At 37.1% G+C, this 72089-nt stretch overlaps 1 protein-coding gene across 2 annotated transcripts; it reads left to right on the top strand.

Moving 5' to 3' along the window:
* The first annotated feature begins 37345 nt into the window (after window positions 1-37345).
* Window positions 37346-68211, top strand: LOC103527772 (guanine nucleotide-binding protein G(i) subunit alpha-1). Of its 2 annotated transcripts, none has more exons than XM_030459848.1 (10): window positions 37346-37371; window positions 37595-37798; window positions 55317-55359; window positions 55444-55585; window positions 60216-60373; window positions 62117-62245; window positions 65464-65593; window positions 66650-66803; window positions 67678-67892; window positions 67996-68211. In XM_030459848.1, the coding sequence occupies exons 2-9, from the start codon at window positions 37681-37683 to the stop codon at window positions 67866-67868; spliced, it is 1065 nt and encodes a 354-aa protein (XP_030315708.1). In that variant the 5' UTR covers window positions 37346-37371; window positions 37595-37680; the 3' UTR covers window positions 67869-67892; window positions 67996-68211. The 2 variants fall into 2 exon arrangements, with proteins under 2 accessions (XP_030315708.1, XP_030315700.1); XM_030459840.1 differs by lacking the exon at window positions 37346-37371 and adding an exon at window positions 37378-37532.
* The last annotated feature ends 3878 nt before the right edge of the window (window positions 68212-72089 follow it).

Here is a 72089-nt window from a genome sequence, read left to right as displayed (position 1 = left end):
TGGACAGCCTGATCCATCTAGAGAGTAAGTAAACCACAGATCTGATAAGCTTTGTATTACCTTTGTAAAACTTGAACCAGGCCTGTGTATTTAAGATTAATAAACTTGGGTGTGGTGTACAGTTCAGGGACTGGGGGAAAATCCTGTGTTTTCCAGGAAAGATAAATGAAATAAATGTTTTATGAAATAAATGTTTTATAAAAGAAACAAAAATAAAATATAAATTCAGAATTTGTATCTCATAGGACCAATGTATCTTAATGTTTTGCAGAGGTCTCTGACATTTCATTTCCCTTGCTTTGAGCAATATGATTAGTTTAAATAGACAAATAAAGAACCAAATGGTAAATCACAATTCCTTTGAAGCTTAGAGCTAAGTCTGCTGAATCAGTATGAAGCTGTTCCTACATTTCAATTAACTCTTTGAGAAACTACTGCTTCGTGGGGACCTTCTGTAATTACCAATGTGAATGAGTGGAATTTCAGAGGTGACGGAAGACCTTTTTGTTAATTGATTTTGCAGCTCCAGCTTGACAGGCCAGGCAAAAAAAAAAATAAAACCAACAGATGCCTGGAAGTGTTGATAAGTAGCTTAATCTTCAAGGCCTTCTGGTTTTATTTTTAAAAGGAAAGCAATGAATAAGAATGTTTGTTCTTGGAGTTCTTTTGAGGAGCAGCTTCTGCAGTTGAAACAAATGTGTTAGTAGCTAGAAATAAAATCAGTGACCTCAGTAGCCTCCTCCAGATGTAATCCTAAAACAGTGCTGACCTAAGTCTTTTTATTTGCAGATTTTTAATTATATGAAGACTTTCTCTTCCTTATTCTGGCATCACTGTAATGAAGCAAAGTCACTACTATTCTCTTCTCTGTAGTGGATTAGATTCATCTTTTCTAAGTTTGGGAGACACCTTACAGCTGTCAAAGATCTTGCCAGTGGAGTACAGGAAGATATTTTATGGTGTAGCTCAAAGCCTTATCCTCTATGAAAGAGGCTTAAGGCAATCCCTATGGGATTGCACAGATACATTTGGGCAACTGAGCTTAGTCCCTGATGTCAAACTCAGGGCAAGATGAATCTCACTCCACCTTCCATAGCAAGGACCACACTGTGACTGCCTTGGTGACACGTAGGCACCAGCAAGTACCTGCTGGCAGATAAATGTCTGAATCCTGAGCTGGATGCTCCTTGTGTCTTCTGTTGCTTTCATGAGCGTCATCTGCCTGGCTAGCTTTGTTCCTGTTGCTTGCTCTTCTCTTCCTTCTGGCCTTCTGAACTGCACGTTGTTTTGGAGAAGAAAACATTTTATGTTGAGACTGGAATACAAGAAAATTAAAATTCCGTTTTACCAGAAATTATTTTATTAAAAAGTTTGTCAAACTTTTTCCAGCTGTTTTAGTAAAAAGCATAATACACTGTTATGATCTCTTGCCTTGTCAGCCAACTTGCTTCTTAAAGAGGGAAGCTGAAACTATTAATGATGAGAGAAAAGATAAAATTTGGGATAGTTTTTGAGAAAAATCTATGGTTTGATTTATTTTGTACTTCATTATAATGAACTGGTTATCTTAGTCTTCAGTGAATTAAAGTGACTAAAGGTTTTATCAGAACAGTTTATCAAGATCAGTGATAAATAATGTTATTAGACTTAATATTCTAGCCTCATTTGCTTTTAAACATAAATTTGTAACAAACAATAAGACATGGCTATTGAATAACACTGTGCAAAAGCTATAAACAATATTTATAAAGCTGACACACACGAAAAAAAAAGAAAAAAAAATTCATCTAACCAAAGAAGATTCCAAACAGATTCAATAAATGCTTAGTTTGAGTTCTATATATGAGAAAACTGGAAAAAAAATAACTTTATGTCCCTCCTACCTACTTCCCTCTCTAAGAGGACAGTGGAGAGGGTCAAGAGTGGAGAAGGGAAGTTGAAAAAGAAAGAATAACCTGAATATCTTCTAAAATACAGTGTTTCCAAACCTAAAATTTGTAAACTACTTTGAAAAAATAAAAATATGTTCTAAACTTGCAAATTAAAATTATCTCCTCTTTTTTGTGTGTGTTTTGATTTCAGTATTCTGAAGGGTTCTATATTCTACTTTCTTGGACTGAGCCATTAACTATCTCATATCATACTCAGATTTTTCCTTTTATTGAGTAATACTTTAAATGACTGGAAAAAGCTTAGATGATACAAATTAATTTTATTATCATAACACTACCAATTCAGTTCCTTTACCAGGAAGAAAAGAGCATGAGGAAATATGAGGCATAACTTCCAGTTCATTACCAATCTTCCTGCCCCATTTCATTCCTGGGTTCACAAAGCACAGCCTGACATACCCATCTGTTCCTAACTAACTGCTTCAGGATCTAACTTTTATAGCCTGGAAACATCCTAAAGCTCTCACACAAACCAGACTTTGTGTTTCTCTCCCACGAAAACACCCATTCCGGGAAGGAAAATTTCCTTTGCCATTTTTAGAGCTGCCTGTTGTTTTGAGATACCCAAAACACCACTGTCCCATTCCTGTCCCAAAACAAGCTGGGGCTGCAATGCCCACAAGCCCAGCACACTCCATTTTATCAGGGCTCAGGTTGAAGCCCACAGAAACATCAGTTTTCTGTAAGTCTGTTATAAGCAGGGCAAGGGTGGTTTCTAGGAAAATTTGTGCAAGGAAATGGATGCAAACAGTGCAATCCATCAACCATATAATGTTCCTCATGTCTTCCAAGTCTCGTCAAGATTTAAAATTTTTGTTTATATACAGTTTGATTTCTTATGATCAGTGTCAACATAAGCAATCCTTGAACTTCAGTGGCTAAGATTTGCCCTGAAATTCTAAATTTTCAGGTTTCCCTGAGAGTGTCCTTTCAGCAAGACCAGGTAGGTGCCTATAGTTATTTTTTACTGATTTCTTTAATCACGGATTGCCAGAATGCAGTTTCAGACTCAGTTTATTGGGCTGACTGAAAGCTGCATGGCTGTCAGTGGATATGGAGTATTCCCAGAGTTCATTTTACCATTTTTTTTACCCAAAGGCCATTTAGTTGCCTAGTATTATAAAATAATCCCACCAATACATTCAGGCTGGAATAAGAAGGCACAAATTGATTTTTTTCCCCAGTACCTCTGGGCTGTTGTTGTTATGTTAAAGATGTGGTGGTTGATAAAAAAAAAGCTTATTAAACTGAGGCTTTCTAAACAGAAACAAGACAGAGAGGGCAGTCAGTCCCATCTCCAGTTTCTCAGTAATAGTATCTTCTGTCCTGTCTTTTTGAAGTGACTTCAGTGTGTTCCTCTTAAGCCTCAGTTAAGTGGCAAGTGGAAGTCTCTGCTCAACAAACTTCAGGTGTGCAAAACCAAAACAGAGCTCACTCTTATTCCATAGATCCTCTGTTGATAGAAGTGATTGATTCTGCTGATACAAAAAAGTCTGAATTCTCAGAGATGATTGTAAAAGATGCGATATTTCTCTTTCTTAATTGTTTTGCCTTTGAAAATGGGTACAGCCTAAACTGTTCTCCTATACAAAAAACAGCTTATAAGAAAAAAATCAAAATCCTTGACAAATGAAAGCAATTGTCACTGATGTAATTTTATCTCATTTTAGCCAGCTCTGGTGACAATACAATATAGTACATGGCATTATGAGATGAAATAAATGACTCAACCAAAGTTCACATTTATCTGTTCATTTATTTCAATGCTATTTAAGTAGATTATCTGACCTAGATAAACCATGTAGGTTTGTTGTGTAATACAGGTATGATGAGGGAACAGTTTTATGAGAATATTTTTCATCACTATATCAAGAGATTAAAAGGGCTGGCGCTAGGAAGTATAATGTTCTGAAGAGCATAGAAAAAGAGAAAATAGGAAAAAAATAGCTATTTGAGTTAATGGCAACAGGTCACATATTAAAACTTCAAAGGAGCTGGCCACAAGGGAAATTAAGAGAAACATTTCAGAGAGCATATGATTAAGATGTGGACAGAAGCACTGCAGTCAGCAGTGGAAGCTGTGCTCCTGTTTCTCATTTGACTTATATCAGGCTCATTCCAACAGCACTAGGTCATCATCAGACAAAAATGAAAATTGGACTCCTCTTACTCTGAAATTATGAGAATTTAAGGGGGCCTGGACACAATGCATAAATTCCAATTTGTATTGTACTGTGCCTTAGCCAAATGTTCAACACCACTTTTAGAAACAGAAATTTCAACCCCAGTTTGTTGTTTCCCTGTGTTTCCCTGCTCCAGGGAGAAAGTTTCCATCCATAGTGGTGGCTGCAGGTTCTGCACCCAGGTACCTTCTCCATCTGAGTCCATCAAAGAGCTGAGGGTGACAGTGTCTGTCAGGGAGGAACAGAACATTTACATAGTCACTGGGAAAGAAGAACTGTAGAAAATCCCTGGAAAGGAATAAATGGCTTCCCTCAGAAGAATACTCAGCAAACTTGAGGCAGCAGAAGAAAGAGGTTACAGTTCTGCCCTTGCAAGATGCCATTTATCCCAGGAAGGACAAGGCCAGTGGCAACACTGATTCTATTGCTCAGTCTCTCTCAAACATTGCAAAGCTCTTCATCATGTATTTTTTTATTTTTATACACTTGAAACCATACCCTCACACTGGATGAAATCAATCTGGAGAGCCAATTGTGCCTTGGATTCAGGCTAACGCTTCCCTAAATAACATCACCTTGGACCATAAAAAAAACAACCAAACAAGTCCTCAACTCACCCAATAAACACAAAACAAAACAAGACAAACCAAAAGCAACAACAAAACAAACAAACAAAAAAACCCCCACTATATTTACCTCATATTCAAATATTTAAATTTATTCAAGTCCTAACAACGGGAGGCACCTAACAATAAACTCCATACTTTTTCTCTAAATACAGAAGGCAGTTTTATTTGCTGCTTTGGATTGGCAAAGATTCTGCTGGAGTATGGGCATCTGTTTATCTTCTTCTCCATTATCCTCCTTCCTCCCTCTCTCTCCCTCCCTGCAGCCAAGTCACTGATGTTGGTTTCAGAAGTCCTCCTTCCAGAAGCTTGCCCATCTGTTCAGCAGTGTCTCCTTGTAACAATGTTGGCATTAGTTTTTCCTGCAGTTGGTTTTTTTCACTCATGTTCATCAGAAATGTGCAATCTTTGAATCCCAGCCCACTTCACATCAGAGTGATAACTTGTTTGAGTAAAGCTGTGGAAGGCAGACTCTTTTTTTTTTTTTTTTTTTTTTTTTTGCATTAAGAAGCACTTAAGTTTTATTTCAGCAGAGATGGGCAGAGGGAGAGCAGACCTGAGTCATTTCTTAGCTGACTGAATTTTTAACTTCCCTATGCAATAAGTGGGAAAGGTTTACTTCAAAATACTTTGAAGAACAAGAGTGAACTACTGAAGTCAACTTAATCAGTTTATTCAACATGTTGTAATAGACTGACAGTGACTTGTTTTTAAATGCAAAGTTCTTACATCCACGGACTAGCACAGAGGTAACTGAAGCAGTGCATTTCCAAAGGAATAAATGCAGCAGGTGGGTATAGGTAACCTTGCTCTCCCTTCAGGATATGTTATGTACATTTTTTTTTTTCCGTCTACTTTCTTAGGAGGCTCAGAAATTCATAGACTGTGGGATGCATTTTCCTTTCACTCTACTAATACAAATCAGAGTACCTCCCATTTTAACCAGTCAATTTTCTGTGAGTCTTTGTAAGTGGAACATCACAAGGTCTACACCTTTTTTCATACTTTCTATTTTGCAGATCATAATTTTCAATAAAAATTAGCAAATAACAACTAATTTTATACAGTTAGCATGTGTTGTTCTATAGCTCTTTCCACAAACCCTGCATCACTTTTCAGGAGGAATGTAAGCAAATACATGAGAATTGATGTCTATAGACTAGATGAGTAATTCTAAACTCAGAAGACATACACTGCTATCTAGTGGCAAAACCAGGAAATCTTAACACAGGAGCCCATAACCACACAGTTTAATACATAAAACTTCTTTCATTTATTACTCCTTTTTTTAATAGAGAAGAGCAATAGGGCACAATCAGTGCCTTTTCAGTGTTTCTGATGTCATCTCACTAAGGTCAATGTTTGTAACTGGAAGTAAGCTCTGCATTTTAACTAGTTCTATGATTCGTTTGTGAAAAGTTATTGCAACATTTTAAAGGATAGTATGTTTTTAAAAAATAAGAAAAAAAGGCTAATATATTTTAATAAGTTTGATTAGAAATAAATGTTCTTGATAGAAGTTTAAAAAAAAAGATCTAAACCAATATTATACTGTATAGTTTTCAAAAATTGTGGAAATAAAACCTGTAAAATCCACTCAGTTCAATTTTGTAAGATAGGTCGACTGAGTATTTTCTCGTATTTCTCAATTATTTCTGATGATAAATTTTAAGAACACTTAGGAGGCTAACTTGTAAAAAGATATTTTATGTTGTTTTCAGGACCCAAAAGTGGCTAAAGGAATTTTTCATTTCGTAACTCAGCCATAAGTCTATGGAGCAGTGCTAATTTCCAGCTCTCTAGCAACTGGTATTTTGATTTGTCATTCTCTGCTTTATCGGAGGGGATACTTGCCAGCAGGAACAGCAGACAAAGGGCCCTGAGTTTGAGTATTCCAACCTATTCATCCTGCTGCCTGTAGTGAGAATTCATATTACTTATCTGATGTCCATGGCTGGAGACAGCAGTTGAGGCTATTGTGAAGTTAATCTCCCCAACGTTTCTAAAAGCTCTCAGGATCTGATAACTGCTGGTGTTTGATTAATAGCTTTGGCAGTTCACAAAATTAATTTTATGACTTATGCAAAATAAATCCTTCATGTTTCAACCTGTGGACAACAAGCTGAGAGCCAGTTTAAACTGATTTATATAGAACTTCTTACACATGTTTCTGAAATGAAGCTGTGTCTGGAGGGAGCTAATTAAGGGAGGGTCACCAGGCTGAAACTCCTATATTCCTTTATAGCTAATGGAGAGAAATTTATGCTCCCCAGAAAGAAGATAGAGGCAGAAATTTGTTGACCTGTTTCAAGTAACTGCTCTGGGCTAAGATGAACCAGAGCCAGGAGTGTCCATTTCTCAGCATTGGCTACAGAGGGACCAGGCAAGCTCAGCTGTAGCTAACTTTGAGATGGGGTTTACCCAAAGGAAACTTGCTGAGGATCTCAGGGCTGAGAAAAGTCATCAGTCAGGTTTCAGATTCAGCCCTACAGTTTGGTCATAAAAAAGCAGGGTGCAACTGGTGATGCAAGAGAGATGCTGTTGTCCTGGTTTGGGGCAGGATAAAGGTGATTTTCTGTCTGTTTAGGCGATGAGCCCGCACTGGTGATTCACTCTTGAGAATGTGGACATAAGAAGCACAAGTCATGCTTGAACTCTGTGGGTATCATTTATGTAATATAATATTTGCTTAATGGAATGACAACTATCTAAGGAATGAGGCAGTTAATCAAGTTTTCTAGGCAAGAAACGCCACAAATGAACTCCAGTGGCTTAAAAGAAGCACGAAGATCTGCTTTTAAGTTACTTTTTCTCTTTTTCATCCTTGTAGCAGCCATTTACACAATAAATCAGCAAGACTTCAAGGAACAAAGTGTATTAAATAACACAGGAAAATAAATACAAAGCAAATGAAATACATGTAGAAACGTTTTCTCAAATCTGAATCCTTGTTATACAAATCAACAGAGGATTAGAGATTGACTACTTATTGTGCCACAAATGGCAGGAAAAGAAACAGAACATGTTCTTACCCCTACACAAATGGTCACAGATTAGTGTTGTAAGTATATAGTAAAGAGAAATAAAAGCATCACTGTTGACATTAGAGTCCTGTAGGGAGGTTTATCTCACCTACTTTGGAAGTCTGTAGTTTAGCTATATATTCTAAATTAGTTACTCATGATCTGTTTTTAGTCAATGGAGAGGGATAGAGACCTTCAAAAATTACCAGCATTGATAGACACCTTTTCTTAATGAATCTTAAAACCACTTTCTGGAAGTGCCCATCTCTCTCCCTTGCCTGCCAAAAGCCAACACAAGTGGCTGTCCTCACATGAGCAAATACTGCTGCAGTTAGAGGTCATCTGGTCTTCCTTGTACTAATGGCCACTGTTTTTCCACTTCCTTTCCTCTCTCCCCTCTAGCTTATATTTTTGGGCCAGCTGAGAAACTAACAGGGTTGGAGCTGTCAAAAAAAGAGGGTAGTTTTAACCTGAATTCCTTACGCAAAGCAGATCACCATGGCCAATCTGTGCCAGCATCAAAGAAGGGAAAGCACAAAGGTAGGAAAGAGCAGTTTCAGGAGAACTGCACAGACTTTAATGCCCAACAGATACTGCAGAAAAGTGGAAATTCATTGTGACTGGAGGGAATTTAATTGCCTTTTTTAGTGATTTCTTACTGCAAATTTTTTATCACAAACATGCAGTTTTATTTATGTCCATGCATGATGATTGTCTTTCACAATGGGGATCCTGGCTGAGAAACTCTAGTTGTACTTGGAATATGTTAACCTGATTGCTTGGAGTGCTGTTGGGAGGGGTTTGGTTATCACACTGATGTGCACAGCAGTGCATAAAGAACAGAGTCTACAACAGCGGAAAAAAAATCAGCAATATTGGTTCTTTTGCAGATTGGTTTCAATGCACACACAGTGGATTTATTCAGTGTCAGCTTACATTCAGATCTTTATTAAAAAAAAAAAAAAGTTCCAACAGGTAATCCTAAACACACCTCTAAACCTCTGAGGAACATTTTTCAGAATCACACACACCTCATAGACCTCAAACATTTATTGATCTTAACAATTCAGAGTTGATGGATTTAATTCGGAACTACTAAGTACTATATTTAATCTGGAGTTTATTTTTACAGAAAATACTCCTTTGCACATCTGTTTTATTATCTCAATTGTAATTAAAAGGATTTAGAATCCGGATTGTCCAAATATCCAAATATGCAAACAGCTGATGGATAGTATTTTGTCTGTTTTACAACATGCCATTACAATCCTGCATTTCTGATTCAGCTATGACATTTTGTAATTGATCCTGAGGCAGAACTTCATAAGGACTGTAAATATTTGCACTGTTAAACAAGCATTCTAAGACACTTGAAATCCCAAAATCTCATCTGTACATTCCAGTGTAGTGTATACAGAGTAATTATGTCAACACTGGTTTATCCCACATGAATAGCAAAGAGACAGTTTTCATTTATCATGGTAAAAATAAAGGTCCACAAGAACCAAAATTATCCAGAGGTGCAGTGTTGTGTTAAGGGCAGTGCCAGGATGCCAGAAAGCCCAAGGACTCTTAATATTTGGAGGCATTTCAGTGCCAGAGTGGTGTGGAGAGCCCAACTGCTTGATCAATTTATCCATTTCCTTGACAGTTCAGCGATCGAGATCTGAGTTAATGGAAAAGAACAGAAAGAAACAAATGACAGAGCAAAGCTGGGCTCCAAATATTTCACATCAAATTTCAATTCAAATACTTGTACTACTCTCATGAAGCTGCTTTGGTGTTCTGGTGCAGCTACCTTGTATTTTGTTTGGAAGTAGTCTGACAAGTTGTGAGACAGATTATCAGCCATAGCTGGTGAGAGCTGTGTGCAGCTGAGGCCAGAAAGCAAAATTAAACCTTTTGCAGTTTTTTTAAGTGTACGAGAAGGAGCCAGAAGATGTGAAAGAGATAGATGCTGTCTACCCCAGTGATGAACTGAAAACTATAGAGTGCCAGAGAAGAGTGATTCACTGAACCCTTTCCTATCCTTTCCTCCCTTGCTTTGAATTGGGGGACCCCAGTTTCATTTTTTCTTTTATTCCACAGTTTCAGAAAGATACCCATATTTCTGTGCCTCTCCAATAACCATTTACAGATGTCACTAAAGCACAACAGAGAAGAAAAATATGCTTCCAAATATGACTGCTGCTAAACTAAACACTTGAAAGAGGCTCATAAAATACAAAGGGAGTTAAAAGCTTATTGGATATTTCCTGTCTTAGTGTGGTTCTCTTATAGAATCATAGAATTATAAACTGTCAGATTTGAAGGGACATCAAGGATCATCCACCCCTTCTAATATTATTTTGTATGATATGCCTCAGCACCCCATTTAGCTGAGACATAAAACTTCCCAACACAGGGGAATCCAACCACTTCCCCTGTGAGACAATTCCAATGTTTGACTGTCCTCACAGTGAAAAATTTTACTCTTGTATTCAAATGGAAGGAACAACTTGTGCCCATTGCCCTTTCTCTCGTCCATGTGACTCCTCATAAATAGGGAGTCTCCATCTGCTTTGTAGCCCCCCCCCCTTTAAGTACTAGAACATTGCAATGAGGCCTCCCCTAAGCCTTCTCTTCTCAAGGCTGAACAGACTCAGTTTTCTCAGCCTCTCTTCATGACAGTCTCTCCATTCCTCTGATTATCCTCATGGCTCTTCTCTGGACACTCTCCACCTCAACCACATCCTTTTTGTACAGTGGGGACCAAATCTCCAGGCGTGGTCTGACAAGCACCAAGTAGAGCAGGATGATGACTTCTTTGTGTCTGCTGTTGATGCCCTTGTTGATGCAACTCAAAATCCTGTTGGCTTTCTTTACTGATGCAGCACACTGGTCACTCATGTTGGGCCTGTTGTCCACCAAGACCCCCAGTTCCCTTTCCACAAGGCTCCTCTCTTGCCAAGTGGATCGCAGTCTGAACTGCAGTCCTGGGTTATGTGTTCCCAGGTGCAAGACTTTGCACTTCTCTACAATGAACTTCTTAAACTTCTCTTCGTGAACTTCTCTCTTGAGATAACTCTTCCAACAGCACCCATTTTTTGCATAAAAAAAATAGGAAAACATTTATGCCTGTTTCTTCACTTGTTTCTAAGCACTTTTTCTCTTCAATCAAAATAATGCCTCCACACCACTTCTAACTTCAGAATACCCAGTTAATCAATAAAACCAGTATTTTTACTGGGGAGGGGATTATGGAAATAAAAACCTTGAATTTTATTTATATATTGTACTAAAGGGAAAGCAGTATTTTAGGTGATGAAGGTCCTTCAGTGAGGGGCAGCATGTGAGGTGAGTGGCTTTTCATGACGCTTCTATAAGTATAATACAAAACTTCCTATATACACATTGTATCTATACATGGCAATAGAAATAGTTCATCATTTATAATAAGATCTATACTTTGTAATTAAGGAGAAATTCAGCTGAACTTTCAGACTATTTTTCTGTCTCCCCAAAATTATTTGATCCAACTGAACTTCTCATGCTGTTCCTCCTTTCTGTAATTAGAAAGTTTTAACATTTTTTTTCCAACAACCAAATAAAAACCACAAAAGAAGGATCATAAAATGTTTCCAAAATAAACAACTGGCCTGCTCTTGTTATTTCTACTCTTTTTTTTCTGTAAGTCAGCATATTTCCAGAAAGCTCTAAATCTTTTTTTTGTTTGCTTCAAAGCTCTGAGGACTGAATGGGTATGGAAAGTAATGCCACAGAAGCTGATAGTTCTACCTGTATACACAAACACTTAGGACAAACATTAATAAATACACGTTTCTTCTGAACTAACATTTCTATTAAATTTTCTATAAGGTTTTAAGGAGAAGGGTGGTAATCATGGAGTTTTACATAACATATGTAAAGTGATTCTGGTTTCCTTCATTATCTATGTGGTCATTATTGAGGTAGGACAGAACCGTGAGACATTTTAAGGATCCCAGCTGCAAGGGCTCAGCTTCTCTCTGATTTGCCCAAGCAAGAGGGTTTAAAGACAGGTACATGCTAGAGGTGCCTACTTGACAGCTGGTGGATGAGGAGATTTCAGGTTTCTTTCTCCCTTCTGGGAGATAGGATTTAGTGTACACTAACAAAAGAGAGCCAAGATTATAGCTACAGCTTGGATTTGATGTTTTCTCACTCGCAAGGAGCTATTAGATCCCAAATATTTTCTGCTTCGTCTATTTATAGCAATCCTGTGCTGACAAGTAATTGCAGAGTGAATCAGGAACTACAGATGTGATGTCTGGAAAAATGTGATACAGGGGATGGACAATCAGGCTAAATAAATGTCTAACTTTGTCGCAGTTTGAAACTTTCAATTCCAAAGTAAGTTCTTCGTCTTCTATTTTCCTTACACAGCATAACCCAGTCTTAGTACTTTCTGCTGTTCAGCATTTTAAATTGGCTTTTCATAAAGCTTGCATATTAAGAATTCATCGGCAATCTTATTAATTAAAAATTATTCATTTTAAAGCACAAATGGCAAAGGCAACTTTTCCCAAGATTGCTTGCTTTTATAAAAATGGTCATTAAAATAAACCAATCCTGCTGTAAAGCTCTTTTTAAAGCTCAAACCAATTCTTTAAAACTACTATTCTTACCAGAATTATATATTTGATGACTGAGGTCTAAAATAAGAAAAATTATAATCAGAGCTTAAGAAGGACTGGAGCCCAGAGTGAGAAAATATAACAGAGAGAGAGAGGGTGATTAATGAAACTAATAAGAAGGCCTAAGCATCTTTTTACCTTCCTATTTCACTACAAGTGAAGACATCCACATTAAGTAGATCACCATTCCATAAAACAGAGAAAGCTGGGACATATTAAATCAAAGCACAAGCTGTGTCCCAGTGAGCAGCCCAATGTTATGCAGGATTTGGGGGGTGCAGGCTCCAGGATATCTCCTGGGAGGCTGGGGATGGAGGGGTGGGGAGGGGCAGACCGCTGAGCCCCAGAACTTGATGCCTGAGTACAATGGGTCTGTGTGGGGAGCTGTAGCTTACCACCAACTACCTCGGGAGTCCCTCACCTAAAAAAAGAGGTCATTATTATTGCTGTACTTTGGGGATATAGTAACTCTTTCAAGTTAAATTTTATTCACATTGCTTAAAACGTAATTGCTGCTGGGATCCTTCTAGCAGAGGATGAGTAGCGCTCAGTGCCATGGTATAGCAACCGCAACGGTGGTTCAAGGGTTGGACTCAATGATCTCTGAGGTCCCTTCCAATCCAGCCAATTCTATGATTCTATGATTCTATGATTCTATGGAAGTTTCTCTTTAAGCAAGAATGGCCATCTCTGCCCTGAAGGGAAAGCAAATTTTCCTGCTTGCTTGCAGAGGCTTCTCCTAGTCTTCTCACATCCAGGCAAGTTGTTTCCCTCACTGATCCTTTCTCTCACTGTGCAAGAATTTCTCATCTCCTTCATGAAGGCAGCTTTGCCATAGGCCCAGTTGGTCACTGCTCTTCTGGAGATCACGGAGCATCTTTTTTTTTTTTTCATTTTAGATGAACTGATGGTCTATGTGTAAGAAAAAATGACTAAACTAGTCACTGGAGTAGCCAATAGAAGAGTAAATATTCAGTCTAAATACTGTACAAACAAAAAAACCTGCTCTGCAAATTTTGGAATAGAACACAAAAGAAAATTATAAGAGTCATGTGAAGTAAGAACTATGTTTCATTTAAGACTGTATAATCAGCTGGAAATTTACAGCTGAGCTTTTGTTCTGTTTGTGCAGACAATGAATGCTCATTAATTTTTTGCTAGACTTGACAATATGTAAATTTAACATCAGAGGTAATTAGGAAAAAGAGTTAAAATACTGAGAACAAATACTTCTGTAAAATAACTCACTACTGTGGTTAATGGGAAGCCAAGACACTACTGAATAGCACTGCAGAGGTTTTGAGAAATCATGGAATTAATTTGTAACAAATTACTCCCACTGGAAACTGTATTTTAAGACAGAAACTATGAAGTGTTCTGTCAGGAGGTGTTCAGGATTTCCTTGAGAATTACTTTGCATTTCATGCAACCCAAGATCCAATATGTGAACTACAATGGAAGAATTTAATTTCCCTTTTGAATAGTCTTAACAAAGGCAAACAATTTTTCCTAGAATCTTGAAGTAGCAGGTATTTCGGCAACAGAAAGGTTATTTCTTACAAACAGGACACTCAGATTTCTCTGCTTTGTGAGACTAAAATCAAGAGACAAGCATTCTATAATGTGAAGGGGAAAGGGAAATGCTTGTGAAGGAGCAGATTGTCCTGCAAATCAATACCCAGTTGTGCACATGGTGTCAACAACAGGGATTTGGTGTTAAAAAACATAGAATCCTTTTCCAGTGTTGAGGACTGAAATTGAAAATTGAGGATGTAGGATCCACCTGATAATAAAGGAGGGCAAAAGGATGTTTGCCAACAGGCTGGCCAATGTGTGGTGAGGTAAGCTGTACAATCATAGAGCCATAGAATGTCTAGGGGTGGAAGGGACCTTAAAGATCATCTAGTTCCAACCCTTCTGTCATGGGCAGGGACACCTCCCACTAGATCAGGTTGCTCAAGGCCCCATCCAATCTGACCTTGAACTCTTCCAGGGTTGGGGCATCCACAGTCTCCCTACGCAGCCTGTTCCTGTGTCTCACTGGAACACATTTCCTCATATTTAACTTAAATCTCTCCTCTTCAAGTTTTAAACCATTGCCCCTTGTCCTCTTGCTACATGTCCGTATAAAAAGTTTTATTTTAGCTTTATCCAGCTTTACTTTAGACCCCCTTCTGGTACTGGAAAGCTGCTAAAAGGTCACCTTCAAGCCTTCTCTTCTCTATTCTGAACAACACCAACTTTCTCAGCCTGTCTTTATAGGGGGAGGTGCTCCAGCCCTCTGATCATTTTAGTGGCTCTCCTCTGGACATGTTCCAGCTCTATGCCCTTCTTATGATGGGAACTTCAGAACTGGACACAGTACTCCAGGTGGGGACTCAGAAGAGCAGAGGGGGAAAATCACCTCCCCCAGCCAGCTGTCTGTGCTGTCTGTGCACAAGACAGAGACCCTTCTGCTACATTGGTAGTACAAGGTTGAACAAGTGACATGTGGGATCAGTGCTGAATGGGAAGGTGGCTTAGTGACAGCAGACATGGAACATGAAGAAGAATTTCTTTACTGTAAGGGTTACAGAACTCTGGAACAGGGTCCCCAGAGAAGTTGTGGAGTCTGCTTCTCTATAGACTTTCAAAACCCATCTGGATGCATTTTTGACTGACCTGCCAGAGTTCTGGTCCTGCTAAGGCAGAGGGCTTGACTTGATGATCTGCAGAGGTCCCTCCCAACCTCTGACATTCTGTGATTCTGTAATAAGGCCAAGATACTCCATATTTTCTCAGTCTTCAGTGACAAACTCACAGGTTCCTCTGCTCAATGTGTTCAGGGAGGACCACCAAGCAGCAGCAGAGGTTGCACAGAAGATTATTTCAATCTCCATTCTTGGAGGGTTTCAAGACCTGACCAGATAAAGTCCTGTGCAACTTGATCTGACCCCAGAGCTGACCTTGTTTGGAGTAGAAGATTAAATGAGACTTCCTGAAGTCATGTCCCATCTGAATTAGCCAATGATCCTACAATATGTTGAAAAAAACTTGTACAGATGGATCATTAAAGTTGGTTCAGAAATATCTCAGTTCACTCAGCCAAACCAAATACCATCTGATTACCAAAGAGGTGAAATGATGGAGATAAAAGTCACAGTTCCAGTTTCATGTATCATAATAACCTGATTCAAATCCACAGTAAAAGTCACTGGTCAATTAGAGCATGATTTGACATATGCACAGGGAAGAAACCATTGTTTAACAGCTTACAGGTGTCATGAAACAATTTGAAAAAGAAACATAGTGTGAACATCCTTACTGGGAACATCTACAAATCTACATTAATATTATAAAAGTTAAAACATGAATGAAATAAATAAGTATTCTGAATGAATTATTTAAAAAGTCAGGTCTAACTTCAACTTTATTTATAAATGCAATCCTTTAATTCTGGAGTGAGATGAGAGAGAGGAAAAGTTGAACAACAGGTCCTCTTTAGGATTTATATTTGCTGGCATGAGTTAAAATAATTTTCTGAGGATGTTTTTGATATCTTACTCTGAAATGTATTTGGGAAGTTGATAAAATTCAGCATAGCCTGTGCCAATTCACATCCAGTTCTGGAATATGTCTTCTGGCCCTGCGAATTGTATCTTAGCCTGCTGGAGAAAGCTTTGCCACTCCCTATGGAATTTTATGGGAGCTGATGATCAGTCATTTGTTTTCATTTGGAAACCTTAGAATCAGTCTGTCTTTAGAAGAATATGTACAACAATGCCATGCTGTGAATTAATAATCAGGCAAACAACAACAGGGACTGTATGTCTGTGTGTCCCCACAGACCAGACTGTCCTTGTTCAGCAGATGGCCCCAACACACCTGAGTTCATCTTTGCCAAGGCTGCCCTTAGCCCTTCCCCAAGTGAGTTAATGCAACAGTGCACAGGGTGACACTGTCACTGCTCATGCTCTTTGCACAATACTTTCTGACTTCTCACAGTGATGTCAGTGACTGAGAAAACCTAGAAATGGGCCATTTTCTTGGGAAGAAGAGTACACAATTTCTTAGCATCTTATGCCTTGAATGTTTTTCCTTCCTACAGGGTTCTTTTTTTAGCCAGCCTTTGTTCTTGGGAAGGTATAATTGCACCAGCAATATTTAGCCAGTCCTGCCCAGAAAGACAAGAACCATTATATAAAGAGGAAAGGTCACTGGAGTTTTGGCATATATTTCAGAGGTTTAAATGAAGAAAAATATTTGGCAAACCACTTGGGAAATTTGTTCCTTCCATTCAGTCCCACAAGCAGAAAACATCAAAATAAAACTACATAGACTAAAATACTACACCTTCATCTTTTTCTGTGTTTCATTTTCTGGTTTATGGACAAAACACAGCTGTTTCTGAGAAGCTAAACAAAAGACAGCTTTGTTATGACTGAATATACCCCAGACGGGAGTGTCTCTGTGCAAAAAAATCCCACACTTAGTGCACGGGTTTGTGAGGCCTTCTTTTAGAGATGCTGCTATTTCAGAAGGATTTATCATTGGGCTGTACAGCAGCTCTCCACCTCCCTCAAATATAGGTGCAATGCACCAATGCACCTATGGCCTTGTTCCTGCAGCCCAATGGGTCTCCAAAAGCTCTGTGTTGTACCAAATTCTGCTTGGCTAAGAGGTGAAATCATAACAGAGTAGAACTTTGGAAGATACTGTTTATCTGTAATCCTCAGCATAGCTAACAGATTAATTATTTTGAACTGTAACAAAATTATCTAAATCTTGAATATTAAGAAACTTTCCAAACCAGACAATACTTAAAATAAATGAGTCGTCTACTTCATCCCAACAAACTTTCAGTTTCCACTGAACACTTAACTATATTCTAGAAAATTACTACATGCCTTCTTGGAAGAATTGTCTGCCTTAACAGTTCACACATCATTAGAAGAAAACAAGTTTATCAAGTAAATACAGACAAAACATTAAACATCAAACCAGAGCCCACCACTAGGTGGCAAAATGGTGTTTTCAATGTAACACTGGGATCCCGCTGCACTCGTCAAAAGAAGGATGCTCAAAAATAAATAGTGCATTGTAATGTTGCAGTGTGTTTCCATTTGCTGGAAAACCTTGCTGGAAAACCACCATGGGTCTGTAGCCTTACTTCACACTGTTACTGACAGGATTCCTCTTACTGGGTAGCAAGTCTTGGGCAGAAGTCTGTAGCCAGTATCTGCTCATTTGCATGCCCAGCTTTCTAGTTTTATAATCCCTTTGATGAAACAGCTGGGACAAATCACTCACAGCCATAGGCTTGAAGACTTGAAACTTTTCTTACACTTTGTCTCATCTTGCACAGAGTCAAATAGGAATCACTGAGCTCAGTGGAATTACACAAGTACAAAACAGTCTGATGATGTTTACAGATAAAGCCTAGGCCACATTCTAAAGATGCTGTGAAACAAAAACAAAGTTCTGGTACTGCCAGGTAGATAATGGAGATTTATTCTGCAAACTGGGATGGAATACAGTGTTTTGAGAGTCTTAGTTGTCTCACCTCCTCAAGCTCATCCAGCACCTGGAAAGGCCTCTAGCTGGTAAACAATGCAAGCATGAGGCTGCAGGGATGTGATAAAAAACCTGAAGTTAATGTCTAATCTGAAACTCAAACGAAAAAAGACACTGTGAGACATCCTTTAATACTGTTAAGGCCACGGGACTTACTGCTGCTCATTATATTCTATTTTCTTTTTCTTAGCCTGTGCTGGTCTTGAATCTCTCATTTATCTGTTCCACAAACTAAATTTGCCCTTAAAACCTGCTTTAGTTGCACAGCACCTGGCTTTCTAAAGTCTCAGGATTTAAAAGAACTGAAGTGTAGAATAACTTTCAAAGGTAAAACTGTACTAAACTGTACTAAAACTATTGCAAATCAAACAGAGGCTGAGCACAGCTTAATTTGCCTATGGACCTGTTTTTATTCCCCAAGAAAGTAAAATTTAAAGAAAACATAAGAATTTTAATTTGCTCTGTTCTGTGGGATGTTTCCTGTCTGCCACTGAGGTGACAGGCATGAGGGAGCTGGCAAAGCCCAGCCCCAGTCCCAAAGGCAACTTCAGTCTCTAGACTGCAGCCTTCCTAGTGACTTCCCATTGGCCCTATGGACACACATCCAGGGTCACATCCCACATGTATTTTATGAAGTCATGAAATTAGCTTATTAAGGTATAGGTGAGTGTAAGTGCTCAAAATCAGAAATGTAAAATCAAGGTGAGCTGTTTGGAAAATGGAAAAAAAACCCCAAACAACCCTGTAAATACTACTTTTGTACCTATGGATTTAAATTCGTTTTTGAAAGGTTGTAAGCATGCAAATTCCCACCAAGGTATCATAATTACATTGTTGACTGACATCAGGGCTTTTGTTTTATACTATGAAACTCTCATAATAAATTTTTAATTAATATTTGCTTCTATAATTATAGTCTTCAAGGAAAAAATAATTTTTTCTTACAATAGAAAATAGTTGCTGTTTTGGAGAGGAGGCTATATATCAGACTGAGGTTGCATATTCTGTCACTGTTTCTATTATAATTTGAGGTGCAGACTTCTACACAGACCATTTTAAACAAAACATTAATGAATCCAAGAGTAACACTCAGCAATTTTTTTTTCTGGTTGTTTTGTTTTGTTTTACTTCAGGATTTAACTCCAAAGCTTAAGTATACATATATAGAGAGAAGCAAGACCTGTGTTTGGTCTTTTGTGAAGAAAAGTCAGAGAACAGGACAGAGATGAGTAACATTCAGTTTCTGGTTTGATAAATGCACACCTTTTCTTCAGAAATACAAGCAATGTTACAGAGTTCATGGTTCAAATTCAGTATACATCCAAAATCCTTTCTTTGTCTTAAGACAAAAACATTTTACATAATTGTGGCATTGTAGGTAATTTAATTTCAGTGTATCTGCCACACTTAACTGGTATATTTCTGCCAGTATGTTTCTGAAAAAAAAACTGGAAAACAACCCAAACATTGATAAAACTTAACTAGCCCCAGGCAGGCTGTGTCCCGGGAATAGAGGAACTGGAGTTATTTATGGAGTACTCACATTAAAGACTTCACTGACAGATGCAGAGCTAAATCAGTTAATATTGTTGTACATAATTAGGCTTAAAAGTAACATTTGCAACCTACTAGAAAATCCTCTTATGTAGGGCACGCTCATGGAGAGTGTGTTCTCCCTTGAGTGGGCATACTGAACAAAAGGCTATTAAAAAAGTGTCTAGACTATAAAAAAGCAAATTAAATAAAATACTGCCCTTCCTAAAAAATAATATATATTACCTTATGACTGACTGTGGTACTTTTCTTTTTCTTCTAATCCCAGTCAGGTCATGTCTTCATAAAGGCTGGAGACTGAAAATGCAGGTTTTGTTCTTATTTAGCATCTGACCTAACATCAGCTGACCTCTTGGCGCCAGTAGAAGATATGTGCATTACTCTGGAATTATGCTAATAACAGAAAGCAGAGGTTGCAATATACTCTTGGGACTTTGCAAAAGAATGCATCGTCGTTATCAGTAGGTGACTTTTTTAGAAGTTGCCTGAGTTTTATCCCTTTGCAGAGTGGGTCTACAGAACCATGGTATGACTCCTGCCAATACTGGAGCAGTCATTCATAAAGCAACCATGGGCAGGTCTGAGCAAAAGCAGTTAGTACAGAGCTGGTCAAAGAGACTAAGGAAGAAGTCACAAATCCAGTCAGCAGTAGAGCTGAAACCCAGAAATAATGAGTCTGCAGCATCCTAAAAGACTCTTAGGCTGTGTTGCATTTTGTGTGACATGATGCATCCCACTTCAGCCCAGTAGTGGACGACTTGATTGCCCTTCTGCCAGCACAGCAGCTGGCACAGCCTTCCCATGCTGTCTGCAAGTGATTCACAGTCTGAATTATCACAATGAATCATTTCAATATATACACTTGTGTTTATATCTAAATACATATAGCTAATGGAAGACTGCATCTGAAGACAAAATATGGTCCCTCCGTGTTTTATTAAACTGTAATATGCTTTCAAAAACGGAGATGTCAGAATATGTGATATTGCATCGTAGTGAGCATCCCAGCTGCAGCTGGAATTTATTTACATTTTTTATTTAAAAAATATATTTATTTACATTTATTATTTATTTTAAATTATTTAAAATTACTTAAATTTAAATTTATTGAAATGTATTAATTTAATTATAATTTTAAATAAATAAAATTAAACGTATTTAATTTAAAATAAGTCAAATTTATACTTTCACATGTCACACACATCATTTCTTACAAGCCTGATAGTGATCTTAATCTGTGGCAGTTGTTGGTTTGTCCCAGGCAGCAAAGTCACATGCAGAACCTTTTGCTGATCATGTTAGTTTACTGTAAACCCAACACACCTTCCAGGCCACACCCTGACCACGCATTTTCCAAGAAGGTGCTTGGGCTGCAGCCTGTTAGAATGCAATGTTTGGACTCTTCATCCCTGTGACTGAGGGGGACCATTATCAAAAGAATAAATGTTAATTCAGATACTTGGGATGAAAACTATCAGAAGAATTTGATCCCTTCATGTCTCTACTAATTAAATTGCTTTGAGTAAAATGGATTTTTTAAATAGAGTTTTTCAAACTTATTCTGTTTGACCAAACTATTTCACATTTATAGAGGAAGACAATGACCTTCCTCTGGAAGTCTCAGGATTTGATCGTGCCTCCTGCTCTAAGCTCTGCCAGCTCATGCCATTCATAGGCAATACAGGAAAACATGGGACTGAGGCAGCTACTCCAGCTGTGTTAAAAGATTTCATGGTATTTCACATGAGCTGTGAAGTACAATCAGCACTACATTCCTTTCTCTGAGAATTCCTCCTCCTCTGTGGGGTGGGGATAAAAGCTTGAACAATGCACCCACATCAAAATTAAGACTGCATTCTTGATTTAAAAAACTTGTCTATAAATTCTTCATTTAAGCACTTAGTTTACGGAGGAAACACAAAATTTTCTGGACCGTAGAGCTGAAACATTTCTCTGGGTCTGCTGTCAAGACTATCTCTCTGAACTAGTGTCAGCCAGTTGTTAAAAGCTACACAATACACTGGTTGTTTCCATTTGATAGTTTACTGTGCTCTATAAATAAGAATTCACAAAAGAAAAAAAGATGCAATTGTGTTTCATCTTGGATAGTTAAATGGAGAGAGTTACTTCTGTTTTCAGAATTCTCTTCACACTTTTTATATCATGGAATTATTTTTCTCAAAGCTTTCCATTAAAATTTATGGCTCCAAAATCCCAGTTGTCATAAATCAGTATTGCTGCACTTACACAAGTGGAATTCTGTTTATTTTTACTGTTGGAATTTGATCACAGAGTTAATATGCCCAGACATTGGCATTCATAGCTCAATGACATTAAAACTTTCTAGAACATTACCAGTGCACATAAATAAAACTAAAAAAACCACTGGACACTAGCAAACTTTGAGAGGTTTTTTCAGTAGAAATACAAAAATTTCAACACACAAGGCAATGTCCCCATTTCTGGGATCTACTCTAGTATTTTATAACAAAGCTTTATTACACTACAAACTCATTTATACTTCATTACAATGACATGTAGATCTATTTTTTTCCCACTTCTGTTGTTGGCTTGCTAGCTTCTACACAGTCCTGTATTTCAGCTTCCCTCACTGAAGTACTTTTTCAACCAATTTTCCTGCCTCTCAGGTTAGGTGGGTTCATGTCTCCAAACTCTTATTATATGAAAAGTGGGGTAATCTTGGTTAGTCATGTAGATTTCCTTAGTAATGTAGTGGGTGACTCATCTGATCCCAAAATGGTTGAATACAATAGGAGATGAACTGGTTTTCAGAAGTTTCTATCATTCCCACTGATTATGTAGAGGTAACACTGACAAGAAAAATTGCTTAGATTAGATACCTAATTCTAGATAGCTAAAATGAGAAGGAAAAAACCCCAAATAGTGATGGGAGCATAGTTTGGACATAGCTGACTTATCTTTAACCACTGTAGCAGCACAGATGTGAGCATGCACTGCACCCTAGGCAAACATGTGGTCAGTTTCATGGTGCTCTATCTGGACTTCTGTGGTACCAAGAACAGGTCAAATAACTCAGTATCAGCCATGTGCTGCAATATCTAGTGGGCTGCCCAGGAGTGGAGGTGAGAAAGATGGAAAGTGTAGGCTGAAATAGGCAGGAGATTGCCAGAGAGCAGTGCACACTGAGCTGTGCACATCCAGCTTTTATTGTCTTGGGAGAATTTGAGGATTTTTTATAATTCACTATATACAGAATTCTACAATGCATATTCACAGCTGCTACATGACAATATGTTGTTTAAGAAATTTTGAGTAATATAGCTCCTCTTGATGCTTTTTTGTATTAAAATGAAGATAAGTAAGTGCCCAGGCTTCCCAGTTATGATCCCTCCTATTTCTTTCTTCATAACCCAGGCACACTCACTTATTCTTCTCCATTAATTATGGCTGCAAATAAAGCAAATAACTCAGAAGTTTGGAAAAGAGTACTTGTTGGATCTAACCATGTCAGTGCACTACAGCCCTCAGCAGTCACTATGGTTTCTGTGCTGTAGGCTGCAGCACCTGAAAGAGTTAGAGCAAAAGTTAATATGCAACAGCTTCTCAACTGCTACATTTCACTGCCAGCCACATTTGATTAGAAGGATACTAACTAGTACTAGAAGGATATTTTGTTTTGGGTGACAAAAGTGGGGAAAAAGAACTGAGCATAATTTTCCAACCAGTGCCCATTGTATATGCAAATTATTTTTTAAAAGGCATTATTTTACAGAAGAGTAATGAGGATCTTTAATTTGGAGAACTCAGGCTATATGCTAATAAATTCTTCCAAATAACAACAAAATTAAGTAAGCTGTCATGCTGATTAGCATGTTTGGGTGACAGGAGAGATCTATAGAATTTGGGGATGCAGAAAAAAACCCTTCATCCTTTCCATTCTCCTCCTCACCCCCCAAAAAAAAATTTACTCCTTCTTTCCTGGGATGTGACATGTGGCGACAGAATCAGAACCAGGTTGGGAATCTGAAGCAAGCAGCATAGACCAGCACAAGTTAATGATTAAAAGCCATCTGTTTGAAAAGGAAAAATTAAATACAGGAGAAGCATTTATGATCTGGCTCTGCAACAAAAGATGTGAAGCCAGATGAGGTATACAGAAAGACTACTAAAAGGTAACAATTGCAGTCAGAGTTTCCTTTCCCACCACTGAAACATTTCTGTTGTTCCATGGTCTGTAATATGATGTGGGCAGGAGTGACACAGAGAGCAGAGATACAGTAACAACAAACAGATTATACTTTGTTATGTTTTATTCTAATTGACAGAAAAACAATGACAAGCATTTCTCCAGTATCTCATAACTTACTGAGATGCAGAACTAATGAAGTTTTCTGGAATCAATAGTGGTAGTCAAGAGTACTGGCCCCTTTTGGACAGGTTTTTCACACTAACCATGGTAACAGTGTCGCGTGTTGCCATTAACATAACACTGTGTGACTTGCCATACTATGCATTATTTAATGACCTTTCTCAGACATATAATTGCTATTTAAAATCATCAGGTGATTAGTAAGATTGTTTGATTGTATCCTTTGGAGCTGGCTTGTCATACTAGCCCAGCTTTTTGCTGTTTTTAGGAGCACAGGAAGAAATGAAATAGCTAAATACAGAGAACAAGTGTTCACACAATGCCCAGACTGGAAACCTAGAGGGATTTCTTAGTAATCTGATGCTCAGACAGTGCAATGATAATATAAATGACCAGTACAAAGCAATAAGAACAGCTGTACAGTTTAGTAAAATGTCTGTTGGCTTCTCATTTTGAATAGATCATTCCTTGATGTTTTCCCCAATTGATTCAATGCCTTTAGCATTTTGTAGTTAAAGTATTTGATTTCTACATCCTTTTCAAAGTTTCAATATAAAATCAGATGCTTTTTGTCAGACTTGGTTGTCATCTCTCATTCTGTTTTTTCAGCTGAGACTGTTTATTTATTGAATTTATTCCACCTACCCTCCAGCTATTAGCTATATATTGTCTCCATAGCAATCCCTCTCTTCACCTCAGCAGAGAAGCTAAAGAAGAGGCTTGGTAACTGTGGTTTGTGATGAAAGGAGTTGTTTGAATGTTTTCAGGAGTGCCAGCAGCAGGGGATATGGCATTTCTGATATTTTTGGATAGCATCACTCTGGGCATTATTTTTTCCATGTTCATGTTTCATCAGCCTTTTATAAATTTTCCTTTAACTTGACATACTTCAACATTAGATTTCCTCACATTTTGGCTTCATCCAAGTTTCTGATTCCATGTTCAGTCTTTGTGTACTAACAAAAAATGGTACCCTGGTGTTTATTACAAAGAACTGAGTAATGCACACATATACCACTGAACGCAGTGCTGTTTGAGAACAGCTAAGACATGGTAACAGTATCTATGCCACCATGAAGTCTTTTTAAATTCATGCTATTATTTATAGTGTGAATTAAGTGTGAATGGTTCTTTGGAACAAAGCAAGCTCCAGGCTATACCTTGGATAGTTTGCTTTCTAGAATGAGCCTTAGCTAAACATTATGTGAAAACATGACAGCAGGGGCAGACAGGTCTATATATAAAAATGGGGTGGAGTTACTAAGCCAAAGAGTGCTGACAGACAAGAGATTGGTAGAAAAAGTATTTACATTTCATATGGAAAAAGCAAACTATGGCCCCCAAAAGTCAGTAAAGTACAACATTTTCCAGCTAGGAAAAACCACAGGGGATATTTAAATGGTGACTAATGATCCAAAGTGAGGTTCAGCCAGCATCCTGGTACATACACTTTTGAAAAACACATCAAAGGGTACAGTGCTATTATACACTATACTTATTTATCAAAGTCTGTACAGGTTCATTCACCAAAATAAATGAAAAGGATTAAATTTAAAGCACTTTTGCTTTGCCTTGAGGTAAATAAAGCCCACTGTCAGATGTGAAGCAAGTGCATTATCTGAAGTACACTGCAGTTCCTTAAATATTCCTTTTAAGTTTGGTGGGATCAAGATAGGGGTGTAAATAACATCTTTATATCCTTTCTTTTATAAAGTCCTACAGTTTGGAGGAAACCAAACTGTATCTTTCAGTTTACTGTCACATGATGTCTATTACATTTTATGAGATCTTCGTATATTTGGAAATTTACTAATCAATCAATATATTAAACAAAATTAAAGAAGGAATTATTAATCTGTCAGAATCTTGACTTTTTGTCAGCTGTTCTGAAAGATACCACAAAAGGATAATTAATTTGAAATATATTACAACACCTGTATCCAAGTAATGAATGTTCTTGGTCTGATCCTGGAAGGAAGACCATAAATTATCCTCAATATCAATAGATTTCAGGCTACAGTGAAAAAATAATAGTACTGATAGCAAAGAAGTTTGTGCTATACACTGATATGCCACGATTCCATTTAGTTTAAGACCTTATAACTACCAAGAAAAGAGAAAATTCACAGTGCTGCCATGTGGTTATTACCAATACAAATATATTTTTTCAGAGATATCATTGATCTTTTTTCGTGAAATTACGGGCTTGGTCTAAGAAAGAGCAAATAATTTTAACACAGAGTGTTAAGCAACATTTTTGAAGTAAAAAAAAGAAGAAAAGTAGAGAAGGCAGCACATTAGCAGTGGGCTAAATTATTTGTATTTGTGATTTCTGGAGCTCAGTTCTACAACTATAGTACTCTATAGATATTTTAGAGGCATAGTAAAACATTTCCACTTGAAATACATGTATTTAATGAAGATCAACAGCATATATGATCACTAATCTGTAGTTTCATTTACATTATACTGCAGCTGTTTTTGTAAACAGGTATGTCCGAGTTTAACAGCCTCCCAAATTTCTTATTTCAGCCTCTTCCAGTCTTTCTAATAGTATTTAGCATCCAGGTTACAAATAAATATTTCTAAATGAGAATATTATTAGTCAGAAAATTAATCAGCATGCTGAAAATTAATGCTTTTTCTCCTGCCTTTTTCTGGGGGGAAGGTTTCAATGATTCTCATTTTGCACAAAGCTGAACATTTCTGTGTTGGCTGATCATGACCCATCTGCATTATGTAACTGTCAAGAGCCTATCTTGGCCTTGGATCATGTTGAAAGCAACTATTGTACAGAGGGTCACTTGCCGTTTTTATGTAATTGTCCAGAGAATGTCCTAGTTCACATTTAAATGACTCTATGATACAAAATTTCTCCCAGCATTCAATCAGGTTTTTGTTTTGTTCTGAATAGACCCCATTAAAAAGCTGAAATGTATGAATAAAGAGATTGCCCACTGCCTGCTTCAACCCACTAGAAGCTGTAATATGCATTTGAATAAACAATACATGCACATATATAAAGAGGAAGTCAAAATTAAAAACTTTTTTGCAAAAAATAACATTGATTTGGATAGACTAAGCCGGTGTGGTCAAGTCAGTACAGCAACACCTATTCCTGAGAGAACTGCCATGTTAGTATGATGCCTTTATTGTTCCTTGTCCCTGAAATCTGGGTTGTTTGCTCTCTTATTATGGCATTAAATAGGGCATAGCAAACTAGGAACGTTCATTACTGTTTTGTAGTGTGGACAGCAGCAGAGCGTGTCCGGGTCACACAGGCACTTTCACACTGTGCTGAGAAGCCAGAGGAGCTGGGGAGACCATTTTGCAGTTTCAGCAGGTACTGCAGTATTCCTGACCTTATAAGCCCTCCTCGAAGCACAGCAATGCAAAGAGCATTTCTTGCATGGCTCTGTTAGCTCAGAAATTGCTGTGCCCCTAACCACTGCCCAGTGTGGGCATTCCCTGTGTAAAACCAGCTCACTATCATTGCTGGCCATGGCATCCCTTGTCTCTGTAATCTCCACTGTCAAGTCGCATGTGCTCAACACATGCTCACCCATGATGCCGTAAACTGGGAAACCCTATCTGTTCTCTTTCCAGCTCTCATTATTGTATTTGTGCTAGCCTCTTTAGGTATCAGATGAAAGATTGAAGAATCAGACTACTCCGCACAAAGATATAACTACAAAGGTAATTTTTTAATGTCAACACCAGCATCTTTTTCTGTTAGTCACCAAAATCTAAAGAATCAAAATTCAGCAGAGCTGATAAAACTGTAGATAGACCTGTGCTACATACTTACATGCCCATACTCCTCTTTTTACATGGCTTTTAAGTGATTAATTACTAAGATAAATCAGGCTTTGAACTAAAGCTGTCAGGCCTAGAAGCCATCAGGATAGCAAAGAGCTAAAAAGGAGTTCAAAGGAACATACAAGTTGCCATCTACCTCCACCACGTTTCATAATGTGGTTCCTTTTATTCAAATCAGATAATGCTGTATCACAGCTATCTGTGGCAAGTCACACAGCTTTAGTTTAACTGAGGGACAATCATGTGGTCTTGAGAATTATCTTCACTTCTGGGATCTTTCACAGATTAGAAGAGATTTGCAACAGTTAATTCCTATCTTATTTTGTCATAGGCATGGTGACATTAAGGAAGTGTAAAAAATTATTATCTATTTGATTTTCCACCTCTCACTGACCATTAAATTATGTTCTTGTTATTTGATATGGAAAGTTTCAGCAGCCTCCTCAGCCCGTTGCCTGGCATGAGGTGACTGCCTGAAATCCACCCCTTCATCTTGCTGAAACACAGATGTGCAGTGACTTCTGAAGAGACTGTTCAAGCCACTGTGAGCCACGGTGCAGCCACCTCCTTCTGCTGCTTCTCACATTCCTCATCCTTTCTATCAGACAAGTCTCCCTGGGCATTTTTATGTTGATTTATACATTGACTGGATTTTCAATTTCCTGGTTTTTGTCTGTCCACGCTAGCTCTGTAAATAATATTTCAACATTGGTCTCAATAAAACTTTAAGAAGAAGTTAAACTGTCCTTTCTATACTCTTATTTTTTCTTGTTATCAAGCACAGTGTTGAATAGAAATCAATTCTGTTTTCTACAGAACCCTTCTAGAAACCCTGACCACTGGTGAAAATCTGGACATAATATTTATATAAATGTCACAAATAAAAGAAATACTTAATCTACATATAGATACAAAATTGTATATGCATTTAAAAAATCTGCTAGCTCACTTCTCTTCAGTATCCCTAGGGTATGAATCATGACTGAAGCATATTGTTGCATTTTCAATCTGAATGCAATGGAATATTTAGTCAAAAACCTTGCAGGATTAAAAAAAAAACCAACATATTTTTTAAAAATATATGCAGTAAATTGTTGATTGAAATGAATTTTATTTCTATCTTTTAATTCATAAGGAAGTTAATTATATATTTGTTTTCTGATATTTTAACTCAGGCTGACTGGACTACTGCAGCAGGAAATATCTCAAGTGGACTCTTCCAATACTGCTCTTTCAATATGGCATTTATTTTTATGGTATTTCTGTAGGTATCATCCAATTGCTACTTTTTAATAAACAGTGCAATAACATCAGAGCTGTTCTTGCAGGAATAGAAACCTACTGCTTATATATTAATTGAACACACTCCAGAATATCTCCTGAAACAAAAATTCACACTATAGCCCAAGCTCATGACAGCTTTGTCTGGCAAAAGCAAGGGCTGTGATAGGACTTAATCTTGCTTGGTTCTAATATGCAAAGGGAGTGCAGATCAGAGAGGGAGATGGCTTCTTTAAGATGAAAGAAACCTATCAAATGAATAAATTTTGAAATTATGAGGGTGTTTCAAGTTTTTTGGTGGGTTTTATGTGTAAAGTTCAAAATCTTTTGTGGGTTTTTGTTTGTCTGGTTGAGTTTTTTATTGGTTGGTTGTTTTGTTTTTTATAGATTGTGGATTCCAAACCGTTTTGCTTACCACCTATCTGGTTTCAAAGACAATTCTGGAGGAAAACCGCCCATTGCTGGCAGATATTCTCTGAAACCTGAGCCTCAGGCTCTAGCCCAGCCCATTCGTGTGAGATGGAGGGACTCCTGTGTGCCTCAGGATGTGGAAACCTGTGAACTGCAGCTATTCATTGACATAGCGTTTATCTGTCAGCAAAGGAGCTGCTAAGAATTGCAATGATTTCTCTACTAACTTTCTGTAAGACTTCTAATCATTAGGGCAATCGTGGTTCTGCACAGGATATTAGCATTTTGCTGTCACAAACTGTACTCAGCCTTTCCTGTTTAAATTCCTCATAGTTCTCTCTCATCTAAGAACATTTCCTGTTTTTGTTCCTTTAGATAGTTTTACCCATACATAGTTTTCTTAATCTGGGTTCCTCAAATTCTTGCAGCAAAGGCTCACAGCTCAGTTTTACAGTTCTGATTCATTTAGGGAAATAGCTGGAACTTCTCTCACCAGAGAAACTGAAAACAGCATATCCTGGTTTGGGGATAAAGCCCAGATACACTAACCCAAACTCACCACGGTGGAATGAACTTCATAGAATAGTTTATAATTTGATCAGATGATCTTGTGACAGATGAGAAAGCATTCTTTTTGCATATGGAAATGGAGAAGAAATCATTTTATTAAACAAGGTTTTTACTTCTGGATTCTTTCACCATTTTCTTCAACACTGTGGAATCCAAACTTACAACAATGAGATCATTCTTTCATAGAGTGGATCAAGAACTTGGAACTACTAATGATGACAGTATTTGTTAATGACAGTATTTGCTAATATATACTATTTGTATTGCTAAACATAACATTTTAAAGACAATATATTACTGAAAATATTTTCTTGTTATTTTACAAATAAATTTTATACCTTTTTCAATATCATTTATATAAAACACATTTATGTTACTTGATTTTATTCTGTTAACACAAGTGATTCTGCAAACTTTATTAATGAAGAAAAAATGTCAGCATCCTACTCTGGCACATGTGATTTCTTAGCTTTCAAAGGGAAGATTATTTTATTACAACAAGTACCATTAGACATAATGTATTATTTAGCTAAGAACCATCATAGTATGTAATTCACAAGGAAAATTGAAAATTAATAACTTTGCAACCATTGATTTTTTGTATTTTGCACAAGTAATGAGAAAAGTGAACTAGTCCACTTGAAAAAAAGTAGCAGCCCATTATTACAACAGGCTTTCAGAACACTGTACATGTAAACAAACAACAGAAGGAATAACTTTACCCAGGCAGTTTGGACTAATTCAATATTTATATGAAAGTTAAGTAAATGCCAAGGTGAACAAAGAAGCACTGACATATAACCAGCTGTGGGCTGGCTTTACTTGTTCCTGTTAAGAAGATAAAGGAAGAAGAATCAAAATCTGCTATTTCTTGCAAAAGGCTAATAGCTGCTTGGCTCTGAGAAATTACTAATTTCATATAAATCAACAAAATGCAACCTATCTTGCCACAGCATTAGAGAATATCCTACATATTATCTGCATCTCTGTGATGACAGGAAGAGTTCTGCTCTTTTTTAGCTAATTTAAGGAGAATGGTAAATGAGAAAATAAGTCCACAAACTCACAAAATTTTGAATGGAGGTGGATTCAACACACACACATTTCAGTTTTAAGGCCTAAGTTATGAGTACAGCTACCCTCCCAAAGAGTTTAGGATAGTATTCTAGACAAAAAGTTATAATAACTTTTTTGATTTACCCAGTAAAAACAGTGTTTTGCAACACAGGAAGTGTCAGTATAGCCTGACTAACCACATAAGACTTAATTTTGAAAGATGCTCAGCACTCTGGCTGTAGGTCAGGAATGCACTTGTCTAACTAAACACGTCTAACTTAAGCATTTGAGAAGCTCCAAAAGAGAAATCCTGGCTGTTCTGAAGTACAGTAACAGTGAAGTAATAGTAATGGTAACATTTCCATTGACTTCCGTGCAGCCAGGATTTGAACCATGAACTCTGATGTTACTCACGAACACCCTAAAACTAAGGTTTGTTGGTAGAGATGTTGCCTTCTATTTAGATCAACTGGTGTAGCTAAGGAAAAAAAGTCAAGCTTTAGGTCCCACAAATGCTTCTTCAGGGCAGCAGAGTTCAAAGCCAAATACAATGTAGGAATAAAAGCAAGCTCAGATGTATTTGTAACTCTGGACTGAATCTGGAGCCTTGTATGACAGAATTAATTCTGAAGATTCAACATACATGTAAACATAAAACCATAGCAAAGGCCTTCCTTCAGACCTGCTTGATGTTGCTGCTCAGTAATAATCACTAAAAGGAGACAGGCAGTTTTTAAGTTTTGTTTCTTCTCCACCTCTTGAAATTAAGAGAATAATTATAGAGTCATAATAATAATACCAAGGTCTAGTATTAGGCTCTATGCCATCATAGACAAACCCACTTTGGTATATATGTCAAAGTTATTTTACTTGGTGCTCACAGTTCTGCAGCATTCTAAAATGGAAGGACTGTTGCCACAATCCACATGTAAGCATCTGCAAATATAAAAAGGATCACTTATTTTAAAATTATTTTTCATTTACATGTCAATGTCATATATCTTTCATTTGCAAGAAAACAAATAGTATTTACTGCATAATATGGTCATAATCTACTTCATTCAATCAATAGAATTTACCTATAATTTATGTTAAATTAGCAATTACTGAAAAAGTCTTTTAATCTCTGGAAGTTCTCACTCCTGTTCTTGGTTTGTTGATATGACTTGTCACCAAAGTGACTGCTGGATTTATAGTATATTTATCACTTAGGAACTAACACTTTGTATTAAGACATTATAGAATCTATCACAAAAAGTAATAATATATAATTTTCAAATTCAGTAAAAAAGATTATTCAAGCTACCTACTTATAAGAGCTGTCTTTCAGAGTACATGTGAAGACAGTACCTGTGATAGAGCTCCTGGCTCTATCATACTCTACCAGAGGACTTATCTGCAGTCTTTTGAATGTTGAAATTGTCAACTTAGAGAGCTGCACAACTTGGAAACCTGATGTTTTAGAAAGGTTAACATAATATGAATTAAACATCCAATTCAATCTGCCCCATCGTTGAGTCTTCTCCCAGCAAAATCCATGCAGTCCACCTTCAAGTACCTCTGAATTACACTGTATGAATATACAAAGCTGATTCTCCTTCCTTATGGCATTGCTTCAATTAAAATTACAGAAGACTCACAGTGCAGCTCAGGGCAACAGTATTAGGTTATGCATGGCACTGTCTGGCCTAAATGGCATACATTTACTCTCTCTCCCAACAGCACCATCTTCACACAGTATAGACCTTGTAATTTCCTGGGAATCTCTCAAGGAACTGACAATAATAACTTGCACACATATTAACAAGTACTGCCGGTGTTAGTATCCAAGCGAGTTACAGTTTAATCAATTGTTCAGCTACAGTGTTGGGAAATTTTAAAACTGAAATTGTGTGTGGTTCTAAGAAAGATTTCATTTTTCATTAAAAATATACAATCTCTTAGTCAGAAAGGCCATTCACAGAGCATATCACATGAGACATTACACGAGACACTGCCATTAATGATATTGCTGAACAGGGACAGTATCATAGCTAATTAACATCTAGCATAACCTCTATCTATTAATCACTCTAATGTGAGAGGAGAATAAGCCCTGTGTATGCATACAGTATAATCCAGAGATCCTTGAAGGTAGACTGCATGTATTTTGTCAGAATTCCCAGGAATGGGGCAGAGGAGCATTTAACATTTAATTCATGGAGTGGGTTTGTATTTGCTAGCTATGTCTGTTTATGTCATGTCTGGTTTTTTTCATTTCTTTAAATTTCAAATAGTGTAATACAGCTTCTTGCTGTTGGTAATGGTTTACACATGGAGCTACATGGGACCATGACATCACATGGGAGGCCTCTAGATAATCTGAGGAAAAAAAAAAAAAAAAAAAAAAAGGAGGTAACTAGAACTGTAAAATGTCAAGAAGCTGGCTAAGGCAAAAATACAATATACACACTTTAAAAGTGAAGCAGTAGTATGGAAGAAGATACCTTTCATTGAATCTTGGTAACATTTTGTTGTCTTAGCACAAAAATAAATTAATGAAATTAGATAAAATTATATTTTAGCTTAGTCATTGAGTTATAATTATGCATGTAGCTACATGCTTTATTTGGAAACTATTTACCTTAGTCTGTTCACTTTTCCAAAGACAGAAACTGAAATTCTTCCCCACTATCCTCTAGCTATTTCATAACAATTGCATTCACTTTTGCATATGTGATTTTATGTGCTGTGTCTAAAGACAAGAGAGAGTAAGGCAGCTGAATAAGAGAATTTTTATTAGAATCTGAAAAGCAGCAACATAGAAAGGTGAAGGATGATCATTATCCCCACAAAACACTGGTGTAGATTCTACACCAAACACAAGAAATTTTATCTATTAAGAGAACGTAATAGCAGCTAATCATCCACAAAAATGAGCCCAAGAGCAGGTGATAAGGACTCAAAAGGAGGTCATACCACACAACTATTTGTTGTCAAGGCAAACAAAACAACAAAGTCTCTTGACGTGATCCTCTCATAGGAATGAGGCTGCAAAGTGCACACAGCTTCAGAGCAATCTCCCATCTTGTCAGATGAAGGGGAAAGCTGTGAAATTCTAACTACAGGGATGAAATACACTGTCTCATATAATTATACTGCTGTGAAGCAACTCTGATCAATGCGTTAGAGCAAACATACTCCTGACATTTTGGAATAAAACTGGTAGATGGTGTTCTGTCCAAATACAGACTATATTTAACTATGGTTTCTTTTACTACACAGTAGAATATTTTCGACTACAAGAAAATACTTTAAGACACCAGAAGTGAACTTGTGCAGATTTAGGCCTCCACTGCTCTACAATGTAACAACAGCACAATCACGTAAGGCATTATTTGTTGCAAGGCATTGTAATGAATATTGGGAGTTCTGAATATTGGCCACAGAAGTTAGCACAATCATTCTTCAGACTTCTTGTGCACTGTAAAAAGAGTATGCTTTATCCCATGATCCTGAGAGCTTTTATTGATGTGAAGTAAATCTAGACTAAAACCAGTTATTACCAGGACAAGTATTCCATAAAAAGAACTAAACAACGGCTATTGGTGAACACAACTGAAAAGATCTTTTATGATTTCAACGGAGACTGCATAAAGAAATAACATCTATGAATCACATGTAATCTGTAATGAGTATTTCTTCTGCTCCTGTAAAATAAAGACTCAATATAACTTGCCTACAAATTTCCACACAAGTTCATGTATGTCAGAGAGAACATAGGCAAGCAGATCTCCAGGAGTAGCCCTAGCTTAGGAAATGTTGTCTGTCTGCAAAAGGTACACCTTATGCACAGGATTGTAATGGGGAAAAGGTGGTAGAAAAGTCCCTAATTATGAAATAAAGTGGTTTTAAGATAAATAGGAATTAAATTAAGATAAAAAGGAATTACATCCTTACAAAGGAATAAAAAACTAAGTCTGTAAAAAAGATTCTATACCATTCTGTTTTCCTGCTACAGGATGATAAAAAGAAAATGAACTTGGCCCTGTTTCCCCCTTTACACCTATATGTGTAGTAACTATTCAAAGAGCAAGAAGGGCAAAGAAGGAACTGTAGCAGACACTCCTGGTGGAAACTATAAAACTCTGTGTTAGGCATGTGACTAAATGGAAAAAAATCTCTGCTTACTAGTTTCTTATCCCTTAATCTGCACACTTTCACTTGCCAATATCCAAACCACCGTCTTGTTTATCTCAGAAATCATCCTTTATCCTTTCTTTCCAAACTAGAAAACTAACCCTAATCTTGTTAATTTTCCTTCCCTTGCTCCATTTTATTTCCTGAGCAGCAATCTACCTCTGCCACTTTGTCACAGGAGACCTCAGGAACCCTAAAACAAGACTAAGTTACTGTATGTGAGGTAACTGTTTAGTAAAACTCTTATCCCATGGTACCAGCGTTGAAATCTGCACAAGAGAACACAAATTGGACTGCATGCCTGAACTCATGCCTGAACAACTGAGGAAGGCAAGAGGTTGGTGACAGAGAAGCAAATGACACCTCAGCTGCCCAGCCATTCTTCACAGTGGTAGCATAATAAAGATGGCAAAACATCTCATAGTTCTTATTAAGTCTTAAGATTTTATATTGTTCAGGGGTTCTTTAAGAAAGGATTTTATACCATACTTTTGCTAGGGTTGAGAGCATGCTCACCAACCAGAAAATGTTAACATTACTTCAGTCACAGTTTGAGTGATTATGTCATTAGTTATGATTTATTCAGTGCCAGCATCCAAAGACCCCTGTGAGAAGAAAATCCAAGATATCTACTAAAAATTGGACATTTGATACCCTTTTCTATAAAGAATTACAGGAAAAATCCTCGTAATTTACCAAGTATAGTAATAGCTGAGTCTGACTTAATATTTGCACTCCAAAGTTAAAACACCTCCTGTACTGTTTGCTCTTTTCAAGCTCATTCTGGTGCAAAAATTCTTGAGATCCTGTGGAACAAAAAATCCTAAGGAGCCACTGGGGAAGATGAACCTTAACAATTTTGCCATGCTGACTCACGTCTTATGTTTTGACCAACACTTTTCCTGAGATTCACAAAGTTTGATCTCATGTGCAGGCACTTTTATCTTAGGAAATTCTATTAAATGTACTTTTCAAGCGAACTGTGCTCGCAAGTCTGGGGGTGGTGGTTGATGAAAAGTCATGCAGAAGCTCAGCTGACCCTGCTTTGAGCAGGAGGCTAGACCGGGTGATCTCCTGATGACCCTTACAACCCCAATTTTTCTGGGATCCTATTACAAAGTATTAGGATCTCTCTTTTGTAATCCAAACAGTTCAACATGTGCACGGTGGCAAAACAGTCGGAAACACTACATGTAGCTTTCTTAGGGGGTTTGAATTAAAGAACAAAACAAGCAACCAACAAAGCAGCCCATCGATGCGATATGGGTATGCAGACAGTCCCACACCGGAGCTTTGACGAAGTACGCCAGGCACAAGAAGAGAAAGGTCACTGAGCGCTGTCGAGCCGTGAGGTGGGGTCGTTTCCCTCAGCTTTCTTTTCGTGAGGGAAAAACCTCGCGGTCTGGTGAGACTGGAGAGCAGAAAGCTCCGCTGCCGGCCCCGGCCCCCTCCCGCAGCCCACACGCACCCTGCCCCGAGTGGGACTGGACCCCGAGGTCCTGTGACGGATCTGGGGCGGCGGGAAGGGAGCACAAAGCAGAGAGGAACGCCGGTACCCGATAGTGACCAAGACGAGGCTCAGGCGGGGCCGTAGTTAAGGCAAGCGGGGCTCCTCCGCCGCTTCCCCCTGCACGTCACGCCTCAGGCGACCTCCACCTCTGCTGCGGTTGGCACAGCCCTGCCCGGCGAGCATCGCCCCGCCGGGAGATGGAACCGCCCGCCCAGAACCGTTTAAATCGGAGCCCTCAAGGGTTTCTCCCACCCCAGACAGGTGTCCGGGTCTCAGCCTCGGCGTGCCACGGCGTCACGCTGACGCCACAGGAGGCGCAGGGCGCCTCGCTCCTCTCACCCGCCCATTATTTCCCCTCGTTCACGTTTCGGTTCCCTCAAACCCGATGCTCGGAGACTCTCCCGCTCCACCCCCGCCATTGCCATCTGCCCCCCCCCCCGCCATCCCCCGCCAACGGCTCGCCGATCCGGTGCGCACGCGCAGCCGCGCCACCCTGCCCGCCGTGCACGCGCTCGCCCCTGCCCCCTCCGCGCCGCCGCGTGGGCGGTGCGCGCGACCGAGCGCCACCGGAGGGGCGGGGGCGGTGCGGCGGGAACGCGCGGGCCGCGGCGGCGGGAGCGGCAGCCCCTTGGCCAGCGGCGGCCCCCGGTGCGTGGCGTCCCTCAACCGCTTCTCCGCCTTCACCCCCTCCGCGTACCCCCGGGGACGACTCCGGGCAAGCTTCCTCACCACCGCCCCTCGTTTTGTTTCTCTCGCTTGCGTGTGCGGTGAACTCGGCGTGTGGTGCCTACGCCGCCGTTGCGTTTCAGGTGAAGGAGGGGGGGGAAAGGGAAAGAGAGCGGGGAGCCACTCACTCCCCCTCCCTCCTCAGCTCTTCGCCGGCGGCCCCGGGCGCGAAACCCCGCCGCTCCTTTGCATCTCCTCTCCCGGTGAAGTAAAAAGAGACCTCGTCCCAAAATGGGCTGCACGCTGAGCGCCGAGGACAAGGCGGCGGTGGAGAGGAGCAAGATGATCGACAGGAACCTGCGGGAGGATGGCGAGAAGGCGGCCAGAGAGGTCAAGTTGCTCCTCTTAGGTAAGGATTCCCGTGAGATAAGGGTCCACCTGAAGTAATCTCCCCCAAAGCCCTCAGGTAGGGTGCCCCCTCGCCTTACTGAGGTGAGGGCCCCTGTATAAGGCGAGGGCGGGGCGGGCGCCCGCCGAGCCAGCTCGCAGCTCCTGAGGCGCCCGAGGGAGGCTGAGGAGAGGGCCCCGCGCCTCGGGCTCGGCGGGATGCGCATCGCTCGGATAGGGCGGCGGAGGGAACGTAGAGGAATGGAGGGAACTCTGCCGTAGTGGGGTGTGTGCCCATAGCCCCCCAGGGATTTCGGGGGAAGGGGGAGGGCACAGCAGCCAGTTGCCCCAGGTGAGCGCCTCGGCTACTTTCGGGGTTAGAGGCAGGGCCGTTCTCTCGAACGGAATGGAGTCGTTTGTCCCGGGGCCCTTGCTTAGAGCGGGCCCTGACTTACACATGAAGCGAACAACATCTCCTACTTCTGACGTGCGTTTTACGTACCGCTGCTCAAGAGGAAGGAGGTTTTAGGTTGGGGGATGTTCGCTATTAATGTTTCTTGTAGACTCGAACATCTTCTGAGCTGTTGCTGTAAAAGTAGTGTGCAGAAAGCATCCAAGGAGCACAAGGCAAAGCACCGTCTGACTTTCTGCATTGTTTTATTGTCGTAGAAGTTGCTTATGTTGCTGGAATCTTACAACGGGAAGTACCACTTCGGTAGAGGTCCTAAATGTCTAATGAAGTGACTCACATAGGCGGATATGTGTTCTTGAGTTCTGCTCACGAGTACTTGGAGCTTTTTCGTATATTGTAATATGCTTGTGCAGAGATAAGTAGAATAAGATTATTTGTAAGAATTAACATACAAGAAAAAAGATGAGGATATTATTAGAAATCGCGGCACAACTTGCGGACAGCTAAATGCTGCAAGACTTGTGTTAGTGTTGTAGGGAGCTTTGCAGTATATGCTGTGTAGCTGTACCAGGCTGGATCCTAATCCGGGGTTCAGTAGCTGTTGGGTTGCAGCTTTCCTCCTTCTGCCCTCTCGCAGAGCTGCAGATCTACAGTTTCAGACAAACTTTAATTTGAATGGCTGCCCAATTTCTAACTCCTCGACACTGATTTTGCTACATTGGTAGTCTAATGCAATTAAATAACTCCCTTTCAGTGAGTGAATTCTAAAATAGCTCCAAAAATCTAGAAAAAACCAAAGTATTTTCATGTGTAGATGAAGAGATGAAACAGTATGGAAAAAATGCCCTAAAATGTGTTTATAGATTTAATTTTTCGCTTGTCTTTTTTTTTTTTTTCTAGAAGACTATACCTTTCTTTTAGAAGGTGGCAAAGTAATGCTTTATATGGCTTCTTGCAAAATACTTAAAATTATTTTTCAGTATTTTGCTGTTCTCTATGGTACTTCTAATACATGTAGTTTGGTATTCGTCTTCAAATCTTTCCTCATATTCTGTGGATATGGATAAAATCCACACCTATATAAAGATGCCTTTAACTAGAAAATATATTTTTTTCAGTTAATTCTTTTATGTATCAAGTCTTATGTTCTGAGTGTGTATTTTAAAATTTTACAAATTCTGTGTTTTCGAGGAATTTCTGCTGGAATCTCATCAAATCTTAAGAACAAATCCTCAAATACATGTGTTTTCTCGGTGTTCTGAGCTGTAGCTCAGTTAATTTAATATTTCTCCCTCCCTTATTAAAAAGAGGTGTGAAAACTAGCATGCTGACTTCTATTAGGACCACTGTTTGAATAATTTTTTAAACAATTACGTAAATGCTTAAAAAACTGCTTTACATAACCACTCAAAGATATATTTCACAAGTCTTGAGATGAAAGTTTGTGTTACTTTTACTCAAAACTGTGTCAGATGTCTTAAATGTTATGTGAATGCTTTGTCTGATGGTAAAACTATTTAAAGTTACTTCCACTAGAGTCACTTTCTTCCCTCAGCTCACTTTCCTGGTTGCTTGTTCAGCCCATATGTCATAGTTTATCATCTACTTGATTGTACTCCTGTATCTATTTTGGGCTTGGTCTTTTAAAAAGGTACTGAAACAAAAGGAAAAGTGTGGTTTGCTGCCAGGAATATACATTATGGGAGAGGCATTAGGTAGAAAAGGAGCAAGTAGCTGTGTACCTTTTGACTCAGTAAGATGGATTTATTCCAGCATCTGTAAAAACTGTACTTTTTGTGTGATTATTAGAGAATCCTACTCAAGCTTGAGCTATAATGCTCAACTGAGGGAAGGTGTGTTTATAAAATCAGTCCATTTCTAACCTTTAAATTTAATTTATTCCATTAGATGCTTTTCCAAAACTCTAAAAACATTGCAGTGATTTTTATTTAAAGAAATGTGACATTGCTGTATCTAAATTATGACTTTGTGAATAATATCACTGATCTAAGTTAGATTTCTGTTTTGCTACCCTGTCTTCAGGAACAAGTGGTCAAATTTACGTTGTGGAAAGTAATATTAGCCTGGAATACCTAGTATCTTTCACCATACCTCTAAACTGGTGCATTGTTTTGTAGAAATTTGACTGCAGGTCAAGCATCAAGTCTTGGAATTAATATATTGGGCCCTGAATGGTATGTGTGTATAACAATATTTTAACCTGGTAATTCTGTGCACTTCAATGTGCTTCCCAACAGTGGGAAAACCTTTCCTGAAAAATACCTGAGACGCATCCTTATTTTTAGAAGTAAGCTGAATTTGAACATATGATTTGTAAGACAAATGGAAAATGCTTGTTTATACGTGGGATTTGGTGATTTTCTTTTAAAAATTCATTAAATAAAAGCTGCTTTCATTTGAAATTATTTTCAGTCAGTGAATGAGAACAAAATACTTAAATCTCATGGGAACGCAACGAAAAATGCAAGTGCAGTCTAGTATATTATCTGATATACTAATATTAGTATATTAAGTACTAAAAACTTAACATGCAAAAGTGCTTTCCTTAAGCACTTCAATAATTGGGTAAAGTTGACAGTTCTTAAACTTTGTTTCATAGTTGTTTGAAGTAATATTTTGATTTATTGTATTTTTTGTTGTTTCTTGCAGATAAACTCATATACTTCATGTGAGCTATATTTTTGAAAAGCAGTGTATATTTTGGCTGGCTTCCAACTAGAGAAAGCAGTAGGCCCAAGTTGATTTTGTCTTTTTTGGTTCCTCGTCTTCCCTTCTAGTGTTCAACAAAAATTCCAGTGATGCTTGCAGAATGAATGTCATTCTACTTGTGTTGGGAGGTGGTGGTTCTGCGTGACCTATCTGTGTGCTGTGATCTGGATCTGTTGTGGGTTTGCAAGTATATTTCTACTGAATTAGCTAAAGCACATAAAACTGAATTTATGTCAACTGCAGGAGAACAGGCAGTCCCTCATTTAGTAGAAAGCCTTCTGGCATGAGGTTAACTCATCAGGCTTCAGGAATACATTCAGACTGGCAGCATGATTTTATAGGATTAGCGCTTTGTCTTGTGGATTATCACATTCTTCACCTAATATAGCAAATTCAGTCTTCAGTTTCTTAGGATCTTGAATGCAAAAGGCAATAGATATGACTTAAGCATTTTTTAGGAGTGGATCTGGGATTCTAGGAGGTAATATACCATGTTTGACAACTGTAATTGTGTGCTCTTTCTGGATAAGTGCATTTTCAGATTTAAGCTTAATGCGTATCTTCGTGCTCGTGACCAACAGAACCACTTTTCTGTTCCTGAAGAGATACTTCTCATTTGTACTGAAGCACAGGCATGTCACGTTCTTAAAGATTCTATTTTTTTTAACTTAAGACAAGGTACTGCTCTTAATCTTTTTATTGCAGTTCTTCCTGTTCCTTAAGAGAGTAAGTAGGACGGTTCTAATCACTTGTTCTAAATCTTCACATCTCGTGCATCTTTTTTTCTGACTGCCTTTCTTTTGTTATAGACCTGCATCTTTATCTGCTCAGTCAGCTGACTCCCACTGCACACTCATCTTTTCAACAGCATGATCCTCACAGTCCTTGGCAGTACCTGCCTTCCTCCAAACCTGAGCACGCATTTGACTACAAAACCACATATATGCTGTTCGTGCCATTACTTTCTTCCAGTGTATTATCTTTCTTCACACTGTCAAATAAAAAAAGACTTCAGAAGTCTGAACTTTGGGGACCTCTCAAAAAAGCCGTAGTCTTACAAACTGCGTGTTCCAGAGATGGGGACCTCATCTTTCTAAGTACCAGCCTGGTCTAAAACATTTCTGATTAAGAGAGACATTTTCCTGTTTCATGTTTGGAGACAGCTATGTATAGATACTTACAAAGTTCATCTCTTTGTTTAAAAGCTGTTTTGTCATGCCTAAAAGCATTAATTGATGTTTAGGTTTCGTTTATTTGTTTCTGTGGGTTTTTTTGTTTTGTTTTGTTGATCTTGTATGTCACAGGCCCCCCGCTACCTTCCAGCTCCTGACTACCTGTCTGCTTATGGTCTAGCAAGAATTCTGAACTAGGAGCTCTCTTGGTACATCTGAACTCTAGCAATTACAATGTTATTGCTGTGTACTTTTATATTTGGCTTGTAGTGAAGTCAATTAAAACCTCAAGCCTTTGTATTAAATATGAGTAATTTCAAGTCAAAATTACTAGATTGCTACAGTGTAATAATCCCCCTTCCTTTTGTGAACAGAGGCTCATGGATCTATAGAAAACAGCCTTTAAGTTATGGTTGTGTTTTTATAATTGCAGTTTGGGTCCTTTTATGCTTCCCTCTTTGAATGTTGGTGTAGTAATTGACAACATCATAATAAAGGTCTGTATTGTTTGTGTAGACTTCACTACAGTCAGTCCATCTTTAGGAATTTCAGGTCATCTGTTGCATTACTATTTTAAATCTTCATTTTGGAAGTTTATAATGACCATTTATTATTTTATAACTATTGTAATTCTTTAACATTCTTAGGAAAATGTTACTTCAGTCCATGTTGTTTTAGAAAAGGCTAAAGAGAGACTGTAAGCTTTTAAGTCATGCTCAGTAATGACATCTTTGGGTTTTTGTCTCTTGATTAAGAAGTGCAGTCCTGGATATTGAAAAATGAATTTATGTCAAGCATCAGACTTCAAGACTTTTAAAAAATATTGTATAGGTTAGAGAACATTTTAAGCTTAAAAAAAATTACATTCCTTCATGTTGTCTTTCAAGATGATGAATGGAATGATGCTTCTCCGCCTCCAAGGTTAGAGGCTCAAACTCTTGGTAGTGTACTTTTTGGTAAGATCTTTGCTCCCAGCATCAGTGGTTCCTCAAGACTACTAAGTTCTGTAATACACTGTGTTAATTACTTTATTCCTACTTTTCCTGGCAACACAGGGTATTTTATTTTAGTTGTACTGATATAAAAGAGGACTTCAGTCCCATAGATTAATATTACTGAAATGATTGTGATTTTAAGATAACCTTCTTTGTGAAATTTTTTTGGGCTCACCTTAGAACTAAATTTTACAGTATAGCTCCTTGTATGGTTGTGTTGGCACAACTTGAATTTGAGCTTTGTGCTATCGAGTTAGGCTGTGCTGATTTACATAATCCTGTCACCAAAGTGGATTGTTTGAATACTGCTGCATTTACCTGTTGTTTGTTTTGGTTGTCTGAGAAGCAAGGATTGTGAGTAGTTGGCACATCCTAAAGTCTGGATAAATATTTTGAAACCAAAGCATGAGTCTAGCCACAGGACTTGAAATTCTGAAGTCTTGCTGCTGAACTTTATTGGATGTGAGCAGCTTTTCCTGTAATATGCTGTCTAGCAAATGCCAACATTGAAAACTGGAAGTAGAAAAGAGATATTTAAGATGCTCAGTATGAAGTTTTTCTGCCGTGGAAACTCTGAAATAAAGATCTGAAGTGACTTGATAATTAGCTATTAAAAGTTTCGGTTTTTTAAAGATGAGTATAGGAGAATCTGTATTAATGAAATAATAATGATCTTCTGAGGTTGCCTCCTAGTTACATATATGATAGGCAAGTAAATTGCTTCCTTTCCTGGTTTTGTAGATTAAAGCTCTGAATAGCACAATTTGTTATCTGTTTAGGTATCAACTTACTAAATCAAGTAGCAATATTGACATGTATCTTTGTGTTTACATGGGTGCTATGTACCTATGTTAACTTGCGTGTGAACTGCAATATTATATATACCTATATAAATTGATACTGAAATTAGAAAATACTTTTTGTAAAGCTACTTAGTTACAGGAATCAACACCATTCAAATACCCAGTGCTTCAATTCATGGAATAAAGTACTGCATTACTCTTTCATATGTGTGTTTTAGAAATGTAGTATTGGATTCGAAGTAAAATGCTTAGCAAAAGTACCTGATTAGATCTTTAGTGAAATATAGCAGTATCTAGGCAACCAGAATGGACAGGAAGTCTTTACAATTGTTGCTCTAAACAGGTTGCTTTTAAAGAAGAAATCAATGTACTGTAATGAAAATTCATGTTGAAGTTGTGAAGCAGGCTTATAATTTTTAGTATCTTCTAGAATTTAATATGATCTGTTTATTGAAATGAAATTACTGTTTGAATCAAATGACTGCTTGTATCCCATCTTCCATTTGTGAAGTTGATAAAATAATTTCATGAATACAACTATAGGTTAATTTTTTACAAGGATTAAGTTGTTGCTGTTTAGCTCCTAATACAAGTTGTTATCATTATGAATTTTAAGGACATTCTGAAACTTTTTTTTAAAAGTTTCTAGTAAAGCTCAAGAGGTTCTTCCCTGCTTTCTAAATCTGGATTGGACTATGGGAAATAATTGGTGTATGTTCTCTGATAAGCTGATAACCATGCTAGTGTTGCTTAAGAGTACTTTTGCAGCATCTAGCTGAAAGATTTTGCCTTTTCTGTGGCACTTTTAAATGCTTAATTCATTATGCTGTTTTAATAATCAAATTCATGGTCCCATTTGGACTTAGCTTGCTGCTGGAGTAGTCAGTTTAACTGGTATTTAATAATGATCTGGTGAGGACCTGAAGAAAAGCATGATGAGGAACAGAGATACATGATTATGTGAATCGAGTAACAGAAATTCATAGAGGCCAGTAAAGGGGAAAATGGGTGCAGAATAGGATTCTTTAAGTTTCTGCATTTCTTTGTCACTGTTAAGTATAGAATAGGATTTAGAAATAATGTGAAATTGTGTTCCCCTCTAAGGTTCAGTTGGTAGATACGTTAAACTCTATTCAGACCCATTTATATTGAAACCTCATTGCTGGAATAGGAAATAGTGCCAGTCTTTCTCAAGGAGGGCACTGAGTAGAGCACATGAGAAGAAAATGCAGGTAGGAATTTGTCTTCGTGTCAAGTCCAGGGTGTCTTAGAACTATGTTTCTGTATGTTATTCTAACCTATAGGTCATAGGCTTGATTAGTAAGAGTTCTCTCCTACCTAGTCCTTTGTGAAGAATACAAGGTGAAAGTGGACAAGAAGTATAACTGCCAGTTCACTGTTCTAAGAGTAGAGAAGAAAATGGAGAGACTAGTTTCCAGTTAAAACAATAGAGTTATACTGATACTATAAACAGAATTCAGAGTGAATGTAGTACTGGAACGCAATTCTAAGACTTTCTATGACTGGAGATAAATGTCTTGCTGTAAGAAAACTGGGAGTAAATCTTACTTTAAATGCGTGTTGTTCAGAATCTGTCAGTGATGTACTGATCTACAGTGGTGGAGTGAACATAAGTTGCTAAGACTTCTTAAGTATTATCTGTATTCTTGATGCATTAAATATTTCTTGAAGTAGTTTGAAAGTGGATTTCTCATCCATATGGAGATTCAGTTACTGATCCTTAATAAATCCAGTAAAGTCTTAGCAAGACCATTATATGCTTCCTAAAGCTCTTAAAGACATTGACAGGGATTCCTTCTAATATGCTTTAGTGCCTCAATGTTTGCTAGCAAAGGATGTCATTTAATCCCTAGATTAGAGACTACTTAATTTATGTTTTCTGTTCCAGGAGGAACAGAGGGCCTTTAGGGATTAGTTAAATCAAGCTTTGACAAAACATTTGTTTGAGGCCTAACAAGCTGCTATTCGTATAGGTATCTATCTTATTTCTCCCTTCTGGGCTTGTTGTGTGCAACTGCCTTTTTGAATGGGTTGGAATCTTTATATACTTGAAAAACTTTGTTTAATTTCAGACCAGTTAAATAAAAAGTCTGTTTAAACAGGAAAAAAAATGCAGATTAAAAAAAAAAAAAAGCCACATAATATTTCGCTTGTAGGTAGCTTTTTGTGAAAAGTGTATGTAACAAAATAATAAGGTTGACATTATATGACATGAATTTTCTTTCCTTGTTCAAATATGAGTTGTGAAAATGTTTTCATTTGAATAAGATCAGTGTAGATAGCTATATCTTTTAACATTGCAATCTGTGTCACATTGAAGTTCAGTTGGTGGAGATGGGGGTCATTTTGAAGTGAATTAGGGCAGCTATCATATATGCTTATTCTTATTTTTGTGGCTCTGATAAATGCTGTTAAGTTAGACTGAGAATTTGTATTAAGTCAAGTTTTTGCATTACTTTTACAATAATGGGCTAACTTTTAATGTAAATATGTTTGACAGTATCCATTTATCTCACTTGCAGATAATGTCTTGGTGTTACATGACAAGTAGAGCTTTGAATAAAATCAGTAGAGATTACAAGAGGTCTTTTTCCTCTCTTGATAAGAATGCATGCACTTTGCTTTCTGATTTTCCCGGCTCTTTACACAGTTACATATGAGGTAGCAGAGACAGTCAGGTTGGTCACCGTTGTAGATAATATATTAATAATGTTGTTCTGAATTGCAAGTGAAGCCTGATACTCTGTGAATTTTAACTTTCTTTAATGTCTCTGTCTGCCAGAATAGCCTGTGTTGCAGTGGTAGATTTTTTGTAAAGTATCTTTGATTGTGATTTATGGTACTCTGTTTAGTAGTAGAAATTTTCTGTGGTAACTCAGTCACTGAACCTACCATGTTTGCAAACCATATTTGTAGCTCAGTGAACAGTAAAATGCCATGAATGCCAACCACACTGTCAAGAATAAAGTTGGTGCACTCTGGATTTCTAGAAGTTTATTATGCATGTATTTGGATGATATGGATGAGGCCTACTCTACTCTGTTGACCGGCAGTGGCAGTAACTATTTTGGTAAACGTCATAAGAGCAAAGGTGTTTCTTTCTTTTGGAGCATCAGCATTTATCTTGTGTAGTGTGGCCATGCAATATCCACTCAAGCTCAGGTTCTAGAAGGTATTTAATAGTGTTCTTTCATACCGTAATTTCAAATTGTGTCATGATTGTTTCTGAGTATGCTACTATGTGTGGAAGAAGATAACCACATTTACTTCAAACATTTTTAAGTTACAAATTTAGATCTTATTTTAATTGTGAAGGATTAGTTGTTTGCTATTGATGAAGTTCCATTAGAAACAATAACAAGTTTCTGGACTGTTCATTCTGAGGTTGAGATCTTTTGGAGGATAGTAGTGTGGAGGCTGGCCTTTAATCCAGTTAAGTGGTCAGCATTAACATGTTAAACCTAGAGCCATGAGTGGTTTCACTGCTGCTGCTGCTGCATGTAATTGTCAAGCAACAAGCATGATAGCTGTATGGTTTTTCTCTGAATGTGCATCCATTCCCTTACTTAAATTTTGGCATAAGTAAGAGGTGTATTTTGAAACATTTGAGTCTCAGCTTGTTACAGTTGTGCAGGTTGTGGCATATCACACAAAGGAAGCTACACCTATATCTTCATTGAAGAAAATGCTTTAGATTTTGTGGTACAATGGCACTGTCCCGCTCTAAGACAATGATCCTGTTTTTTAAGACATCTCTTGAACAGTCTCAATAGATATGTCTTTTTAAAGTAGATTAGATTCTTGAGGCAATGTTTTATATTAATGGTTTTGGCAATGTTTTATATTACAGGTTTTCTTAAATGATGTTGTGTATAAAATATACTGCCTATTTTGTTGTCTAGTACTGATTTCAAAATGTCTACTGAGATGCAATACTGAAGACTTAAAAAGAATTAACTAGTTGTAAATTCCCTAACAAAACAAGAATTAATTACAAAAGTGTCAGTGGCTTGAAAGTTTAAATGATGCTTTTTCTGTAGAACTAAACCAGCATGCAGCTACTGAAACCTTGAGAACTCTCTCAAATCTTTTATCTGAGTCAGTGTCATAATTTTAGAATCTGCCACCTCCCTGGGCAGCCTATTTCATTGTCTGACCACTGTTTCTGTGAAAAATTTTTTCCTGATGTCCAGTCTAAACCTACCCTGTTGCAGCTTGAATCCTTTCCCTCTTGTTTTATTGCTGTGAAAAGAGACCAGCACCAACCCTCTCTACAATGTCCTTTCAGGTAGTTATAGAGAGCAATGAAGTCTCCCCCTCAGCCTCCTCTTCCTCAAACTGAACAGTCCCAACCCCCTCAATCATTCTTTGTAATATTTATTCTCCAGGCCCCTTGCCAGCTTTGTTGTTCTCCCCTGCACTCCAGCACTTCTATATTTTGCTCATATTGATGTGCCCAAAACTGGACACAGTGCTCAAGCTGTGGCCTTACCAGTGCTGAGTATGGGGGGACAGTCATGTCTGTACTTCTTCTGGGCACACTATTTCTAATAAAATGTTTCTAATAGAATATCCAATAGAATGTTTCATGTAGTGGCCAACCTGTCTAGTAGATGTGTGGCAGCAAGTTTCCCATGTTGATTTCTTGTGCTAGCATTGATGTATTTTTAATATAGTAACAAAGATTAGCAGCTTGAATTCTAATTTAAGTATCATGTTTGATAATGTGTCATGAGGTGATAAATTTATGAGATTATACTTCCAAGTTGTCTGCATGCTGTGTGCTTTTGTAAGAAATTACTGGCCTTAAATAGAAACAGTAGAAATCACTGGGCTTTTAGCTTGTGCTGTGACCAGTTGCAGCTGAGGAACAGGGCATCATTGATCTCCTGCCTCCTGCTGTGCAAGACTAACATCTGACAGAATACTGGATAGGAGTTGCAGGGAGAGGACTTCACAGTAGATGAATCCAACAATTTAGAAGTCAGTGTGTTCTCTTTTCAATTTTGCCTGGGTCTGTGTTTAAATTAATCTGGTGCAAGTCTCCTGTTTTATGATCTTAAAAGCTGAAAAGCATACACTGAAAGTATTATATTGATTACTCTTGTCCATATTTGAATTATCTTCTGGCAACATCCAAGACCTATTCTATGTGATTGTGGGTTCTGTTCCTTTGGTTGACTTGATGATTTAAAGCAAGTTGTACTCTTCAGGTTTTATCTAATACTTTTTTTTTTTTTTTTAATATAAATTTAATTTATTCAGTACACAATTAGCAAATATGGTTCACAAGTTAGAAATGTTACTATTAAGATGTCAGCACTTACAAATAGCTTCTGTGATTGGGTGCATAAAACATTAGTTCCAGAAATTCGTAGTTCTGGAATGCTCGCTATGTAGGCTGTGTGGGGGATAATACATCATGAGACAGTGAGTAGTTTAAAGCAACACTTTTGCTGACCTGTAATTTTTAAATGACATTCTAGAATACTTAATTCTTTCTAAACACTGACCTGCTTTGTTTGGAAAGCAAAAGATTATTGAACCTGTCTAAAATTGTGTACTACAATTTCATTATAGTGAGTCAAAGGAATAATAGAATGATTTAGGTTGGAAAAGACTCTTAAGATCACAGAGTTCAACTGAGTCTTTTAGTAAGTTTTTATGTGACTGGAAAAGTAGCATCTCGGAGAATTGAATACTGCTTTAGCTGTTTATTGAATATATTTGAGCTCTGCTAGCTCTGCTCAGTTGCTTCAGTGACTGATCTGTTAAGTGGTTTTTTTGGTTAGTTTTTTTGGTTGTCTTTCAAAGATACTTAGAACATGAAGACACTTTGATACTTCTCTCATATTGCCAAAGTTGAAAGTTGGCTTTGAAAGAGAAGTTATAATACAAATTTAGTCACACTTATTACTGAGCTTCAAATTAACTGTGCCATGGATGGTGCTGTGCTGCTGGGTTAGTCATAGGCCTGTGGTAGGTACAAAATCACTGAGTGCTTTCATAACTCATGCTGGAATTAGGTAAAACTTTGCATAAGACAAATACTAACTGTGGAAGTATTGATGTGTGACAGCTAAACTTTGAGACAGGAGACCTGTAATATTATAGGAGAATCTGTGGAGGAAAACATGGCTATCCTGTTTCCTGTCAGATTGTGCTGATTAAGTTGGGCATGCAGTGCCTCCACACTGGAAGTCTGTGTAATGAAGCATGAGGATCTACCTGCTTCATGGTTAGCAGGTGTAGTAACAGTGTAACTTAATTGAAGTTGCATTCCCACTGAACTACATGAATAAAAGTTTAAAAATTCTGTGCTTTAAGTTGGATTTTCATGGGATATGTATTGTCCTGTATTCTTTTGTGTGTGTGAGGAAGGCACAAAGGACACAATGTGCAAGAGAAATGAAAAAACTTACGAGTTAAAATTTTCTTTTATTGGTGACCTAACAGGTATCTTAGACTTTCATTTGAAACCAAGCAAACAAAAAAATACTCAGCATTCTTTTAAATTCAGAAGTGATACACTGCTGTTTTTCTGATCTGAGCCAAACTATCAAGTCTTTTTATTGATATTTTTTATGTTAAACTAAAATAGTAACTGAGCCAGTAAGACTGTCTGTTCAAATTATTAGCAGAAGTGAAGCTGAAATCAAGTCCCACCCTTAAATAGTAGGCAATAAATAGCATCCTTTAGTAGATGATTGGGGAATATACAATTAAGTCTGTTTAAATTAAAATAGGATTTGGTTGTGATACTTTAGCTAGCTCTTACATTTTATATGCAACTGTCACATGAAATAATAATGTTTGCTCCTATCTAAAACTTTCTAAAACAGTTAGTTCTCATTTTGCTGTACAGACAACTTATTCACACTGCGATGTAAAGGAGGACATTTTACAAATGCTTCCATCAGAAACTACCTGCATTTGGTAGTGCAAAACCAATGGATCTCCTTTTGGTGTGGGACAGTAATATTCCTACATACTTTGCAAAGTTTATTAGGCAAGCTGCAGGCATTTTAGCATGCAGTTAGAAAAAATAAAGACAAAGAAAACACTACTGTCTACTTTCCATTAAATAAAATAGGGGAATGCATCTTCTAGTAATGAGATATTAGGTATTCTGTAATAAATGACTTAATTTTTTTTCATATGCATTGTGTTTGTGGCTATGTTACTGAGAAGGCTTTTACAAGTGACATGTGAATTCTAATACTACAGAGTGACACACAGATCTGACTCAGGAAAAATAGAGTAGAAAGTGTATTACAAAATAAATATTTTGGTGCTGTGTCTGACACTGACCAGCTTTGTTAATCAACTGTAGCAACTTTTAAACAGAGTACTTCACAGTGATGCAAATTAAATGCCATAGTTACCTTTCTTGCTGTCTCCAGAATTGCTGTTGAATGCAGGGGCATATACTTTTTTCCAATTTTTTAATTTCAAAAATACACAAAGCAAATTATAATCATTTCATTGCTAGAACTAATCTTTAAATTTTTGTCACTGCTTTATGCCTGAGTGCATAATTAGGTATTTACAGATAAAGTAGTATTTTGGTTTATAAATGTGTCAGGTGTCACAAGCATTGAACTTCTAGGCATCACAGTGTCTGAGAACTATTGCTAATTTTTAAAAAAACTTATTAAAAAAAAAAAGGGAAAAAAAAAAAAAGGATTTTACTTGGACATTAGCAAAAGATGGTATTAAGCAGTCGTAGATTGATGTTGACATGCCTACACATTCCTTAGCTACTTAATTCTGAAGAACACTTGCTCCTGTTGGTGCTAACACTCATTCTATTGTGTGTTGGCAGAAGGGAAGTGGCAGTGGCATCAGTGGCAGTGCTGGGGAGGAGGTGGGACAGTTTTTGGCAGTCAGTCTTAAGTTGGCTTCAATATGTCATGGAGCTACAGATTTGGTTTAATGGGAGGAATATCTCAAAAGGTATCAGTATGCGGTAGTCAAAGTATAGAAATATTCAGTTACAGTGACATCAAGTAATATTTGAAATTGGGAGAAACCTCCTGAGGTCATCTGGCTGAACCCTTGGCTCAAAGCCAGGCTAACATCAAAATAGACAGTGTTGGTTACAGCCGTGCTCAATTGAATCTTAAGTATCTCCAAGGCTGAGTTTTTATTTGCAGTCTGTGCAATTGGTTCTTTTAGCTTAAGCTTTTCCTCTGGGAAAGGTTCAGTACCCCTCCCCTTATGTCTCTGAAACTGTGTGTGCTGCTTCTTGATTGCCTCACATCTTCATGTTGCGCACCTCTGAGGAGCTTGATTTTGTCTTCAGCTGCCTTAAATGGGTTTTATGGAGAGGACAGCAAATAGACACACACATACACACACACACACCTTTCACACACTGCTGCTCACACACCTTCTCCTCTTCCCTCCCTGGTCCAGTTTCTTGTATTCCATGTGCACCAGTCTCCTGATCAACTAAGTGATCTTCTGCTGTGTGTCATCTAGTTCATCAGTATTTCGTTTACTGGATGCTGAGTTCGGGGATGATACGTGGTACTCGGGTACAGCATATATATGAGTGCTGACTGCTGGGGAATAACAGCTTCATTTTGACTCACTCATGCAGTTTTGCCAGTGCAGCAGTGGTAGCTGTTGGCCGGAGGCAGTCTGAACAGCCACATAGCTACTTGATCAGTCTCCCTTGGGATGGAGAGAAATAGAAGGAGAAAACAGAAGGAAGATGAAAAGATTGAGATAATGACATTTTAATATGGAAAGCAAAAGCTTGTATACACAAGCAAAGCAAAATGAGGAATTAATTCCCTGCATCCTACTGGGAGGCAGATGTTTGGCCACTCCTAGAAAGTGGGGTCTCAGCATGTATAATGGTTGTGTAGGAAGGATCATATAACCATTTAAGTTGGAAGAGCCTTTTAAGATCCTAGAGTCCAACCATTAATGTAATGCTGTTAAGTCTACTTAACTATGTCCCTAAGTGCATCTTCTGCACAAGTTGTAAAAAACTCCAGGGTTAATGACTCAGCCTGGGCAGCCTGTTCCAATACTTGACAATCCTTTCAGTGAAGAAATTTTTCCTAATATCCAATATAAACTTCCCCTGGCACAACTTGAAGCCAGTTCCTTTTCTATTGCTCTTTAATTGGGAGAAGAGACTGATGTCCACCTTGCTACAACCTCCTTTCAGGCAGTTGTAGGGACCAATGAGATCTCTCCTTGGCTTCCTTTTCTCCAAACTAACCAGTGCAGCTCTCTTAGCTGCTCCTCCTAAGACTTGTGCTCCAGACCATTCACCATAACCACCCATACAAAGGTTTGACAAAAGTTAGACAGATACCATAATGTCTACCTTTCCTCCTTTTTTTCCCCAAGCTTTTACTGCTGAGTTATCAACTTCTGTCAGTTGGTTTCTGTCCTGGCTGTCTCTTCCCAGCCTATTGTCCACCCATGACCTGCTTGCTAGGGGGGTGGCAACAGGGTGGAAAAGAGAAAATGCTTGATGCTGTACATGCATTTTTCAGTAACAGTAAAAACATTACTTTGTAATCAACACCGTTTTAGCCACAGATCCAAAGCACAGCACCATATGGGCTGCTGTGAGGAAAGTTAACTCTGTCCCAGCCAGACCAGTGCATCAGCTCAGTATTGTGGCTGACCTTCACTGCCACAAGGACCAGCTACTGACTCTTCAGCTTGTTGATCTCCACAGTTATTTTCTGGAAGGTTTAGTACCAAGTGTGCATCATTGCATGGGTTATTCTGTGCCATTTGCAGGACTTCACAATTGTCTCTGCTCACTGTCCTGAGATGCCTGTCAGCTCAGTCCTCTAGTTTGTTGAGGACTCTGAATAGCACCTGTATCCAACACTGTCATCACTTCCTGGCTTCCTAGGCTGATGTCACCTGCAGACTTGATGTGGGTGCATTCCATCCTCGTATCAGGTCATTAATGAAGATGTTAAACACTATTAGACAAGCATCGTCTCCTGAGTATTGCTGCTTCTAATTGGCTTAGATTATAAAGCGTTGACCGCAAGCCTTTGAATCTGGCTTTCTAGGCAGGTTTTCAGACACCTTGAAGTTGATATTTACCCAGTTTGGTAGAAGAATGCTATGGGAGGTGGCATCAGAAGCCTTACTAGAGTCAAAATAAATTATATCTGTCTCCTTCATTCCCAAACCCATCTGTTTCCTCACAAAAAGTTACCAAGTTCGCACAGTTTGTGCTTTGTAAATCCATGCTGGCGATTGCCAGTCCTCTTTTTTTCATTTATGTGTCTGGGAGTAACTTCCAGTGGTATTTGCTCTGAAGAATGGGGTGAAGCTGACTGCCTCATAATGCCTCAGATTCCTCTCCCTTTTTTTTTTTTTTCATTTGAAGATGAATAAATACAGCTTTTATCAGTGGCTTGCTGCTGTGATCACAGTGTCCTGTAAATAAGAGTGTTCTTTGGTTACATTAGAATTGGACAAGTGCTGATCTGTTTGCATTAGAAACACCTGCAGACTGTGTGAAGATTGTATTTGCTTCTGTGAAACTGCATTAAGTAAAAGTATAAGGGTGAGAATTCAGCATGTCACAGATAAACTGGGAGCATAGTGGTTGAAGGATCAGATCACAACTCTCAGTTCTGTAATTTTTTCAGAGAAAGAAGCATGCTAAAAAAGTGGAGATAAAGCTGTGGTTGTTGAGACAGCAATAATTGCATTTTTGTATTTTCTCCTCAGCTGACATGCTAATTGTTTTGTAAGATTTCTATTTTAACAGCATTATATTGTTTTGGGGGGGTTGGAATGAATTGTTTGGAGTGTTTTGTGGGGTTTTTTTGGTGTTTGTGGTAGGTCTTGGTTTTTTGCTGTTGTTGAGTGTGGAGAGAGGTATCAGCATGTCTGGCAAAGCTCATGCAATCTTTTCCAACAAAAAGTAGTCATACTCTGTTGGTTTATTCTTGCAAGGGCCGAAAGGTGTTTAAAAGGACTAGAACGTGGAAGAGTTTGAAGATGGTAATTTACAATTACAATTTACATTAAATATAGTGTCAAGAACTTACAAAGGAGACTTTTGGTTTGGTGTTGATTAGCAGGCAGAGGAATTGAGCTTCAGACCCATTTGAAGTTGAACAACTGATCACATGTTTGCATTAGGAAGACCAGCAGAGTCTGTAAAGACTATGCTCATTTCTGTAAAAAGAAGCAGAGACTTCATAGAGCTGGATGATTTGTTCTGAAAATGTGTCAGTTTTGAAACTTTTAACTCGGGACACATTTTGGTATTAAAAATTAATTTTTAACAAATGTAATTTTAACTCTTGAAGTTTTTTACATTGATTAGGTAGCTGAAGTGTAGAAACTAAATGTATTTTCAAAGATTAATAGAAGTCTAATGAATTTTCACATATTTGCTTTTTAGGAGCTGGTGAATCAGGAAAAAGCACAATTGTCAAACAAATGAAGTAAGTATCATGAAATAGTGTTATGTAAAGTTTATTATTACTATTTTATTTGAATAGAGAATTTATTCTTTTTTCCTTCCATAGGATTATCCATGAAGCTGGTTATTCAGAAGAAGAATGTAAACAGTACAAAGCTGTTGTCTACAGTAACACCATTCAGTCCATTATTGCTATCATTAGAGCAATGGGGAGGTTGAAGATAGACTTTGGTGATGCAACCAGGGCTGTGAGTATTGAAGTATCTGTATAGATACACAGCTAGAATACCAATTAATTTTCAATTTTTGCCTGTTATTGTGTCCTGAAAAAAAAATCTTGGGATACAAAAGTTTTCTTCATAGGATGCAAAATTTGATTGAAAACAAAATGCCAGTAGTCTTTACACAGCAGGTTGACTAATAGAGCAATCAGCACTGGGTTGTTTCATGACACTTTGGTTTAGAAAAAATTCTCCAGATTTCATCTACATGTGGAGAAATAAGCATCTGAGTCTTGGAGTTTTTGAAAAACATTAAACTATTCAGTCATGTCTATTTATTTGAATGGGCTTGTGAGGGGCTCTGTAAGTCACTGAAGTTAGACATCTTCATGTTCCTTGAAATCACAAATTAAATATGTAGACATCTAGCTGTCTACAGCTGTCTACAGGCAGTACATCTTAATTGGATCATAGGCACAGGAGTGCTTAAACCATTTCCAGCCTCTGAGGTTGTTCCTGTTTCATACTGATTTTCAATGTGGAAGTTTTCCATGTGCAAAGAGGGGGCAGGGGTATAGCCTTTCTGATAGTATCCCTTTTTTTGTGGTACAATATGGATTAAATATTTTTCCCAAGAAATAAGAAACCTTTTTCTAAGCTTTTGTTCACCTTTCCCATCTCATTTCATCTGATATCCTGTATACAAGCCTCTGCATTCCACCTATTAAAGATGGTCTGCAGAATTGATTTCTTTTTGTCTTACTGTTTCTTGCATCCTGTATTCCTTGCCTATGGTGACCCTAATTATGTCCATTTTTGAACAGGAGGTGAGAGTCTCTGAATCACTCTGGAAAATGCTTAGGTCAAGTGTTTTTGCCTGTCCTCTGATTATGAGAATCTTCTCTGTGCTGCAGTGCTGAAGTTGATCACTGAATTTGTTAGTCTGAGTAGCACTGAGATTTAGTTTAGGATGTGTTCCTTTATTTTCTTCTCAAAGAAATCAATGTCAGAATATGGAATGCTTACCAGCACGGTTTTTGAAGCAGGAGCTAGCCACGTTATGACTGTCTTGCTGGAAGTATGGAGGAAGTATTTTTTTCTATTTATGTATTGAAATAAGGATGTTAGGTAGTCAGAAGGATATTTTGTAATAATTAGGTTTTTTAGGTCATTTTAAAGTTGAATTACACTTTGAGAGGCTAGTAGGGTTTTGAAAAATAAGAAACAATATGTAGATTTTTCATTTATGACAAAGTCTTTTGTCCAAGATGTTATCAGTTGCTTTAAATGAAAAGTACAAATATTATGGAGTATACCTTCAGTGACCTTGTGAAATGTGTTATGTATGGTTATCATAAGGCAGGCAAACATAAGATTACATGAAGTTGTATCTGAAGCCTAAATCTGATTTAGATTAATTTTATTAATGTAATTATTAATTTAATTATAAATTTTTAATTTTTTGTTTTGCTCTTTTGTACTTTATGTACTTGTTAGTTCTACCTGAAACATCTTAGTTGTAGAGAGAACTATTAAAAGCTTTTTTTTTCATTGGTTATTCCTTTTGTTTTCGTTGGTTATCCCTTTCTGCCTTTGTTCTTATCTTTGCTGTTGCCTTGCCTTAGGATCAACGTTTTCCAGGGAGGCAACAGTGTCTTCTCATGTTAGTTCAGTATTTGTGTGATGTAGTTCTCTCTGGAGTCTGGCACTTTATGCTGGAAAGAGCCAGATGGCAGGACTCATGTTACTAAGTATGTAGTAAGAGAAAACGGAGGAGGAGTAAATTTAGGTGTTAGCAGATAAAATGACTAACAAGATTTTGTGGAGTATTTTATAGGTGGTATCAGTTTGAATTCATCTGCGTTGTTGGCCTTCAAAGAGAAATGATGAGGCAAACTTCTGTCAGTGGTAATCTTAAAATAGCTGTCCATCCCTTTGCACTTGGGCCTGTTTTGCTGGTCCAAATTATTTTTTCAGAGCCTTACTGCTATGGAAAGTCAGTATTAGGTTTTTGCCAGTTGTAAAGTCAGAAATGGAAGAAGTTCAGAGCTTGTGTTATGCATCAGTCTCACTTTAAAAAATTAATCAGTGGTTACTCCTCTACTATAGCATAGCTTTTAAAATTTTATTCTACTTTGTTGTAATTTTATCATTTTGGGGCAAAAAAAGCTCAAAATTTTAACTCATGATGAACACTTACATTCAGATACTTTAAGTTTTGAGGTGAATTTCTGAGGGTTTTACTCTGAATGGGATAAGATTGTTTGGAAAATTATATACTCATTATTTGTTTCATAAGAATAACAGTAAAGCAGTGAGCTGAACATTTTCCTTTTTCAAGCTCAGTCATGGGAGCATGAATTACACCAGCAGCTTCAGTACTGGTCAGTCTTGAGACTGGTGTATCTTCCTTTGTCCTGCAGGATGTTTCACTACTAAAGCAGAAGCTGCGTTTTGAGAGACAGTGATTGTGCTTTAAAGGACTGTGGACCATTTTCTGAATGTGAGATTTGTTGTAATTCGATGGTTAAATAAGTTCCTTTACATTATCATTTATGAAATCTGGTATAAAAATAGTGACACCTAGGAGAGGAAGCTACCTTCTTGAAAACAGGAGTATCATGATAGTTGCATACTCCCTCTCTTGTCTGTAGAACTTGTTATTCTCAGAAAAGGGAGTATGGGTGTAACAGACCACTTTTTATTATTAATGTTTGGACTTTTAAAAAGCTGAAATGGATTCTCTTGTTCCACCTTCCATTTCCCCTTCCTCCCATTTTAAAGCATGTAGAGATTAGAGCTACTTGAAACAAGAATAAATCTTGTATGCTTGAAAGTCAGACCATGTCAGGTATAAAGTGGTGTAGTTCATGACAAAACTGTCAGTTTCTAAGCTATTTCCATCCAGTGTCTTAATATAGTTGCTCTTCTTCAAGATCGACTGCTCTATGAGCTGTAGGTCCTTGACATTTGCTTACACAAAGAATATTCAAAATCAGAATTGTCATTCAGGTTTCTTTTATGTATGCATGTTGCTAAACTACAGTCTGAGTCTGAAACTGTCCAACCCTTTCATCTTTACTCTGCTTTATATAAATTCAGTGCAGTGTGAATTAACATCATTTATAATTTAGTGTAATTTTTATTAGTTGTCTACAATGAACAATCTTTTGCATGTACAGTAATCAGTATTCTGTTAATTTGTTTTACAAATCTTCATTTTTAGGTTTGTAACTTAGGTTTGAATTATATGTATATGTATCTACATATGTATACATATATATGTATATATATACATCTCCAAGTTTGCCGTGAGTTGACTGAACTGTAAACTTACTGGTTTCAGGCTGTAAATATCAGTACTACTGGAGCCATCTGCAAAAGATTTCCCTGTTAGCTGTCATAGTCTTTGATTATTAAAGTCTACAGAGGAGAGTATCCTTAGAACACTTACACTACTTTCTCTGGTTATCCAGGAAATGCTTACATTTTTCTCAGCTTATTGTTTGAACAGCAAAAGTGATATAACCTGATCTCTCTACAGATCTGCATCTTCATTTACTGTTTTGTGAGAATAACTGTATGCTGCTTTTTTAAATCATCCTTTTTTTTTAAACTACTTTCAGTTCCCAACTGATATGTTCCCAGCTCTCTCTCCTCCCTCCTTTTCAGATATTTCCTGTTCTCTTTCTTTTAATTATTTGACAGACATTACATGCTGTGGGTAGTAGTTGCAAGCCACAAGTACGCTGACTTTTTCTGGCTGACATACCTTGGCATTAGCTCACATTCATCTAATAACCAAGGTCAACCAGCTACCCACAGGAGAGTACTGCTGTGGATCTTGTTCCTTTGCCCAGCTGCTATCTCCTTTTTTCAATACCTTACAGATCTAACATTTTTAACTTTCTTCCCACTGTCAAAATCAGAAGAAGATAGCCAACTGGTCAAGTTCTGTTAAAGAAGACTGGTGGATTGACATTCTGTATGCCATTAGCCTCACTCTCAAAGGCAGTCTTTATGTAGTCTTAAAATCCAGCATTTGCTTTCTTAAAGATCTTGATGTTTACTTGATAGCACATTGCCAAAAAACCTTGATATCTGTAGAATAATAAAGGTAAGTGATTTATCTAGAAATGTTATAAGAAATATCTTTCCATTTCCTGATGCACAGTTTGGGAAGAAATTATAATTTGTCACATTCAGAGTTGTTTTTTGAAGCTTAGGTGATTAATGTGTTTTCTTCAATGAATCAATGTATGCCTGCATTTCTGAAGGTTCTAGTACACATTGTAACTATTCTATTAATTTTGTGGTATTTGCTAAGCATATAAGGTTAAGTATAAACTTCAGCATAGAGTATGTTACTTGTGTTTGTAGGATCTTAGTTCTAGTTATAAATACATAAACAGATCAGGAGAATCTTTATCAGCTAATGAGAAGTTCAGTTTACTAGTCTTTTTCTGCTGTTGAACAGTGTAGATATTGATATTCTATGCAGAGAACTAAATCAAGTTGTTTTCCCTCACATTTTTTGTTTGCTTACAATTCTCACTTACCACATTAAGAAACTCATTTTCTGAATATAGTCCTTAGGTGATAATACTTCTATTGTAATTCTCAATGTTTGTTTCTCCACTTTGTTTGCATCCTACAGGATGATGCTCGTCAGCTCTTTGTGTTAGCTGGGGCAGCAGAAGAAGGATTTATGACAACAGAGCTTGCTGGAGTTATCAAGAGACTGTGGAAAGACAGTGGAGTTCAAGCTTGTTTCAACAGATCCAGAGAATACCAGCTTAATGACTCTGCTGCATAGTAAGTGCTATGTGACAAATAAGATTTTCTTTGTCTTATAATAGTTGCTAAAGAGATGAAAGGGAAAGCTCATCTTTTGAGTCATTCTGTTCCATGTATGTGGAAAATTTAGAAGAATCTGAACAAAGATATTGTCTATTTAGGTCAAAATGTTCCAACTAGGCTTCTGGGCTGGAAAGGAAGAGCTGTGGTATAATTTGAAATTTTGCTTCAAGTTCTGACCAGTTGTCTCACTATCTTGAGGAAGACAAAAATTGCTTTAAGGTGCTTTAATAGCATTTTTATTACAAAAATGTGGCTCGAGTACCTGTTCAGTATCTGAACATGTTCAGGAAATGATTACATGATGTGTCTGTATTACTGAGGATACTACTTTTATGCTTGTAGTAGAATTTCTACTGTAGTTCAACATGGCTGCATTTTCTTCCTGAATTAACCATCACTTTTAGAAATGTGTTGAGCAGACGTAGCAATCAGAATGTGTCTTCTATGCTAGGGTGCTTAATTTAAAAAAAACAAAACAATAAGGTGTCAAGGGTATGAGAGCTGTGATGGCAGCAAGTAATGGTAGGTCAGTCAAGGAAGAGAGTCTGTCAAGGGAGAGTTCAGATGGTGAAGAATGGCATATCAGTGATAATGGCCATATGGGGCAATTTTTTAAAGCTTTATCATTCTGAATTAATTTATAGAGCTTGAAGTTTTTTACTTTCCATAAAATAAGGTGCTTCTGTTCTTTAGAATAACTGTACATAAACAAACATGGGTGAGGGAGCTGTGAGAAGACTGTAGCTGGAGTAATGTAATTACAGGCATGCTGAATTAATAGAAAAATGATCAAATTGCATTGAAATAACACTGATACTTCCAGCATGATTATTTGTTTTCTGAAGTTGTTCAAAGCACACAAAGATTAGGTGGTAACAAGCTGATATCACAATGGCAGATCTCGTGGCTTGAGAGCACTTGTATAGTCTTTCTTCAATGTCGAGCACTTAATTTGGAATATCACCTACCTGTTAACACCCCCTGTTCTCTTTTGTTGTTTTTATATACCTCTACCTCCAGTTTAATAAGAATGCTATGCTAGCTATACAATTTGACGCTTAAAATTTACAGATTCTGGTTAAACTGAAAGAGCAACATAAAGCCTTCCATATTTACTATGGGAAAAGCACAAATACGATTTGTATGTTTTAGAAACACTGGGCTTCTTGGCCTGAATCACTGCAATTTGGCAATAAAAGTATACTACTGTTAAAAATGTATGCAATTAGAAACTCTCAATAGAAAACTAATCTTTTTCTAGGCATTTTCTTAAACAAATTAATTTGGGCCAAAACACTGGGTTGTTCTTTTCATACCAATTACCAAATCCAGTGTTGGGCTTTTGTTACAGTTGTAGTTTAGGTGATTACAAATCCGATCTTATAGTTGGTGCAAATAACATTGTTGTACATGGAACCATGTTTGCATTTTGGGATTTCTGCAGACTTCTTTATAGTGGAGTCAATTGCATACACTGTCTTTCTTCTAGCATGGAATATTTTTGTTTCCCCAAAGTTTATTTCAAACTTGGAAAATTGAAGGAAATAATGTGTCTTGCCTTTTGTTTTATCTCAAAGAAAACTATTGTATAAAAGTCAAGCAAAATACAATGACTAGATCTAGAACTTCTTTAATTCGTGTAATTATCTTATTACTATTTTATGAATAACTGAAAACAGTATTTATTTTTACCTTCAGCTACCTGAATGACTTGGACAGGATAGCACAAACCAGCTACATTCCAACCCAACAGGACGTTCTCAGAACTAGAGTGAAAACTACAGGAATAGTGGAAACTCACTTTACTTTCAAAGACCTTCATTTTAAGTATGTAGATGGTTCTTCATTTTCATCTGTCAGCTACAGTTTCTTTAAAGTTCTAGAGGATGGACTTTCAACTGTTTAATTTAACAAATTTTTCTAACCACAACTTTGATTTATTCCGCCCCATTTTTTTTTTCTGGAAAAAAAAATCCTCATGCTTAACTCAGTGTTCTAAAGGGATGTCAGAGTCTTTGGAACTCCTGTCATCAGTATGCTGATATTAAATAATAAATGCTTTGGTTTTATTGGAAGATTTTGTAAAGTTATTTTACACGTAAATTAGATCTCAATAGATTCAGTTCTCTGCCATGTTAAATAACAGCTCTATCAGATTCTTTTAAATTTAGTGGTAGAGATGTAGGCTTAGTAATGTTTGCTGGTCTTGTATGAATGAGTAAATCCATTTTCCTGAAGAACTGGATTCAAATATACATTTGGTAGTACTTTATTTAGTGATGAAAGGATGTTACTTGCGTTTCCTGTGGTGCGGGATTTACAAAATAATGTTAATATTCTGAACATTTTATGTTTGTAGACACTTGTGATGAAAGCACAGTATAGTATAAATGTAATAAAATTCTACCTCCAACTGGTGTCAGGAAGAATGAGAAGCAAATAAAGCTCAGATTGTATCTGCATTTACATCATGCAGAGTTTGTTGTCTGCAAATACATTTCTTCAGTATCTTCATGGAAAATATTTTTTTTTATGTAAATGCATATAAGCACTGTAATATGGACGATTCAGGGCCATTAGTACAGTGGAAATATATTTCATTTCCTTGTTTTAGGCTATAAGTGTATAAAAATCATATTCATCTGTAAAATAAGAGCTGGTAAATGCGAAGGAATCTCCTGTAAACCTAAGGAGGATATGCTTAGCCAAGCCTTAAGAGAATTGTACAGTATATTCTGAGAAGATATCTAGTTCCTCACTCATTTTCTAATGTTTCTTGTTTGGTTTCCTATTGAATGTGAGTTTAAATTTTTCTACACTCCCAGTCTGTGCTGATTATTAGGACGATGTGATTACAGTCCTATAAAATCCTGCATACAGACTATATGAATGAACTCCTATAAAATGTGTAACTTTTAGAGAGGCCTTGGGAAGTATTTAGCTATAATGTGTTGCCTTAGGAGACAGACTTAATGAGGTATTGGAAGGACTTGAAAGTATATTCTTACATAGCATTGAAAAACTTTTAAGATGAACTGGAGGCATATGAGACCTGATTGTATGAAGATGAGGGTACCTAAATAGGACTATCTGTGCAATATTGTGTACTTCAGGATTTTTTATTATCTTTTCTGTTCCCTTTTGCTGTTTAGATTGAGGTTGAGCATTATTTCCTTCTTCTGTGAAGTACTTAGTATAGCTTTGATCTTTGCTTTTTGATCAGAAAGCAAAGTGTCTGTGTTCCAATTTGTTTCTTTCTCTGCTTATTTTTACTCTGGTTTGTTAAAATAAAAATCTAGCGACTCAGAACACCTCAAGATTTCTAAAAAAAACCCTGTAATTGTATCTCTTGAAGTGCAATTTACCTAGTCACGCGGTACATTAGCATAAAAACAGTAGGGTTTTTTTTATCTATCCATCTATCCTGTGCTCCTCCTTCCTCTGCAGTCTTATAGCCCAGGGAAGACAGGAAAGGGGTTGATAAAAAACACAGGCTGCTTTTAATAAGTATTTAAAATGTGAGACTTTCTGGATTTGTGTCATGTTTTTATTAACACCCTGCCTCAAAAAAAAAAAAAAAATTGTAGCACTGAGTCTTTTACAAGGTTGGTGACTGGAATGAGTATTTTGTATAACCTCAAAAAAGAATTTAAAGCAATCATGACCTTTTGACCCTTGTCATGTTTTATATGGGTACCGGAATCATGTTCTATGCTTAAATAGATGCAGAACATAGCAAATTTGGCAACACTGGATCTCAAAAATATTGTGCTACTGAAAGAATCTTCCATAAGTCCTTAAATTTGCACAATTGCAGATAACCAATTTATTTGCATTTAATACAGAAAGCTACTCATTTAATGAAGCCAAGTAAAGTATCTTGGTCGTGTGGTGACTGGAGAGAATTGTCTTTGTTGCTTTACATTTAGTTAATGAAGTAATTTGTCTGAATGTGGCATAGTCACCTTGTAATTTCATTACAGCAGTCTGTTTTAAGTAATGGAAAGTCATTAAAGCGTTTCTCAGATACCTTCATTCTTTTATATAAGGGGAGTAGATTCAGCTGTTACAAACTTAAGTTCCTTCAGCACTGCCTTGTAGTCTTTTAAGTTCATTGTAGACTGACTTATCTTGTATATATACCTTATGGTTCTTTTGAGTAGTCAAACCAGGGACAGTATAATGAATTTTAACACCTGAGGCAAATGCTTAAAAGATGGGTTTGCATACCACCCAGTGTGTGCAGTCTCATATTAGAAACTGGAATCTCTAAATAGTTCTTTCAAAACTAAAAAAAAAAAATTAAAAATATCTGCAGATTAGCAGCTTTGAGAGTTTCAGTCTTTTGGGACTATCACCTAACAGGCCTCTCAGTATGACTTCTAAAAGGGCAGACAGAACTTTAAGGCTTCTACTTTGTTCTGAGTGGTTAGTTTTTCTGAAAGATAGTTGTAGCCTTTTTTTTTTTTTTTTCTTTTTCTTTACTTTTTTTTTTTTTTTTTTTTTTTTTTTTTTTTTTTTTTAAGAATTTTGTGTGCCAAATAATTTTTCTGTGTTTCTTTGTACTCATCATATGAAAAAGAAACTTCTTTACATAAAATAATCCTTCGGGTTATTACTTGCTTTTTTCGATGTTCACTGTAAAACTGTGGTGCCAGGACTACATCCAGCACTAGATTTTAGTGAATAAATTCTTCAAAGCTGAGTGCAAGAAGATGGTTTGCATAAAGAACTGGGAGTTTGTTGCATGCACTGCTAGAAAGGCAACTCCTAAATGAGACAAGCATCAGTAGGGAAGTACCCCACTGGCAGAGACACTGTTCTGAAATGAAGCAGACATTTTTTGCTGAAATCAATATATGCAAATACAAACTGGAAATCACACTTATGTGTTCTAGAAGTTGTCTGTCTTTTTAAAAGCTTTTATGCCTTTTTAAAAGTTTTGTGATCAGACTTCCACAGCTTATTTCGTGTAAATTCAGATTAGCATTCAGAAAGCTAGAAATTCCAAAGTTCATTCCCTCTTTTTCACTTCTGTTTTGCAGAATGTTTGATGTCGGAGGCCAAAGATCAGAGCGGAAGAAGTGGATTCATTGTTTTGAGGGTGTTACAGCAATTATTTTTTGTGTGGCATTAAGTGATTATGACTTGGTCTTGGCTGAAGATGAGGAAATGGCAAGTACCTCATTTGAAAAAGAGGATAGTTGTTGGGAAGAAACTAAGTTTTAATGGCAAACTATATGTACTTCTTTTAGAGTATTACTACTTCAGATGATGTATAGGGATTTGTGTAAAAGGTTTTAGAGAAATTACGGTAGAATTCATATTTTCAGGTTTCATATATGAAATGTCTTGTTTTCCTTGTTTTTTTGTCTTGTTTTCCTTTCCTTCCTCAGGATTCAGTGTTTTTCTTTCCAAATGTTTCTCTGATCTTTCCTTAGTTACAGAAATTTATTTCACCCATCCAACCTCTCACTTCTTTCTCCTCTTTCAAGGTGTGACTCCTCCCATGTCAGTATGCACAAAGTGCATGCTTTTTACTATTTGAGGGATCTAAAGTCATGCCTACCTATTATGTGTGAATCATCAAATTTCTGTGCTTTTCCTCATGTTCTGCAGCTTCTTACAAATTACAGTTTGTGGAGGAAAGAAATGAACCTTCCAAGTGAATTGTAGTCAGGGAAGGTCATAGCTGCTACTTAAATGACTGGAGCTTGACCAGAGTCCTTACATATTGGAAAATTTTTTTACAGAGCTAAAAGTTAGGGTAAGAGGAAGAAATACATGCTTTCTTCATTCCCTAGTTCTATAGATAAATTTATATTTTTTTCTTATGCTGAAATCTCAGCTAGGTGCGGAATTTAATTCTCAATTTCCAGAAAATCTAGCAAGTATAAAATCAGGTAATTCAGCAACTCTTGTAGAGTATCTGTGCTTCAAAATGCTAAAACACAACAAATTTTTCTAAAATATTTAATATCTTAAATCTGGAAATAAAAAAAGAAATGAGTAGTTGCTTAAAGCCTACCTGTGAAAAGTGTTCTTAGTAGAAAAGTGTTCTTAGTGATAGAGTGGTCTTGGCCTCTGTATTTCACTCTGGTAAAATGTGACTCTATACTAGAAATTTAGTTTTGTAACTTATCTGGTTCATTTGCAACTAATCAAAAATATCCTGATTTTACTACTGAAACGACATACAGCAAGGTGTTGAGGTTTTTTTTCCAATTACAGAATCGGATGCATGAAAGCATGAAATTATTTGACAGTATCTGCAACAACAAATGGTTCACAGACACTTCTATTATTCTCTTCCTGAACAAGAAAGATCTTTTTGAAGAAAAAGTCAAAAGGAGTCCTTTAACTATTTGCTACCCTGAATATGCAGGTATTGGAGGGGGGCACGGGTGTCAAGTACTTTTTGATTAAATTTCCTCATTTTTTTGTATCTGCAAATAGGAATAGTTCAATAACTCTAGGTAGCTAAGATATTTAAATAAAGGTGGGGCTTCCTTTTACAGATCACAAATTAAATAGTGATAAATCAGATTAATCTTTTAACCAGCTCAAATAGTGGTGGTCCACTGATAGCAATTGTGATCAGCAGTTACTGTTGCAGCTCTTTTCAGCCTAATTTCCTTAGTGCCTTCTTTTTTCTTATGTCCTTCTTGTATTTAGGTGTAATAGTTTTCACTGCAAGGAGTCCCTGAGGATACATGAGAATTAATTGGAATAGGAAGTGAATATACATCTTACAAATAGGTGGCTTATTTAGGAAATACATAGCAAAAAAAAGGATTATTTCACTGAAGAAGTCTTAGCCTCTATAAATAGCACTTTCAGTAGAATTCTAGACTGTTTCATTTTACACAAAATAGCATGTTGGATGTAAAAAGCTTAGGAGAAATAAGTAAGACAACTTTCCCGAAACCATTTTAAAATATAAATACTTAAAATGGGTAACTTAAAAGAAACAAAATAGCCTAATCTTGGGGACAGTTACAGGTCATTTATGACTTGTTCTGCCTGCCATTTTAGGAAATAAAAAGACACTTCCTGCAAATGGAATTGAATTGAAGTTTTTTTCTTAAAAATGTGTGCAAAGGTTTCCTTCAAGGTTCATTTATGGTGTCTAAAAGCAGTGACTGATATTACTCCTCTTTCAGGTTTAGGTTAATTGTTTTCAAAGAACCAGTGCCTTCAAATAAACAGTTGTTCTTCTCAGATTGAAACATGCTTACTGAGCAATTTTCTCCTTCTAGGTTCAAACACTTACGAAGAAGCAGCTGCTTACATTCAGTGTCAGTTTGAAGATCTGAACAAGAGAAAAGACACAAAGGAAATCTACACTCACTTCACATGTGCCACAGACACAAAAAACGTGCAGTTTGTTTTTGATGCTGTAACTGATGTCATTATTAAAAATAACCTTAAAGACTGTGGCCTCTTCTGAGAACAGAGAAGAGGTTGTTAAATGGTAAATTACATGCCTGAAAACAGGACTGGGGATGTATTTGGAATATGCCTGTGCTGTGTAAAACTGCACAGATGTACTTAATTCTCTCTTGTTTTATTTCTAGGTTTGGAGAACGACTTCGCACAATTCTAATCGATTCCTTTCAAGATGAAAGAAGTAAAAAACACATTGTGCTGAATGATAGATCAGTACTGTACTTGCCTGTTTTAACAGCTTTATTTATGTTTGTCTTGTAAATTTAAGTAATTAGTTAACACTGAGATGTCAGCTGATTGTATGTAAACTTGTAGTAATGTATTTGTATAAACGTTGAACGAAATATTTTAGTAACTTGATGTCCTCTAATATTTCCATGTTTTATGAAGATACTCTTAGAGGAGACAAACACTTTTTGCCTTTGGATTATTTAAACATCTTGTAAAATTAAATTTTCTTTTCATCTTAAGGGTGCATGCTGCCTTATTATTTACTTTTTGTTGGTAATACTGTATATGGTGTTAGCTTTTTTGATATTTAAACAGCCTCATATACCTGCTCAGACTGAAAAAAACAAAACAAAACTTGTTTTTTGCCTTAAGTTTTGAAAAAAAATCTTTTTATAAATTTAAGATAAATGCAAACATTATTTTTTAAATTTAAATGAAATCCACAATTTATGAAATCTGGGCTTGCGATGCAAATGTGGCAACACTGATAAATTGAACTTTAAGGTTCAACTATTAATTAAGCTAATAGTAATTCAAAAGTAAATTTTTTAATCTGTTCATATAAAAAATAAAATAAGTTTGAGATTGTAGTATATGCAGTGGAGCAAATGGCAAAATTACCTTTGCAATTTTTTTTTATAGACCATTCACAGTGCTGGACTTCAGAGTAATATTTTTTCCTGCTTTCTTTAGATCTGAACTTCTCCTTAAACCTTTTGCTATTTTCTGATAAAAAACCTAGTTTGATAATTCGATAACTTTAGAAATATTGGATTCTTTCACAAGACATAGCACAGTGGCTTCACAGATTAAAGCAATTTCCTTTTGCATGTAAGAAGAATCTTCCATATTTTGGATAGGATGTTAGAGTGACTTGGAAATGCTAATTCGTTACTTCCTCTTTAATTATAATTACAGTCTTACAGCTTCTTTAAATAATAAATTAAAGGATATTATTTTTATCTGCTTATGCTTTCATTATGTGATTTGCTGTCTTAGGTACATATCATCCATTGCCTTATGGGTAGTGCCAAAACTGATTTTTTTATACAGACTTTAAAAGAATAAGCCTCTATTTGTGAATAAGTTTATGGATGGTTGTCTTAAATGTATGTCATCTAAGAAATACAAACATACCAAACTTGGAAATATGATTTTCTATAATTGTTAAAATATTTCGGGCAGCTAGAGTACACTGTAAGTTCTTTGAGAAGTAAGTCGTTGAACTGTTGCTATTTTTCTACATTATCTTAGCATTTATGTTCTTAGAAGTGTTAAACCAAAATATATGTCATTGTTCTGTTATTTAATTTTTGATTGTGTATGTGTTTCATTTAGGTCTCAGCTTGTATAGAGATCATCTGCACTTCTCATTCTTTAATTCTTCCTTTGTTAGGTACAGAATGGCTAAATGTGTTTCATTTGAAAGGTTAGAAAGGAAAATTTATTACTGGAGGCTGTTAAATATATATACATTGAGTTCTTTCAGCAGTTATGGTAAGCAATCTGTATATCCTGGGCTGCTTTTAATTGTGCTTTCTGGTTCTGGATACATAAATGATTTTGAAACTCACTGAACTACTTTGTGGAAACTGTATTTACACCTACGTTCAAGTTGGTTTTTGTATTTAATGTAAAACAAAAATTGGGATTAATCAAATTACATAAATAAATCTAAATTTTGTGCCTTGCTTGAAATCTGTTTTTCATTAACTGTGCTGATGGAAATCCTTTTTCATCCATCCATTGGAGATAACTAGGTAGTAAAAATGAGAAGATGTCAAGAGTAAACTCCAAAATTTTATGCAACAAATAGTAAAATGAAAATTAGTATAAATTGATGATTACTGATTAATTCTTAAATATTTTTCCTTTACCATTGTTCCTAATATCTTCAGTGGAAGAGTTTTTGAAATTTCCTAACTGGTGTTTTCTGAAGTAATTCCATCTGAACTCGGAACAAAATCATGAACTTCTTTTGCTTGTCAGGCCACGCCAGGGAGCATGTGTTTCTGAGATGATGGGTTGACAGCACGTCTGTTTCCTTGTAGATGCTCTACTGGTTGATCAATCTTTGTCCTGAGATGAAAGCTGTCAGCCTAGGACTCTTCTCTGGGAAAAGCTAGAAGAGGATTTACATGTGAAAGTGAGAGCCATGCACTAAGTTTTCACTGCAGTTGTTATATGGCTTCTTTCCATCTCTGTTCTGTCATCAGCTTCTTGGTATGAGAGCACTGCAGAAAACAGAAAATCCTGCAGATGTGAGAAGGACAATCTTACCCCTCAGCAGTCTGAGCTCCTGTGCTCTACTAGTTTTCCAATTGTCTCCTTTCTTCATGCAAAGTATGTTAGCAAACTGCTTTTTCTAGCCTTACATGAGGAACCTCCCTCTACGAGCTTAGTTGTTCCTTCAGCTTATTTTAGATATTCTAAATTTAGTATATGTAGGGAATTTTAATTTCAACCTTATGAAGACTTTTCCAGCCCCTGTGGTCTTGTAAGCTTATTGTCTGTCATTGAAGTCTTTCAGTAAACTGCAACCATCAGTGACCATGTAGTTTGGAAAATATAGTGTTTGGCTTCATGATGCTACCTTTTTGAATTTGGAGGAAGTTTGGTGTTAAATGTAGTAACTTCTTAGTAACTGAAAGAGGATCGTAGCGTGGGAACAGCATAGCATTGGTGGGATTGCAATTTCTGTTTCCATGTATGCAATTAGCAGCTTCATGATTTAAATTATGCACAAAATCTTAAGGTGCAGAAGAGATCTATCTGCAGCGTACTGAACAGCATGATGGCTGGAATGTGTTTAGAACTGGGAAAAATTAAAAGATAATTCGGTTTAAATCAAACAAAAAGGAAATCAGGCTATCCTGTTATATGGATATGTCTTGAAGTTGTTATACTTTGTATTAATATAACTGATAGCCTGAGAGTCTCAAAGGCAGTACTAGGGTTGTAAACTTCAAAGCCTTGACTATTTCATTTTGAAAAACATTTTGAAGGTACAAGAGGCTGAAAGCAGCTTATCCTCAAGTAATTCAAAGCCTGTGAAAGAATGTGGTCACAGCTTATGAATGAGGAAGATGAGACTGGTGAAAGAAGAACTGGGAATCTAACATTGTCCTGGTTTGGGCTAGGATAGAACTAATGATTTGTCTTGTAATTTTTCTTTTAGCTAAGTCTCTTCTAAGTAGCTGCACTTGCTGAAATTAACAGCAACTTTCTACATCAGTGTCTGCTTTTAAGACTGATTTGTTGAATAACTTAATTACCATTCATTATCTACATCATTATCTGTAGATCATGCCAAGAATTACAGGTTTTGGACTGTGAATCACAGAAGTATTAAAATTTCAGTTGTGTAGGTCCAAGAAAATTTTCAGGTGTGTCTGTGGAGTTCTTGTAAAGAAGCTGTCTTGACATAGAGGAAGCTAGGAACAGAATTTTAATCAGTTACATATCCAAGTCATGGAAACATGGTAAATGTAAAAATGGCTGAATTAAAAATGCATTTCTCAAGCTTTTTATCCATAGTATATTTATTTAGGAGTAGTGCTTTTCAAAGTTCCATTTTTCATGGTTCCGGACAAAGTGTTTCTGGTTGGTTTGCTCTGCATGTGGTTTCTTTTTTGTGGTAGTGAAAAGGCTTCATGATTGTTACCTGGCACAGCAGAGATCAGAGTTATGAGCAGCTTTATTTTAGTCATCATTTACATTTTTTACAGTGTAATTAATGGGCTGAGATCCATATGAGAAAGTGTAATACTGTACCATTTTTGCCCATATTCCCTTCTGAGTTTTAGGAAGGGAGAGTTGAGCCCACACTGCAGAAATACAGTTCTGTAGCAGAACTGTATTTCTGTAGTGCAGTTCCTCAGTTCTGAAAGGAATTTCACAGGAGCTTTTACATAAGGAAAATCTATGCATGCAAGGATGTACTGATCAGAATGCGTTATCTGCAGTTTTCTTGTTTTCAGTTGCAATAGAA

This window comes from Calypte anna, chromosome 1 (assembly GCF_003957555.1).
Source record: "Calypte anna isolate BGI_N300 chromosome 1, bCalAnn1_v1.p, whole genome shotgun sequence".
NCBI lineage: Eukaryota > Metazoa > Chordata > Aves > Apodiformes > Trochilidae > Calypte > Calypte anna.
Note: the sequence above shows the minus strand (reverse complement) of the source record. Positions and strands in the feature narration are given on the sequence as shown.

Coding starts and splice junctions, on each gene's coding strand:
- LOC103527772 (XM_030459848.1), top strand. CDS start 37,681: ATGGGCTGCACGCTGAGCGCCGAGGACAAGGCGGCGGTGGAGAGGAGC. Junction 60,374..62,116: donor CTTAATGACTCTGCTGCATA/GTAAGTGCTATG, acceptor TTTTACCTTCAG/CTACCTGAATGACTTGGACA. Junction 62,246..65,463: donor TTCAAAGACCTTCATTTTAA/GTATGTAGATGG, acceptor TCTGTTTTGCAG/AATGTTTGATGTCGGAGGCC.